This window comes from Capricornis sumatraensis, chromosome 11 (genome assembly GCF_032405125.1).
Source record: "Capricornis sumatraensis isolate serow.1 chromosome 11, serow.2, whole genome shotgun sequence".
NCBI lineage: Eukaryota > Metazoa > Chordata > Mammalia > Artiodactyla > Bovidae > Capricornis > Capricornis sumatraensis.
The window spans coordinates 20933135-21003370 of NC_091079.1; the positions used below are offsets into that span (position 1 = coordinate 20933135).

At 50.4% G+C, this 70236-nt stretch overlaps 3 protein-coding genes across 3 annotated transcripts; 2 read left to right on the forward strand and 1 right to left on the reverse strand.

Moving 5' to 3' along the window:
- The first annotated feature begins 11530 nt into the window (after window positions 1-11530).
- On the forward strand, window positions 11531-18655 carry GML (glycosylphosphatidylinositol anchored molecule like). The gene is made up of 3 exons (XM_068984078.1): window positions 11531-11588; window positions 12173-12280; window positions 18357-18655. Exons 1-3 carry the CDS (start codon window positions 11531-11533, stop codon window positions 18653-18655), a joined length of 465 nt encoding a protein of 154 aa, XP_068840179.1.
- Window positions 18656-19942: 1287 nt separating this feature from the next.
- Window positions 19943-24736, reverse strand: LOC138088750 (cytochrome P450 11B1, mitochondrial-like). The gene is given in 9 exon segments (XM_068984079.1): window positions 19943-20107; window positions 20183-20261; window positions 20678-20844; window positions 22261-22415; window positions 22684-22887; window positions 22982-23181; window positions 23969-24080; window positions 24083-24123; window positions 24498-24736. Coding segments are annotated over 9 exon segments (1362 nt in total).
- A 70-nt stretch (window positions 24737-24806) lies between these two features.
- Window positions 24807-42395, forward strand: LY6K (lymphocyte antigen 6 family member K). The gene is made up of 4 exons (XM_068984080.1): window positions 24807-24956; window positions 39852-39948; window positions 40862-40966; window positions 42118-42395. The coding sequence occupies exons 1-4, from the start codon at window positions 24807-24809 to the stop codon at window positions 42393-42395; spliced, it is 630 nt and encodes a 209-aa protein (XP_068840181.1).
- The last annotated feature ends 27841 nt before the right edge of the window (window positions 42396-70236 follow it).

A 70236-nucleotide genomic window follows, 5' to 3' on the forward strand; every position in this document is an offset into this window, starting at 1 on the left:
GAATGGACTAGTTGGAACTCGTTGCAGTCCAAGGGACTCTCAAGAGTCATCTCCAACACCACAGTTCAAAAGCATCAATTCTTCAGCGCTCACCTTTCTTCACAGTCCAACTTTCACATCCATACATGACCACTGGAAAAACCATAGCCTTGACTAGAGGGACCTTTGTTGGCAAAGTAATGTCTCTGCTTTTGAATATGCTGTCTAGGTTGGTCATAACTTTTCTTCCAGGGAGTAAGTGTCTTTTAATTTCGTGGCTGCAATCACCATCTGCAGTGATTTTGGAGCCCCCCCCAAATAAAGTGTGACACTGTTTCCACTGTTTCCCCATAAACAAAATCAAAACTGTCCAACAAATAGAAAGTACAATAGATTGACCCAGTGAACAAAGGAAACCAAAAATTATATCTATGAGAAGAAGACTTAACTAAAGCACAAACTGGAAAGCAAAACTAAAGCAAGGTGCCAATTGGGAAATAAAGCAATGAAAAGAAAGCTATCAAATATGTTGAGAGGAAAGAAAGAATAGATGTGCAAAGTTAAATAGAGGAAGATTTATATACGTTAAAGATGAACTTTGAGGGGAAAAGAATAGTAGGAAAAGCAAAAGAATAAATGAAGAAAAAATAATAATAACCTTAAAAAATTAAAAATTGAGAAAAGAAAAAAAATGGAAAACATCCTAGAACTGCAAAAGCCCAATGTAGAGGCAGAGGTTTATAACAACTATTAAAAAAAAAAAGTGAGTGAGAAAAAAAAAGCTCAACAGGTTAATCAGGTTTCATAGTGCCAACAAAATCGACAACTACAATGGATTGGGGTGGGAGGAGGAGCAAAACAAGAAAAGAAAAATCCAAAAGAATCTACAGAAGAAGTCAAAACATAAGAATAATAAATGTTTTTCCATTACTTCTTTTTCTGCTCTGATTGCTGTGGCCCAAACTTCCAAAACTATGTTGAATAGTAGTGGTGAGAGTGGGCACCTTTGTTTTGTTCCTGACTTTAGGGGAAATGCCTTCAATTTTTCACCATTGAGGATAATGTTTGCTGAGGGTTTGTCATATGTAGCTTTTATTATGTTGAGGTATGTTCCGTCTATTCCTGCTTTCTGGAGGGTTTTTTTAATCATAAATGGATGCTGAATTTTGTCCAAGGCTTTCTCTGCATCTGTTGAGATAATCATATGGTTTTATCTTTCAATTTGTTAATGTGGTGTATTACATTGATTTGTGGATATTGAAGAATCCTTGCATTCCTGGGATAAAGGCCACTTGGTCATGATGTATGATCTTTTTAATATGTTGTTTAATTCTGTTTGCTAAAATTTTGTTAAGGATTTTTGCAGCTATGTTCGTCGGTGCTATCGGCCTGTAGTTTTCTTTTTTTGTGGCATCTTGTGTCGGCTTTTGGCATTAGGGTGATGGTGGCCTCATAGAATGAGTCTGGAAGTTTACCTGCCTCTGCAATTTTCTGGAAGAGTTTGAGGAGGATAGGTGTTAGTTCTTCTCTAAATTTTTGGTAGAATTCAGCTGTGAAGCCATCTGGACCTGGGCTTTTGTTTGTTGGAAGATTTCTGATTACAGTTTCAATTTCTGTGCTTGTGATGGGTCTGTTAAGATGTTCTGTTTCTTCCTGGTTCAGTTTTGGAAAGTTGTACTTTTCTAAGAATTTGTCCATTTCTTCCAAGTTGTCCATTTTATTGGCATACAGTTTCTGATAATAGTCTCTTATGATCCTTTGTATTTCTGTGCTGTCTGTTGTGATCTCTCCATTTTCATTTCTAATTTTGTTGATTTGATTTTTTTCCCTTTGTTTCTTGATGAGTCTGGCTAATGGTTTGTCAGTTTTATTTATCTTCTCAAAGAACCAGCTTTTGGCTTTGTTGATTTTTGCTATGGTCTCTTTTGTTTCTTTTGCATTTATTTCTGCCCTAATTTTTAAGATTTCTTTCCTTCTGCTAACCCTGGGGTTCATAATTTCTTCCTTTTCAAGTTGCTTTAGGTGTAGAGTTAGCTTATTTATTTGACTTTTTTCTTGTTTCTTGAGGTATGCCTGTATTGCTATGAACCTTCCCTTTAGCACTGCTTTTACAGTGTCCCCTAGGTTTTGGGTTGTTGTGTTTTCATTTTCATTCATTTCTATGCATATTTTGATTTCTTTTTTGATTTCTTTGTGATTTGTTGGTTATTCAGCAGCGTGTTGTTCAGCCTCCATATTTGGAGGAATTTTTAATAGTTTTGGAATTTTTAATAGTTTTTCTTCTGTAATTGACATCTAATCTTACTGCACTGTGGTCAGAAAAGATGCTTGGAATGATTTCAATTTTATTGAATTTACCAAGGCTAGATTTGTGGCCCAGCATGTGATTTATCCTGGAGAAGGTTCTGTGTGCACTTGAGAAAAAGGTGAGATTCATTGTTTTGGAGTGAAATGTCCTATAGATGTCAATTAGGTCTAACTGGTCCACTGTATCATTTAAAGTTTGTGTTTCCTTGTTAATTCTCTGTTTAGTTGATCTATCCATAGGTGTGAGTGGGGTATTAAAGTCTCCCACTATTATTGTGTTACTATTAATTTCCCCTTCATACTTGTTAGTATTTGCCTTACATATTGCGGTGCTCCTATGTTGGGTGCATATATATTTATAATTGTTTTATCTTCTTCTTGGATTGATCCTTTGATCATTATGTAGTGTCCTTCTTTGTCTCTTTTCACAGCCTTTATTCCAAAGTCTATTTTATCTGGTATGAGTATTGCTATTCCTGCTTTCTTTTGGTCTCTATTTGTGTGAAATATCTTTTCCCAGCCCTTCACTTTCAGTGTGTATGTGTCCCTTGTTTTGATGTGGGTCTCTTGTCGACAACATATATTGGGGTCTTGTTTTTGTATCCATTCAGCCAGTCTTTGTCTTTTGGTTGGGGCATTCAACCCATTTACATTTAAGGTAATTATTGCTAAGTATGATCCCATTGCCATTTACTTTGTTGTTTTGGGTTTGAGTTTATACACCCTTTCTGTGTATCCTGTCTAGAGAAGATCCTTTAGCATTTGTTGAAGAGCTGGTTTGGTGGTACTGAACTCTCTCAGCTTTTGCTTGTCTGTAAAGCTTTTGATTTCTCCTTCATATTTGAATGAGATCCTTGCTGGGTACAGTAATCTGGGTTGTAGGTTTTTTCTCTTTCGTCACTTTAAGTATGTCCTGCCATTCCCTTCTGGCCTGAAGAGTTTCTATTGAAAGATCAGCTGTTATCCTTTTGGGAATCCCCTTGTGTGTTATTTGTTGTTTTTCCCTTGCTTCTTTAAATATTTGTTCTTTGTGTTTGATCTTTGTTAATTTGATTAATATGTGTCTTGTGTGTTTTGCCTTGGATTTCTCCTGTTTGGGACTCTCTGGGTTTCTTGGACTTGGGTGGCTATTTCTTTCCCCATTTTAGGGAAGTTTTCAACTATTATCTCCTCAAGTATTTTCTCATGGCCTTTCTTTTTGTCTTCTTCTTCTGGGACTCCTGTAATTCGGATGTTGGGGCATGTAACATTGTCCCAGAGGTCTCTGAGGTTGTCCTCATTTCTTTTAATTCTTTTTTTCTCTCTGTTTCATTTCTTTCTACCATTCTATCTTCTACCTCACATATCCTATCTTCTGCCTCCGTTATTCTACTGTTGGTTCCCTCCAGAGTGTTTTTGATCTCATTTATTGCATTATTCATTATATATTGACTCTTTTTTATTTCTTCTAGGTCCTTGTTAAACCTTTCCTGCATCTTCTTGATCCTTGTCTCTAGGCTATTTATCTGTAACTCCAATTTGTTTTCAAGATTTTGGATCATTTTCAGTATCATTATTTGGAATTCTTTATCAGGAAGATTCCCTATGTCTTCCTCTTTTGTTTGGTTTGGTGGGCATTTATCCTAATCCAGATTGGAAAAGAAGAAGTAAAACTCTCACTGTTTGCAGATGACATGATCCTCTACATAAGTTCAGTTCAGTTCAGTCACTCGGTTGTGTCCCACTCTTTGCGACCCCATGAATTGCAGCACACCAGGCCTCCCTGTCCATCACCAACTCTTGGACTTCATTCAGACTCATGTCCATTGAGTCAGTGATGCCATCCAGCCATTTCATCCTCTGTTGTCCCCTTCTCCTCCTGCCCCCAATCCCTCCCAGCATCAAACTCTTTTCCAGTGAGTCAACTCTTTGCCTGAGGTGGCCAAAGTACTGGAGTTTCAGCTTCAGCATCATTCCTTCCAAAGAAATCCCAGGGCTGATCTCCTTCAGAATGGACTGGTTGGATCTCCTTGCAGTCCAAGGGACTCTCAAGAGTCTTCTCCAACACCACAGTTCAAAAGCATCCATTCTTCGGCACTCAGCCTTCTTCACAGTCCAACTCTCACATCCATACATGACTACTGGAAAAACCATAGCCTTGACTAGACGGACCTTAGTCAGCAAAGTAATGTCTCTGCATTTGAGCTAGGTTGGTCATAACTTTCCTTCCAAGGAGTAAGTGTCTTTTAATTTCATGGCTGCAGTCACCGTCTGCAGTGATTTTGGAGCCCCCAAAAAAAAGTCCGACTCTGTTTTCACTGTTTCCCCATCTATTTCCCATGAAGTGATGGGACCAGATGCCATGATCTTCATTTTCTGAATGTTGAGCTTTAAGCCAACTTTTTCACTCTCCTCTTTCACTTTCATCAAGAGGCTTTTTAGTTCCTCTTCACTTTCTGCCATAAGGGTAGTATCATCTGCATATCTGAGGTTATTGATATTTCTCCCGGCAATCTTGTTTCCAGCTTGTGCTTCCTCCAGCCCAGCGTTTCTCATGATGTACTCTGCATAGAAGTTAAATAAGCAGGGTGACAATATACAGCCTTAATGTACTCCTTTTCCTATTTGGAACCAGTCTGTTGTTCCATGTCCAGGTCTAACTGTTGCTTTCTGACCTGCATACAGATTTCTCAAGAGGCAGGTCGGGTGGTCTGGTATTCCCATCTCTCTCAGAATTTTCCACAGTTTATTGTGATCCACACAGTCAAAGGCTTTGGCATAGTCAATAAAGCAGAAGTAGATGTTTTTCTGGAACTCTCTTTCTTTTTTGGTGATCCAGCGGATGTTGGCAATTTGATCTCTGGTTCCTCTGCCTTTTCTAAAACCAGCTTGAACATTAGGAAGTTCATGGTTCACGTATTGCTGAAACCTGGCTTGGAGAATTTTGAGCATTACTTTACTAGCGGGTAAGATGAGTGCGATTGTGTGTTGGTTTGAGCATTCTTTGGCATTGCCTTTCTTTGGGATTGGAATGAAAACTGACCTTTTCCAGTCCTGTGGCCACTGCTGAGTTTTCCAAATTTGCTGGCGTATTTAGTGCAGCACTTTCACTGCATCATCTTTCAGGATTTGAAATAGGTCCACTGGAATTCCATCACCTCCACTAGCTTTGTTGGTAGTGATGCTTTCTAAGGCCCACTTGACTTCACATTCCAGGATGTCTGGCTCTAGATGAGTGATCACACCATCGTGATTATCTGGGTCATGAAGATGTTTTTTGTACACTTCTGTGTATTCTTGCCACCTCTTCTTAATATCTTCTGCTTCTGTTAGGTCCATACCATTTCTGTCCTTTATCGAGTCCATCTTTGCATGAAATGTTCCCTTGGTATCTCTAATTTTCTTGAAGAGATCTCTAGTCTTTCCCATTCTGTTGTTTTCCTCTATTTCTTTGCATTGATCACTGAAGAAGGCTTTCTTGTCTCTTCTTGCTGTTCTTTGGAATTGTGCATTCAGATGGGTATATCTTTCCTTTTCTCCTTTCTTTTCGCTTCTCTTCTTTTCACAGCTATTTGTAAGGCCTCCCCAGACAGCCATTTTGCTTTTCTGCATTTCTTTTCCATGGGGATGGTCTTGATCCCTGTCTCCTGTACAGTGTCACAAACCTCATTCCATAATTCATCAGGCACTCTATTTATCAGATCTAGGCCCTTAAATCTATTTCTCACTTCCACTGTATAATCATAAGGGATTTGATTTAGGTCATACCTGAATGGTCTAGTGGTTTTCCCTACTTTCTTCAATTTAAGTCTGAATTTGGTAATAAGGAGTTCATGATCTGAGCCACAGTCAGCTCCTGGTCTTGTTTTTGTTGACTGTATAGAGCTTCTCCATCTTTGGCTGCAAAGAATATAATCAATCTGACTTCAGTGTTGACCATCTGGTGAGGTCCATGTATAGAGTATTCTCTTGTGTTGTTGGAAGAGGGTGTTTGCCATGACCAGTGCATTTTCTTGGTAAAACTCTATTAGTCTTTGCCCTGCTTCCTTCCGCATTCCAAGGCCAAATTTGCCTGTTACTCCAGGTGTTTCTTGACTTCCTACTTTTGCATTCTAGTCCCCTATAATGAAAAGGACATCTTTTTTGGGTGTTAGTTCTAAAAGGACCCTAAAGACTCCACCAGAAAATTACTAGAGCTAATCAATGAATATAGTAAAGTTGCAGGATATAAAATCAACACAGAGAAATCCCTTGCATTTCTATACACTAACAATGAGAAAACAGAAAGAGAAATTAAGGAAACAATTCCATTCACCATTGCAATGAAAAAAATAAAATACTTAAGAGTATATCTACCTAAAGAAACAAAAGACCTATATATAGAAAACTATAAAACCCTGGTGAAAGAAATCAAAGAGGACTCAGACAAATGGAGCAGTATACTGTGTTCATGGATCAGAAGAATCAATATAGTGAAAATGAGTATACTACCCAAAGCAATCTATGGAGTCAGTGCAATCCCTATCAAACTACCAACAGTATTTTTCAGAGAACTAGAACAAATAGTTTCACAATTTATATGGAAATACAAAACACCTCAAATAGCTAAAGCAATCTTGAGAAAGAAGAGTGGAACTGGAGGAATCAACTTGCCTGACTTCAGTCTCTACTGCAAAGCCACAGTCATCAAGACAGTATGGTACTGGCACAAAGACAGAAATATAGATCAATGGAACAAAATAGAAAGCCCTGAGATAAATCCACACACCTATGGACACCTTATCTTTGACAAAGGAGGCAAGAAAATACAATAGAAAAAAGACAATCTCTTTAACAAGTGGTGCTGGGAAAACTGGTCAACCACTTGTAAAAGAATGAAACTAGAACACTTTCTAATACCATACAAAAAATGAACTCAAAATGGATTAAAGATCTAAACATAGGGCCAGAAACTATTAAACTCCAGAGGAAAACATAAGCAGAACACTCTCCAACATAAACCACAGCAGGATCCTCTGTGACCCACCTCCCAGAATATTGGAAATAAAAGCAAAAATAAACAAATGGGACCTAATTAAACTTAAAAGCTTAACGAAGGAAGCTGTAAGCAAGGTGAAAAGACAGCCTTCAGAATGGGAGAAAATAATAGCAAATGAAGCAACGGACAAAGAATTAATCTCAAAAATATACAAGCAGCTCAATTCCAGGAAAATAAACGACCCAATCAAAAACTGGGCCAAAGAACTAAATAGACATTTCTCTAAAGAAGACATGCAGATGGCTAACAAACACATGAAAAGATGCTCAACATCACTCATTATCAGAGAAATGCAAATCAAAACCACAGTGAGGGTGTACCATCTCACACCGGTTAGAATGGCTGCTGTCAAAAAGTCTACAAACAATACATGCTGGAGAGGGTGATGAGAAAAGGGAACCCTCTTACACTGTTGGTGGGAATGCAAACTAGTATAGCCACTATAGAGAACAATGTGGAGATTCCTTAAAAAACTGGAAATAGAACTGCCATATGACCCAGCATTCCCACTGTGGGGCATACACACCAAGGAAACCAGAGTTGAAAGAGACATGTGTACCCCAGTGTTCATTGCAGCACTGTTTACAATAGCCAGGACATGGAAGCAACCTAGACGTCCACTGGCAGATGAATGGATAAGAAAGCTGTGGTACATATACACAATGGAATATTACTCAGCCGTTAAAAAGAATACATTTGAATCAGTTCTAATGAGGTGGATGAAACTGGAGCCTATTATACAGAGTGAAGAAAGCCAGAAAGAAAAACACCAATAGAGTATACTAACGCATATATATGGAATTTAGAAAGATGGTAATGATAACTCTGTATGCGAGACAGCAGAAGAGACACAGATGTATTGAACAGTCTTTTGACTGTGTGGGAGAGAGCGAGGGTGGGATGATATGAGAGAATGGCATTGAAACATGTAAATTATCATATGTGGAATCAATCTCCAGTCCAGGTTCGATGCATGATACAGGGTGCTCGGGTCTGGTGCACTGGGATGACCCCAGAGGGATGGGATAGGGAGGGAGATGGGAGGGAGTTCAGGATAGGGAACACATGTACAGCAGTGGCAGATTCAGGTCAATGTATGGTAAAACCAATACAATATTGTAAAATAGATAAATTAATTTTAAAAAAGAAAAAATGTTTTTCTTGAGTCACCGCTGTCAGAGTCCTTTCGCTCGCTGGGAGTCACAGTCCACCTCACCTTCCTAGGATGCCCTCCAACACTGTGCTGGTCTCTGGACCTGCTGTGGGGGCATCTCATATTCTAGTCTGGTCCCATTCCTGTGTGTTCTTGTCTTCAATGTCCACAGCTATCAGAACTAGTGCATTTTCTTTTGTGGGAGCTCTCAGTGTCCTTTTATATATGCCATAGACACAGAGTCTGCCTAGTTGATCCTGTGGATTTAATCTGCAGCTTATAAGGCTGGCAGGAAGGTTTTGGGTCTTCTTCCTTAGCCACACTGCCCCTGGGTTTCTATTGTGGTTTTATTTCCACCTCTGCATGTGGGTTGTCCATTGGGGTTTGCTCCTGAGGCTGCCCTGGAGGGCTTGGGTTTGCCCCTGTGAGGGCCAGGTGTGGAGGTGGTGCAGCTGCTTGGGTCACAGGGGTTCTGGCAGTACAGGCACTCAGGGGAGTTGACGGCTAGGGCAGCAGGAAATATAGTGCTCTCAAAGGGTATGGCAACCAGTATTAGCCCATACGCTCCAGTATTCTTGCCTAGAGAACCACCTTTCCTGACAGAGAAGCCTGGCAGGCCACAGTCTACAGGATCACAAAGAGCTGGACACTACTGAAGTGCCCCTGTGTGTGTAGATGCCAGACTTTTTTGCCTGCAGCAGCTCTTCCCCAGTGAGTGTTGAACATGAAGGTGGCACAGCTGCTTGGCTTACGATACCCCTGGAAGCACCAAGTGTGCAGGGGCATGGACTGCCTCTGCCACAGGAGTTATAGCCCTATCAGAGTGTTTTTTTCAAGCCTCTTGTAGCTGGAGATCAGAAGGCTTCTTTGGCCAGTCTTTCTCCATAGCTCCGCCCATTCAGGCATTTAGAGGGCTCCCTTGCCTGGGGTCCTTCTCTGTTGTTTGGCGCATCAGGCACGTAGAGGGGCCCCCCTGCCTGGGGTCCTACTCTGTAGATGGGCACATTAGGCACTTGGAGAGGCACCCTGGGTAGGGTCTTACTCTGTGGTTCAGTGCTTCAGGCGTTTGATGGGCCAGCCTCTCTATTGTCCAGCTGCTGATGCTGGCATGTGGAGAGAGAGATGCTATGGTGATGGCTTCATCCCCTATGTGTGACTCAGCAGTATGGCCTTGCTTCCATGGCTGCCTGGCTTTCTTCCACAGGCATTTCCCACCACAGTCTCCCTGCTCACATCCCCTCGCTGTGTCTTGCACAGTCAACAGCAGCCCTCGCCCTGGGGTCGGCTCCACAATTCCTAAGCTCCAGCTCCCAGCCGATGTGCCTTCCAGGGGACCTGCGTCCCTGTCTGGGGTATGTATGGCTGTGGAAAGGACTGTCTGGTTCTCATTCCATTTAGGTAGCCACGGATCAGCTGTTTCACTCTGAGCGTTAAATGTTTCTGGTCTGGCTCAGACAGTTGCCCCAGTGTGGGCATGAGACCCCTGCTTCAGTTCCCCCACTGGCTGAGGGCAGGTCCAGTCCTGCTAACAGTCCTGTTTATCCCTCTAGTTCCTTTGTCCTACTGAGTTTTGCACGGCTTTGTATACTGCATTCCACTGGTCAGGCGCTCCTGTCCACTCTCAGATCGAGTTCTGGACACATTTCTGTGTCTAAAGGTGTATTCCTGATGTATCTGTGGAGAGAGACGTACTCCACCGCCACCTACTCCTCCACCATCTTGTTCTCTCCCTCGCTGTCCCAGTGAGATGGTGGATAGGACAGTCTCCTCGGTTTCTCTATCTGAGGCTACTCTTCTGGGAGCACTTGGGGTGGTTCTGGGTCTGAGCTGCCCTGGAGACTGGCAGTGCGAGCGCGGGTGGCCTGAGGGAAGGGACAGATGTAAGAAGAGCAGATAGCACTGGGTGGGAAGCGGTCTGGACATGGAGAGGGTGGTACCACGTGGGAGGCTGACTGGCTGGGCAGACAAGCAGCCCGTGCAGGGCAATGGCTCTGACCCCCTCCTCAGTCTTGGTCCTCTGCACCTGCTGCTTTGGCCCAAATTCACCCCGAGTGGGAGGACCTTTGGCCATAAGCAGGTTGAGGCCCAGCCATTCCTGAGAGAGCATGTGTGAAGAGAGCCAGGGGCCCAGGGGCAGGACACTGATGGTCCCCATCCGAGGAGCATGGCTGGCTAATGCACAGTCAGCCCCCATCCTGGGCCTCAGCTGGTCCCGTGGCAGGTACCTGTCAGGGGCTGCCCCTGGGTCTCCTCAGGGTGACAGGCAGCAGCAGGCGAGGCATGTCCCTCAGACAGGAGCCCCTGAGCAGAAAGAGCAAATCCCCTGGTTGAGAAGGGTGACGGGGCCCCCGGGGGCGGGGAGGGAATTTTCGGAAGGACCCTAGACATTGGCAGCTTCAAGGGTGCTGATGAGTCCCCACAAGGAAATGTTTCAGACGCAGGCACTCCTGGTGCTGGGGGGCTTTCCTTCCAGCAAGTGCTGGTGTGTGGGCTCAGGTGACGAGCCGCAGGGCCTCCCCTTTAGTAACGTGGGGCCATGAGATGCCCAGTCCCCGGGAGACATGATGGCATGTGGTCCATGCTTCCTAGCACAGGCACTGGGCTTCTGGCTTCTTCTCCACAGTTCCTCTGCTTTTGTCACCGCCCTCTACCTTTGTCTCAGAGCTCATACAAGTTAGCAGTACCTGAATGGAGCATGTTCCAGCTCTTCACACAGGTCAGCCTTGAGGTCGGGACACCACAGGGAGTCAGGGGACCCATGTGGAGTGTGAGGGCCACATGGAGATAGCCCCAGACCACTCTGAGCCTCGTGCTCTGCCTGATGGAGAGCAGGAGCTTGTCTTCATCTAGGATGAAGACTAGAGCGGGGCAAAGCCACTGTGTGTGGGAAAGGGCTGCAAGCCCGTCACTGCCCAGAGCCATGCTCAGCCGGGAGCCAGAGGTGCTGGAAGGTGGGAAGGGTGGCCAGGACTCGTGCTGTTCAGATGAGAGACCAGAGTGGCTACAAGAGCCTCACACTTGCTGACTTGTGCCCTGGCTTTCCTCTCCTACAGGTTCAAGCCCCCACAGGGATGATGCTCCTCTTTGCCTTCCTCCTCTTCATGGGATGGCCACTGGGCTTCGTTGAGCCCTGTGAGTATCTGCTTCTGTTTCTTGAAGAGGATGAGACTTAATTGGGTCATTTTAAGGGTCTGAATGGAATTTTCACCATTTTAGCCAGCTGAGATCTCCATCTTAGCAGTTGTACAGTTGGTGAGCACAGGGTGTCCAGGAGCAGGGGGAGGGTCAGGGCAGAGGGAGGCTCCCCTAAGGACCAGTGGACACAGGGGCCGCAGGGTGGGCATGGGGGAGTCTCTGGCTGTGGCCCTTTCTCATTGGAACAGGCGGGCCTGGCTGGGTGCAGGGAACTCAGGGAGGCTTTGGCCCCTTAAGACTACAGGCTCTGTGTGAAAAGGTGGGTCCATCAACAGACCAGAGGCTCACACACCTGACAGCTGGAAGCTTTCCTGAGAACCTGTCTCTGAGAAGAAGAAAACTCCTGGGTGTACCTGGCATCCTGGTGTCCAGGAAGCTCGTGTTGCCCAGGCTCAGAGCCCACTGAGGACTGAGCTGTGCAGCCTCAGAGAGTCCTTGAGGCTGAGGGAAGGGGCCGGCTGCTGGGCAGATGCAGTGAGTGGCAGCGAAGGAGGAGTCTGACTCTGCTCTCTTTTATCTAGGGACCTTTAACGTACAATGCCATGCGTGTGTGGTGAAAAACACCTTCCATTGTCCAACTCTTAGAACGTGTCCTTATGAAATTAGGCGCTGTTTTACTGTCTCCATGCGTAAGTACCAGATTACCTTCTTACTCCTTAATGAGACACCCCATCTAAGCAGTTTCAGGGGGCAGGGCCACTCTTTTCTCTCTCTGTACCCATCCTGAGGGCATGTTTCTATGATGAGGCTCAGTGTCAGTAAAGGGCAGGCAGTAATAGCCTCTTGCAGAGACACATAGCCTGCCACGTGGGCCCTTGAGTCCCCGGGTGTCCTGCCCTGTCTCCAGGGGCTGGAAGGACTGATGCCACTCAAGACCTCAACTCCTTGGCCATCCATGGTCAAGTAGGTAGATTCCCCAGTGCAGCTTAGGCAATTCCTTGTTTCCCACAGGAGCAGGGTCCTCTGGCTAGGTTTTCCAACAAAGCAGGCCCAAAACGTGGATGCACCTTAGATCCCTCAGGAAAGTGCTTCCGATACAAGGAGCTGATGTAGAAGGGCCATGGCGACTGCAGACTATCAGCAGAAGGCCATACTATAGGGGCTTTCTCGTTGAGGGTCTGTGTGATCTTTGGGACATCAGCAAAAACATATTTCCTGGTCTCCATTCATTTCTGGGTCCCTAGATTCCTTATGACAAATAACGAACAGATAATGAACAAATAATAACTCCTTTGTATAGCTTCCTTACAAGGGACTGTAAAATTACTTAGGGAGGCCAGATGCCTAGGTAAGTTGGCAATGTAGATGGAAAATCATCTCCAGGTGAAGTTGTTCATTAAGTAATGAAAATTCGAGTGGATTTGAATATTCTTGCTTACTCAAGAAGTTTAGGCACTGTGGACTTCCCTGGTAGTCCAGTGTTAAGAATCTACCTTTCAATGCAGGGAATGTGGGTTCAACCCTGGTCGGGGAACTGAGATCCCACCTGTGGCAGGGCAATAAGGGTGTCTTCTACAATTACTGAGCCCTCATGCTCTGGAGCCCATGGGCCACAAGGAGAGAGAAGCCTGGGTGCTGCAAGGAAAGCTCCCACATGCTGCATCTAAGACCTGATGTGGCCAAAACTATGGAATACATACACATTTTTCAAAAGAATTTAAGGCCTTGTAACAAATAAAGATGAACCAGATATCAAATTGTCATCATCCATTGGATCATCAAAAAAATTAGAGTTCCAGAAAAACATCTACTTCTGCTTTCTTGACTATGCCAAAGCCTTTGACTGTGTGGATCACAGCAAACTGTGTAAAATTCTTAAAGAGATGGGAATACCAGACCACTTTACCTGCCTCTTGAGAAATCTGTATGCAGGTCAAGAAGCTACCATTAGAACTGGACATGGAACAACAGACTGGTTCCAACTGGGAAAGGAGTATGTCAAGGCAGTGTATTGTCACTCTGCTCATTTAACTTCTATGCAGAGTACATCATGAGAAATGCTGTGGTGGATGAAGCACAAGCTGGAATCAAGATTGCCGGGAGAAATATCAATAACCTCAGATACCCAGATGACACCACCCTTATGGCAGAAAGTGAAGAAGAACTAAAGAGCCTCTTGATGAGAGTGAAAGAGGAGAGTGAAAAAGTTGGCTGAAAATTCAACATTCAGAAAACGAAGATCATGGCATCTGGTCCCATCACTTCATGGCAAATAGATGGGAAAACAGTGGAAACAGTGACAGACTTTATTTTGGGGGGCTCCAAAATCACTGCAGGTGTTGACTGCAGCCATGAAATTAAAAGACATTTGCTCCTTCAAAGAAAAGCTGTGACCAACCTAGACAGCATATTAAAAAGCAGAGACATTACTTTACCAACAAAGGTTCGTCTAGTCAAAGCTATGGCTTTTCCAGTAGTCGTGTATGGATGTGAGATTTGGACTATAAAGAAAGCTAAGTGCTGAAGAATTGATGCTTTTGAGTTGTAGTGTTGGAGAAGACTCTTGGAAGTCCTCTTGACTGCAAGCAGATCCAACCAGTCCATCCTGAAGGAAATCAGTCCTGAATATTCACTGGACACACTGATGCTGAAACTGAAACTCCAATACTTTGGCTACCTGACGTGAAGAACCGACTCATAGGAAAAGACCCTGATGCTGGGAAATATTGAAGATGGGAGGAGAAGGGGACGACAAAGGATGAGATGGTAGGATAGCATCAGCGACTCAATGGACATGAGTTTGAGTAAACTCTGGGAGGTGGTTATGGACAGAGAAGCGTGGCATGCTGCAGTCCATGGGGTTGCAAAGAGTCAAACATGACTGAGCAACTGAACTGAACAAATAAAATTTTGTGCACACCAGGACGCATGTGAAAGGAGCAGTGATCCCACAAGAGACCAAGGCAGACTTGCTTGTGAATGTTTGAGAGTCTCTGGCGGAGGTGTGGGTTGACACTGGCCTGCTGCGGGGTCAGGGGCACAGGCCGCAGCGGTCCTGGGAGGTGTAGCATGTTGGCATAAATCCTCTTGGAGGAGATCACCATTAGCCTGACCATAGAGCCTGCAGCCTATCATAGACACTACAGAGTCCAGGACTGGGCTGCCTTAGGTGAAACAACAGCTAGGGAGCACCGCCCCACCCATCAGCAGAAAATTGGATTAAAGGTTTACTGAGCAAGGCCCTGCCTACCAGAGCAAGACCAGGTTTTCCACACAGCCAGTCCTTCCCATCAGGAAGCTTGCACAAGCCTCTCATCCTCATCCATCAGAGGCCAGACAGAATGAAAACCACAATCACAGAAAACTAATCAAAAAGATCACATGGATCATAGCCTTGTGTATTTCAATGAAACTATGAGCCATGCAGTGCAGGGCCACCCAAGGCCGATGGGTCATGATGGAGAGCTCTAAGAAAACATGGTCCCCTGGAGAAAGGAATGGCAAACTGCTTCACCATTCTTGCCTTGAGAACCCCATGAACAGCATGGAAAGGCAAGTGATACTGAAGGATGAACCTCCTAGTTTAGTATCCAATATCCTACTGGGAAGAGCAGAGAAATAGCTCCAGAAAGAATGAAGAGGCTGAGCCAAAGCAGAAACAACCCTCAATTGTAGATGTTTGGTGGTGAAAGTCTGATGCTGTAAAGAACACTATTGCATAGGAACCTGGAAGTTTAGGTCCATGAATCAAGGTAAATTGGATGTTGTCCAACAGGAGATGGCAAGAGTGAACACTGACATTTTAGGAACCAGTGAACTAAAAGCATTGACATTTTAGGAATCAGTGAACTAAAATGGATAGGAATGGGAGAATTTAATTCAGATGACCATTATATCTACTACTGTGGGCAAGAATCTCTTAGAGGAAATGGGAGTACCCTAATAGTCAACAAAAGAGTCTGAAATGCAATACTTGGGGGCAGTCTGAAAAGTGACAGAATGATCTTGGTTTGTTTCCAAGACAAACCATTCAACATCACAGTAATCCAAGTCTATGTCCCAGCCACTAATGCCAAACAAGCTGAAGTGGAATGGTTTTATGGAAACCTACAAGACCTTCTAGCATGTGTGCGTGCTAGTTGCTTCAGTTGTGCCTGACCCTTTGCAATTCTGTGGACTGTAGTCCACCAGGCTCCTCTGTTCATGGGATTATGGAGACAAGAATACTGGAATGGGTTGCCGGGCCCTCCTCTAGGGGATCTTCCTGACCCAGGGATCAAACTTAGATCCCTTATGTCACCTACATTGGCAGGCAGGTTCTTGACCACTAGTGCCATCTGGGAAGCCCCACAAGACCTTCTAGAACTAACACACACACACACACAAAGATGTCCTTTTCATCATGGGGAATGGAATGCAAAAGTAAGAAGTCAAGAGATACATGGAGTAATAGACAACTTTGCCCTTGGAGTACAAAACGAAGCAGGGCAAACGCTAACAGAGTTTTGCCAAAAGAATGCACTGGTCATAGCAAACACCCTCTTTGAACAACACAAGAGGTGAGTCCACACGTGGACATCACCAGATGATCAATACCAAAATCTGATTGATTATATTCTTTGCAGGCAAAGTTGGAGAAGCTCTATACAACAGTAAAAACAAGACCCAGAGCTGACTGTGGCTCAGATCGTGAACTCCTTATTGGCAAATTCAAACTTAAATTGTAGAAACTAGGGGAAACCACTAGGCCATTCTGGTGTGAGCTAAATAAAATAATTTGTACAGTAGAAGTGACAGATAGATTCAAGGGATTAGATCTGAAAGACTGAGTCCCTGAAAACTATGGATGGACGTTCATAACATTGTACAGGTGGTGGTGAACAATCCCCAAGAAAAACAAAATGCTAAAAGGCAAAATGGTTGTCTGAGGAGGCCTTGCAAATAACAGAGAAGAGAAGTGAAAGACAAAGGAGAAAGGGAAAGATGTATCCACCTGAATGCAGAGTTCCAGAGAACAGCAAAGAGAGATAAGAAACCCTTCTTAAGTGAACAATGCAAAGAAATAGAAGAAATCGATAGAATGGGAAATACTAGAGATCTCCTCAGGAAAACTAGAGATACCAAGGGAACATTGCAGGCAAAGATGGGCTCAATATAGGACAGAAATGGCAAGGAGCTAAGAGAAGCAGAAGAGACAAAAGAAGAGGCATCAGGAATACACAGAGGAACTATACAAAAAAGGTCTTAATGACCCGGATAACCACAATGGCATGGTCACTTACTTCGAGCCAGACATCCAAGAGTGCGATCAAGTGGGCCTTTGTAACCATTACTAAGAGCAAAGCTAGTGGTAGTGATGGAATTCCAGCTTAGCTATTTCAAATCCTACAAAATGATGCTGTCGAAGTGCTACACTCAATATACCAGCAAATTTAGAAAACTCAACAGTGGACACAGGTCAGTTTTCACTCCAGTCCCAAAGAAGGGCAACACCAAAGAATGTTCAAATTGTTGCACTATTTTATTCATTTCACATGCTAGCAGGTTGATGCTGAAAATCCTTCAAGCTAGGCTTCAACATTATAGAACCCAGAACTTCCAGATATACAAGGTGTATTTAGAAAAGGCAGAGGAACCAGTGTGCCAACATCTGTTGGATCATCGAAAAAGCAAGAGAGTTCCAGAAAACCATCTACTTCTGCATAATTGACTACACCAAAGCAGTTGACTGTGTGGATCACAACAAATTGTGGAAAAATCTTAGAGAGATGGGAATACCAGACCACTTTACCTGCCTCCTGAGAAACCTGTATGCTGGTCAAGAAGCAGCAGTTAGAACCAGATGTAACAACGAACTGGTTCAAAATTGGGAAAGGAATACATCGTGGCTGTATATTGTCACCCTGCTTATTTAATTTATTCAAAGGTTACACCATGCAAACTTCCAGGCTGGATGAATCACAAACTGGAATCAACATTGCCAGGAGAAATATCAGCAACCTCAGATATGCAGGTGGCACCACCCTAACGGCAGGAAGTGAAGAGGAACTAAAGAGTCTTGATGAAGATGAAAGAGAAGAGTGAAAAGGCTGGCTTAGAACTCAACATTCAAAAAATGAAGATTATGGCCTGCAGTCCCATCACTTCATTGCAAATAGATGGGGGGAAATTGGAAACAGTGCAGATTTTATTCTGTTGGGATCCCAAATCACTGAAAATGGTGACTGCAGCCATGAAATTAAAAGATGCTTGCTCCTTGGAAAAGTATGACACATCTAAAACAGCATATTAAAAAGCAGAGACATCACTTTAGCCACAAAGGTCCTTATAGTCAAGGCCATGGTTTCTCCAGTCATCATGTATGGTGTGAGAGCTGGACCATAAAGAACACTGGGCACCAAAGAATTGATGCTTTTGAACTGTGGTGTTACAGAAGATCTTGAGAGTCCCTGAAGCTCCAGTACTTTGGCCACCTGATGCAGAGTCAGTTTATTGTAAAAGACCCTGAAGCTTGGAAAGACTGAAGGCAGGAGGAGAAAGGGGATACAGAGGATGAGATGGTTGAATGGCATCATCAGTCAGTGGACATGTGTTTGAGCGAGGGAAGCCTGGCGTGCTGTCTTCACGGGGTCGAAAAGAATCAGGTATGACTGCACGACAGAACGACAACAATATTTAGGGATGGAGATAGTTAAGGTAACTCTGCTTTGATATTTGGATGTTGAAAGCATGAAATACGTGATTTTCATTTCTATTTCTTTTTAGGTTTGAATTCTCGGGAAATACTCGTTTACAAGAACTGTACATATAACTGCACATTTCTGTATAGAGCCGAAGAGCCTGCGCCAGCCCCCAAAAGAAAGACGACTCATAGATTTAACAGTTTCTATTGGGTTCATTGTTGTGGTGGGAACCTGTGCAATTTCGGAGGACCTACTAACCTGGAGAGGGACATCTCAGTAGATTATACACTTGAAGAGGATATCGAAGCAAATGCACAATTGGTGCAATCCACTTTATTCCTAAGCATTGTCTCCATCCTAGTCAGGAACACACTGATGTGAGAAGCCTCCTTTGGAGGGGCTGACCATCTCCCCGTCTCTCACAAGTTAGCTGTCCTTTACTGTCTTGTGAGCCAAAGACACTGACCCGTAGAGCCCCCAGTTGATGAGTTCCACATTTACAAATTGTTTCCAGAGAGAAATAAACACCAGAATTGTTCAGGTTCTGTGGACTCTTTCTTTGTGGTTTTAACGTGTAATCTTTCTTCCCTTCGGTAGGTGTCACCTCACACAACCTCTTGCCACTTTAGGGAGCAGAGGCGGAGGATTTTAGTAACAGCAAAAGCATCACAGGGCCTGGTCTACATGCGCACCTAAAGAGCGGCCCCACGTTTGCTCAGCCCACATGCCCCTGAGGCACCCAAGCCTGCACGCTCCCAGTGTTCAGGTGGGGATGGCGGAAGTCGAGAGTGTGCTTGGCGATGCAGTAGATGAGGACAGGCAGAGCTGCCACGGAGACTGTGCATCGCCCTGCGTGGTGCCGTCAGACACCTTCTGCAGGACTCGAGCCGTCTCCCACTGTGGCGCCTGGCTTCCTAAGAGTGACGGAACGTTTCTCCAGATGCTGCCTACTTGGGAGGGTGAGGGCCCTAAGGCCAGCTTCGGCCTGCCTTGAAGTGGCAGGTACAGAAATCCAGGCGACTGCTGTCATGCTCCGTGCTCCCAAGGTCAGGATCAGAAAACGGTGTTGACGGGACAGAAACTCAGACCATCTTTGCTCTCTTCCTCCTTCTACTCCTTTAAATCACCCTGAATTGAAATGACTGAGATAAAGCAGTGCATCAGATTTCACATTTTTAACAGCACTCGCTGCCAGTTTAAGAATCGCCAAATCAAGGATCATGAAGAATTCACTTCATGTATTCTTCTGAGGCTTTTACACTGTTAGCTCTTATGATTAAGTCTGTGGCATTTGAGTCGGTTCTTGTTTGAATGAGATAAAGGTCCAACTTCTTTTCTCCCATGTGGCTAGAAGGTTGTCACAGCAACATTCTTTGAAAACAGATGCTGCATGTTGAATGGCCTTAGCCCCTCTGTAAAAACTCAAGTGACCACAGACATATCATTTCATTTCTGGATGCTCAGTTCAAGCCCATTGGTTGGTCTGTCCTTGTGCCAGTACCATCCTGTCTTGAAAGTTTGCTATGCAGTAAGCTTAGAAATCGGCAAACGCGAATCCTCCTGCCTTGTCATTCTTTTTTAGGATTACACTAGCTATCTAAGTTCCTTGCATTCCATGTGAATTTCAGAATCAACTTGGCACTTTCTACACAGACGAACATGGAATTTTCAGAGCATGCATGCACTCTGGCGCACTCCAAAGCCAAAGGCCAGGTGCGGGAACCTGCCTCCAGGGCCCTGGCAGTCCAGCCAGTGCTGGGGGTGATAGCTCTCGGGCCTGGCGAACACAGCGGGGTTTCGACCCAGGGAATACAGTAGGACCTTCACCAGCGTCTGCAGGGAGCGGGAAGGGGCTGTAGTCAGCTGGCCGCTGGGTGAAGGTTGTTGGGGCTCCAGGGCCTCACTCACCCCAGCCGGGATGTGGTAGTTCTGCAGCACCAGGTCCGAGCTCACTTGCCGCTCCAAAGTGATACCCACAGGGTAGAGCCTGCGCACAGGGGCATCCTGCAGTGTCCTCAGCTCTGGCCATTCCCCGGACACCCTCTGCAGCCTTCCTAGCTCAGTGCACACAGCCTGAGGGCAGCCCCCCCACGGCCCCGGGCCCTCACATGTCACTCCTGGCACTGGGAAGCCCAGATCCTGAGGCGCTCCTTCCTTGCGTCTCCCGAGTTAGCCAAAGCTCCCAGGCCAGCGAGGACGTGACTGACGAGGGCCCCAGGACACTGAGGTGGGATCCCGGAGGAAGAAGCACCAGCCTCCCTCCAGGGAGAAGAAGAGGAGGTACAGGGGGACGCACCCCTGGGCACAGGAGCTGTCAGCCCCAGTTGTGATCGTCAAGCCCGGCAAGAGGGCTTGCAGACGCGGGGCCAGGGCCACGGGGCAGTCCAGGTCGACCTCGCCTACCTCAAGGTCTCCTTGAGGGCTGCCCGCAACAAAGGCAGCTCCGTGGTGGCCCTCTGGGGATTTTCTGAGATCCGGGCCTCAGCCACCAGGCTCTCCTGGCGCAGGGCCTGCTGCACCTCCGGGTTCCGAGCCAGCTCAAAGAGAGTCATCAGCAAGGGGAAGGCTGTCTGCAGGGGGCGGAGAGGGTCAGGGCTCAGACCTCGGTATAGGCAGTGCCCTTCCACTCCCGAGCCCCTCCCAGAAAGATGGTGGTCCCCTGGGGCAGGGGACCTACATGCCTGGAGACCACAAAGCCCAGACCTGGAGTCCTGGAGATTCTAAAACCAGCTCGTCAGCTTTCCCTGAATCCCTCAGGGGAGGCGTCCCCAACGTTACTGAGACGCAGGCCTCCTGTGGCCACCTCAGAACCTGAGGTTCTCTTCCTCCCCTGGGTCCAGGAGGGGCTCACTCATGGCATCTACTCAGTGGGGAGAGTTGAGGAGCTGAGGTCCATCTGGGCATCCACAGGCAGGTCCGTTCACAGGGGACTAGCAGGAACTGGTTGCCCAGACTCCCAACTGTATCCTCCTCCTGGATCATTTCCATGTGCAAAGAGCAGTGCCCGCTATCCAGCCAGAGACCTGGGCAGCTCGGAATCTCCTAAATGTCATCCCCAAGGTAACCTGCCCCTGGCATCCCCTGCCGGGCAGATCCGGCCTCCCCGCGGCTCCCTGAGCTGTAGTCCATGCTGTGCTCTGCCCTGTGGCCCGTGAAGGACCGGATGCCTGAACGAGACACTCCCCACACTGGCTTCCTCTAGCCTGGGATACAAGTGTGCAAGGCCCTTCCTGACAGGGTCCCTGACCCTGTCTGCCCTCCTCTGTCCACTTGCCCTGTTCCCACCACTCAGCCTCATGGCCTTTCCTCACTGCCGGCTCTGGCAGGGCCTGGCCTGCTGCCCTCCGGGCCTCCTCTTTGTGTGGTCCCGCCAATTTCAGTGAAAGCCCTCCTCCAGGAAGCCTTCCCAGAGCAGGCACATGCCTGCCCCACCCTCTCTCACCTTATGGCTGCATCACAGGCCCGGCTCAGGGAGTGTCTCCACCACGAGCCTGCGCCTCTGCTCAGGGCCTGGGTGCCTGGCCCTCAGAGATGCTGGCAGAGGGAGGCTCGGTCTAGAGGCAGGATGCTTCAGCTGCACTGCACACCCTGGGCCTGGCCCGGCCCCTGGGCTGGCTTCCCTGCCACCTGCTCTCTCCCACACACACTGGAGCCTCTTGCTGCCCTTCCCATTAGCCTGTCACCTCCAAAGGATCGTCTCTGTCCCTGGAACAGGTCTCTAGTGTGACCCTGCAGCCGGACCTCGGCCCTTCCCCTCCCCCCCAGGACCCCAGGGACCTCTGATGCTGCAGGTGCCCAGGTCTCCGGGTACTCTACACTCTGTCTGGAGCCTGGTTTCCCATGTGGGTCACCACAGATGCCTTCCCTTTGGGAAGCTGGAGGCATAGATTGGGGAGGGGCGTGAAGGAGACATTTGCTGTGGGTGGAGGCTGCCTGGAGGCAGGAGAGCTCCCTGGTCTATGGGAAGGGCTGGGTGCTGGCCTGACCGTGTCCACACTCCCAGCAGTGAGGTCGATCGTGTTGGCCTTGATGGTATCCAGGGTCATGTCTGCTCGCATCAGCAGCTCTGCCACGATGCCACTGTAGTGCCACGGGTGGCCGAGGGCCAGCTCCTGATAGATTCTCTGGATGGCTCTGTTGGCTGCAGGATGCACAGCAACAGAAGCCCTGGGTCTGGTGCTGGGAAGCGCTGCTCTTTGTCATCCTCCTGCCCTTTACCCTCCACGCCCCCAAGTCTCCACGTCCTGCCCCAGCTCTCAGGCCCGCCCAGGCCAGCATCACTGCCGGTGGTGTCTGGGACCATGATGCAGCCACAAGCCCCTCCCGGGACCTCAGTCCTTCCGCGACTGTGGTGAGTGGAGGGGCCCTGGGGGCCCTAGTCACCGCACTGCCCGGGCTCCAGCCCTCACCATACTGGAAGATGTAGTCCCAGGCCTCAAAATGCTCTCTCCACATGCTGCTGCTCGTCCACCGTGACAGGCGCCAGGGCACAAACATGAGCTGCACGGTGGACTTGAACATGGCCTCCAGCGCGTGGATAAAGTTCAGGCTGTTAGGGTTTGGTTGCTGGGTCAGAAGCCCAAACCGCTCTCCGTAAAGGACTAAGGTGCTGGCTGCGGGAGGAGGGGTTCCTGAGCCCCGGGCAGCCCGGACCTCAGGGCCAGCTCCCCCCACACCCTGCGGTGCGCCCGCCTCGCCAGCCCACACCTTCGATGGTGTAGCGGAAGACGCTGGGCGTGATGTCCAGGGTCAGACTCCCCCGAGCATTCTGCAGGACCCTCGCCTTCAGGGTCTGGGAGAAGTCCCTGGCCACGCCATCCACCAAGGGCGTGTACTTCTGCAGGGCTGGCAGCGAGAGCACATCTGGGTTCAGCCGCAGTCGGTCCAAACGCCACTGGGGCCCGTTGCTGTGGAGCAGGGAGCAGAGCGTCAGGGTCGGTCAGCAGCGGCCCCGTCCTGCACCCCGCCTTCCTCTCTCCAGAGCGAAGCGGGCCAGACGGGGAGCCGCCTGCTGGTCCTCAGGGGCAGGCTCGCCCCAGTGGGATCATGGCGGCACCTCTTTCCTCGGGGCAGCGTCGGGTACTTCACCCAGGCTGAGACGGGGGCTTCTGGCTGAGACTGCTGCCGGGGTGTCTGCACACTCGCAGGCCCCCTGCCTGCCATACGCACCTCCCCTCTGGGCCCCCTCTGGGCCTGGAGGCTTCTTCTGAGAGGAAAGAGGCCGAGTCCCTGAGAGCTGGTCCAGCTTGCTCTCACCGTGCCCCAGAGTGGACGAGGCCTCTGCCATGCTGCTGCCCTCCCCGCACAGCTCCTGCCCCTTGTGGCAGAATCCAGTCGGGCCTCTCCTGGTGGTCCCCACACAAGGCCCAGTGCCCACGGGGGGCTGCTGGCAGGGCCTGGGGGGCTGGAGGAAGGGAGACAGGCACCCCACCAGCAGGCCCCTCGGAGGCCTCTGCAGACATCACCCTCCCTCCTCCTGACCCGTAGGGAGGGTCCCCATCATGGCCCACCCCTTACCCGGCTCAGGGCACACAGGTTGCCTGGTGCATGGGCCCGAGCCAGAGCTGGTGGGTACCCTCTCCCCACCACCCAGGTGGGCCCAGGGCAGGCTAGCTTTGAGGCCTTCCCCATCCCACATGCTCTCTGTACACAGGCCCCCACAGCCCCTCCCTCCACACCGCCACCGGCCCTCACAGCAAGAACACGCCACACTTGTGCCCGCGAGCCGGTCGGTAGGCCAGCCAGGGCTCCAGGAGCATCCGCTGGGGGTGAAGGCTGTCCGCCTGCTGCAGCCTCTCCACATCTCGGGCAGCATCACGAACACCATGTGTCTCCCTCCCACGTCGTACCTGTGGGGCAGAGCTCCGCAGCCTGCTGGGGGGCCGTGTCCTGCCTGGTCCCCGCTCCACAGAGCCAGGCGCTGGCTCAGAGCAGGCGGGCCCTCCCGCGGTCTCACTGAAGCCTCCCCTCCTCTGGGGTCTGCGTTCTGTGCTCCCAGCAGCGAGCCGCCCAGGGCTCCTGCTCACTGAGGGCCCCCGTCTGCGGTGGCCCAGGTGCACACCTGCCTCAAGGAGCCCCCTCCCTGCCCCTTCCCCATGGCCCGGGCGCCCCTGCCAGGATGTGGGCGGTGGGATGTGGCATAGCCCTGGCCCAGTCGGACTCAGCCACCAACGGGGACAGAACGTGAGGGTGTTCTCGCTGAGGTGAGCGGGGAAAGCTTTACCTGAAAATGGGCCCCAGCTCCTGGAAGGTCTGATGCATGTCCAAGTGCATGTTCTCAGAGCCCTGCTCCTTCCAGATCTGCAGCATCCGCATCCACTTGTTGCCAGGACACCGGGGCATGGCTTCGAAGGGCAGCACCGCCTTGGGGGCTGCAGCGGCTCTGGTGCCCAGTGGGCGTGCCCTGTGCAGGGACAGCCAGGGCCCTGCCATCCACACCCTGACCTTTTCCCACAGCGCCATCCTGCTGCTCCCCGCCCCCTCAGCCTCTTCCTTTTATCTCACCGGTCCTGCTCTCCCAGGCAACCTGATCATGTCACAGGCCAGACTGGCTCAGGACCAGACCAGCAAGCCCAAGGCGGCGCTCAGGCTGAAGGCCTCCAGCGGGTGGAGGGAGATGGATGGCGCTGGGTCAGGCACTGACGCAGGCCTGCTGGTGGATGGCTCTTGGGAGCAGGACAGGGTTGGAGCAGGGACCCAAAGGGGCAGCGGTGGGGGCAAGAGGCCCCCTCCTGCTCCAGGCACAAGATGGATGGGTGCCTTATCTTCGCAAGGGATGAAAGGAGACCTTGGGTATGTTCGTCTCTCTTCTACAAGGACCAGAACGGGGAGCAGAGGGAAGGGCTGGGCTCTCATCTCCTGCAGCCTCGGGTTATGGCTTCTCTTGCCTGGGCCAAATGCTGGGTCCAGGGTGGAGGCAGGAGCCAGCCAGGGTCCCTCCCAACGGGGGCTTGCAGTCCCCACGGGGGCAGTTAGGGGATGCTAAGACCCCACTGGCACACTGGCATCCAAGGCAGTTTGTGGCTGAGGCCCTGTATGTCTGGCCTGGCTTGTCCAGCTGAGGAGCAGGTACCCAGAAGACTGGGTCACCGGCAGGGAGGGTGAGGCTGGCCTGCAAGCCCCTCCTCAGTCAGAAAGGTGAGAGGACCCTGCCCCCATGGGGTGTGTGCTCAGGGACCACATGCTTCTTTCTTCCTGGAACCTGAGCAGCTCCTAGGGTGGGGAAAGTCTGACAGGGGCATGGTCGTGGGCCCCACACCCTCCCAGGGACCCAGCAGGCACACAGCTCTGCCCTCCCTGTGCTTGGGGGTCCACAGTTTCAGACCCCGTGTCATCTCACCCACCCCTGGCAGCTCTCCCAGGAGGTCAGTGTTGCTGTCCCTGGCCCTGCTTTCAAGCAGAAGATTGACAGCAGGTCTTCTGTGCCCCCCCATGTCCCCCATGTGTCAGCAGGGCCCAGGGCCCTCATGCTTGGGCCTCTGCAGAGTTGCCCAGGAGCCCCGGCCCTGATTTGGGGATGGTGCCCTGAAGACACCGCCGTGCAGGCTCTGGAGGAAGGACTCGGAGTGCATGGGACTTCTAGCAGGGTGGCTGAAGATCTGAGTGTTACTTGTCCTTCTACTTTCACTCATTCTCTCTCTTGATACTTCCCTGGGGGATATTCAGCTGTGGTCATGAGTCAGAACTGCCAAGGTCCCTCATCAAGCAGAGATGCATGATGGGCCTCAGCCCCACGTGGCGTAAGAGCTGTCCTCGGGCTGAGACCCAGCCTGGAGCCACAGCTTGCCCTTGGGGTGCCTCTGCCTCGGCCCAGGCCACCCTGGCCAGCCTCCTGAACCTGTTCCTGCCTGTGTGCCCTCCGCCTGCACTAGCACCAAAGGCTCCTGAATTTGTGCCGAGCTCTTGGTACCTCCTAGACCTTCCAAGCTTGAGAGCAGGGTGCAGGTCCCAGGGGAATCTTCACGCAATGACTCCTCACAGAGGAAGACCCGAGAGCGCTCTCAGGGCCCCTGGTCCCCATGTCACCAAAGGTGGGGCTCTGCCTCCCACATGGGCCCTGCAGCCCACCCCCCGCAGACCTCTTCTTGTGCTGAGGGCCAGCCATCTGGCCTGTTTCCCCCCGAGGCACAGCTGCGGGTGAAGACCCAGCCCATACCCAGAAGGCTCAGGGCCCTGAGAGGGGAGGCACTGCCCTGATGGTCTCCCCTGGAGGGGCCAGGCCAGGGTCTTGCAGAGAAGAGCACCACTCAGTGAGCGTCCCAGGGCGAGATCAGTGCCCAGGAGCCCTGATATCCATATCAGGCTGTTTCCAGGCAGAACCCTTCTCCTCCCCTGCGTGCTGGGTTCCAAATTCTCCACACTTCATCCTTGGTCCTTCCTATCCCCACTCCAGGCTCAGAGCCTGCACCCCAATACAGTTCTCAGACTCCTTCCCCTCTTTCCCTGGGCTGGGGGAGTCAACCGGAACCCCAGCAGTGGCCCAGCCCCTGCCTCAACCTGCCCACTCAGGTCGATCCCCGGGATCCTCTGGCCTGGATATCTGAACTCTGCTGTCCCCTGAGGGGGGTGGACTGCCAACTGCAGTGTGAGCCCCGTCAGGATACACGGGGCACCTCCTCGTGGAGGCAGGGGCCCCCTTGTTGATGCACTGGACCTCACAGACCTCAGCATCTGCCAGGTCCATGCTGTTAGTAACAGTCTGTGTGCAACAGAAAAAGATGAGGAATGTGCCAGGATGGCCACTCCTGGGTACATATCTGAGAAAAGTAAACATGCTAGTTTGGGAAGATGATAGAACCATTATTTGCAGCTGCCAAGATATACAAGCAGCATGAGTGTCCATCAGCAGAGGAGTGGATGAGGAAGATGTGGTCTATATCCATATATATATATACACACACACACATGGGTATATATGAACACACAGAAATATATATGTATATATATACATGTCTAATATGTATGAATATATGTATAATCTATATATGAATATATAGAAAGTGAAAGTGTTAGTCGCTCAGTCGCGTCTGACTCTTTTCCACCCCACGGATGGAGGCCCACCAGGCTCCTCTGTCCATGGTATTCTGCAGGCAAGAATACTGGAGTTACCATGCCCTTCCCCAGGACCTCTTCCCAACCTAGGGGTCAAATCTAGGTCTCTTGCATTGCAGGCAGATTCTTTACCATCTGAGCCACCAGAACTATGTGGGAAATACTACTCAGCCATGAAAAAGAATGAAATTTTGCCATGTGCAATAAGATGAACGCACTTGGAGGCCACTGTGCTAGAGAGGGAAGTCATACAGAAGACAAATACTGTTATGTTATCTCTCATATGCAGACTCTGGAGAAGAAAACAGACTGGCAACTACAACAGGAAAGAAACCAGCTCACAGATATAGAGAACAAACTAGTGGTTACCACTGGGGAGAGGGAAGGAGAAGGGCAGTATAGAGGTGGGGGACTCTTCTGCATACAGCAAGCTACAGGGACATATATTGTACAGGATGGGAGATGGAGCCAATATTTTACGGTAACCATGAACGGACTATGCATTTAAAAATGTTCAGTCACTATATCGTACACCTGTAACTTAAGTGGTATCATATACATCAATTCCAATTTTTAGAAAGTGAAATCATATGAGTGACATAAACGAAAGTTTATCGTTCATTCACATACTTAGCTCAATAAGTATGAACAGAGAGAATATGTCCCCTTTGCTTACAGTCACACAATTGAATTTCTAACGAAGATGGATAGAATTACTGCAGGACACACAAAAAGCAGGATGACCAAAAACAGGACTAGCTAGCAAGACGATATTGAATGAATGAAACACATATCAGAATTTGCAGCATCGTAATACTCTTTGTATCTGGACCGAACTAGACACTTATATGCACCAAAGAAAATTGTTTCAAATAGGATGAGAAGCTGAAGAGTGGAAAGATCCCGTGATGATTACTGTGAAGGAAAATTGGAAAGCAGGTCTGGTGAGGACGTGGAGGTTAATGCCTAGGCTCTAGGGCTCGGTGAAGGCCTGCATGTCCAGGAGGTCTGGGCAGGACACAGGGGCAGGCAAATTTCCAAGAGGTCTGGGCAAGACATGGGGCAGGAGGTCGGGATAGGAAGTTCCAAAGTCTGGGAAAGATATGGGACTACAGGAAGGATCCAGAGTTCTTGGCAGGACGTGTCTCAAGGAAGGCTCCAGAAGGTCTTCAAGGAACACAGACCCTGGAGAAGGTTCCAAAAGGCCAGACAGCACCCGGGGGAGTAGGGGAGGAAGTGTGTGGTGGCAAATGTCCCAGAAGGTCTAAGCAGAAGCCAAGGCCACAGGGAAGGTCAGTCATCTGAGCAAACACAACTGGGAAGGTTCCAGAATATGTGGCAAGATATGGTTGCCATGGGGAAACTTCCAGAAGATCTGGGCAGAAAAAGGAGACAAAATATTATAGATGCTCTGGACAAGAGGATGGAAGGGGCTGGAGGGAGTGAGTCAGGGGCTTGGGGAGAGGGTAGGTCCCCGAAGTTCTGGGCAGAACACGGGGAGTGTCGAATGTTCTAGAAAGTTGGGCAGGTCAAGGGTGGTGGGGGGCTAGAGCCCCAGACTTGGCCTCAGATCAGTGTTGACAGATTCTGGCATTTGACCCTACTCCCCTAGAACAAGGTTGCAGAATCCCGCTGACACAACTCTGCCAGCCGAACCCCAAAGCACCCCCACCCATGCGGTCCCTGGGCTTCCCCAATCCACCTAGCAGCCCCACCCCTGGGTACAGGAACCTCCACCTGACACACAGCAATCCATCCCCATTCCATTCTCTGCTGTCTCTGTTTTAGGCCCTTCGTTTCGGGTTGAATTTTTGCTGTCACTTTCTGGGTTTGGGGAGTTGGAAGATGAGGTCCCTGGTCTGCAGCGTTTCTGTGTGGTTGTCTACCGTCTTATCCTGCCAGGTCTGGTTTTGTTCTGTAATACTTCTCTCATCACGTTTCCCAAATATCTTCTATTTTCTACTGGGAATGATGAGAGTGGGAAGTAGGGAGGGCATTGATATCTGGAATTGTGTTCTTAATTTGCAAACAACAGAAACGATTCTTCGCTTGCTTAATACAGTTAGGGAAGGTACTCTGAGTTTCAAAAATCCCTTCTGAATGCAAAATCTCCATCCTCCTTTATCTCTCATGCATTTTTTCACCTTGAAGTTCACACGAGCTGATAAGAACAGCCATTTCCACCTCTCAATTCTATTACCTCTTCAACATTGGGCTGTACCTGTCATGTGTTTTATTTCTAACGGGGAGCGGAGTCAGGTGTGCCTTGTAGTGGTGATCTCAGGTGGCCTTGACCTGCAGCAGCCTGAAGCAGGTCTTCAGTTACCGGCCAGAGACTGAGGACGGACTGCGCAGTGAGCACATGGAATCTGAGGCACTGGACCAGTGGCAGACAAAGGCTGGATCTAGTCAGCAATCTTTGGCTACACTTCACACCCTGGGGACCACCGCGCCTACCCTGCTTGGTTGCCACCTGCCCTCTGAGGAGCCAACAAGGATCTCTTCCAAGGGGGGCTTGCAGTCCTGCAGGGGGCACTTCAGAGACTCCACTGGCACACTGGCAGGCAGGGCAGTAATGTGGCCGAGGCCCTGTCTGTTTGGCCTGGCTGATCCGGCTGAGGAGCAGAGAACCCAGAAGTCAGGGTCACTGGCAGGGAGTGGGAGGGTGACTTGTAAGCCCCTCCTCAGTCAGAAAGGTGAGAGGTCCCTGCCACACTCCATGGGGTCTGTGCTAGGGGCCCGCATCCTTCTTTGCTCGAGGAACATGAGCTCCAGGGGTGGGAAAGTCTATGACAGGGGCGTGGTCGTGGGCTCCCCACTCTCCCAGAGACCCAGCAGGCACACAGCTGGAGCCCTCCCTGTGCTTGTGGGATCCTGTGTTTGCGGTCATGAGTTGTCTCACCCTCCCCTGGCAGCTTTCCCAGAAGGTGCATGCTGGTGTCACCATTCCCATTTTCAAGGAGGAGATGGATGCCCCGCAGTTCGGTCACCTCCAGAACTTTCCCCTCTGCCCTGTTCATCAGAGGGGCCTGTAAAATTCGACATTCTATGCAAAGTGCATAACACTATGTGGACAGCTTTATGGATTTTCACCAAATGCACATAAGCCTCTACCAGAATCCATCTCAGGAAACTGAACTGGGTGGAGAGCCCCAAATTCCTCCCCACATCCCTCTATTCAGGCAGTAGAAGCAGACATGGGCAACTGTAAGAAGAAAGGGGCTGGGTTCCTGAGCCTATACATGAGTTTGTCTGCTTTTGAACCACTAACAATGAAATCCTGCTTTGGGAGTTTTTGTTGCTGCCTTTTCTTCTCTACTGATGCTTGTGATATGAGTCCCTGTCTTTGCGTATGGTTGTATGTTCTTCACTCTCACAGTTGTACGCTCTGGTGAAGACAGTTTATTTTTGGACATTATTGGCGGACATTAAGGCTGGTTCTAGTTGTAATCTACCCCAAGCAGTGCTGCAGTGAATGTGCTTGTCCTTGTCTTGAGGTGTGGTCATGCGAGCATTTCAGGAGCTGAGTGCCCAGGAGTGGTAATCTGGGGGCTCTGATATGCCTAAGTATTGCTTTGGCAGAGGCTGTGGAAGACATTTCCACTGATTGTACCTATTTGTACTCCTCGGGAGCCCACACACTTCAAAATCTCACCAACACATGGTATGGTTGTCTTTGAATGTTTAATCATCCCTGTTGGGGTCATTATATTGCACTTTCAAGTTGCATTTGCTCCAAGAGAAATTGTGTTCAGCCACTTATCTTATATTTAGTACCCTCACAAATTTCCTATCTGGCAAACTGCCTTTATGCCTTTCTCTCAAATGTCTGTTGGATGATCTGCTATTTTAGTTACCAGTTGGTAGGAAGAAGTTCTATACTCTGAATACCAGTGTTAAGGAGAAAAGTGTTACATGCTTTCTCCTGGGTTTGCACTGTCTTGTCAGTAGAACAGCAGATGTTGTGAATTTTTACATAATGTCATGTATCACTTTTTCTTATGTGACCAGCAATATTTTTTTCAATTTTGTATATTCTTAATTTTCCAATGGACATTAGGACAGCTTTGTACATTTCCCTTTTTCCTTTCTGAGGATTCACTGATATCCACAAATGTCCTGAACTGCTTATTTTGTGTGGTACCCATGTATATCTCGTCTATCCACCACTCGTCAAGGCACACAAGAACGTTTCCCCATGCCAAGGCAGGGGCAGCCTCATCAGAAAGCCTGTAACTGGATATTTGTGCTTTTTGACTTTGCTTTCTCCTCTATTGGTCTGTTTTTCAACCCTGAGCCCACACCATACTCTCTCAATAAGTGAGAAGATATAAATATCTTGGCAGTTGGGAGCTCAAGTCCTCCAGCACTTTTCTTCTCCCAGTATATTTGGCTACTCCTAGCCCTTTCCGTTTCTGAAACATTTGAATATTTGGAATCAATTTCATGCACATGCACAAACAGACACACACACACACACACACACACACACACACACACACACACACAGCACCTGCTGAGACTTACTGAAATTGCATTGAATTTGTAGATTTATCTTTACTCTTTTGGGACTTAGCATTCATAAGCTTGGTTGTCTATCTATTGTTTCAGGGATTTAACTTCGACAGTCTGATTATTTCAGCCTGCACTCTCATTGTGAGTCAGCTTTGGTTCCCTGTGTTCTTCAGGTTTTAGCCCATTTCATCAGGAATGTGACATTTATTACAGGAAGCCTACTCATCGCAGCCATTCATTTTCTTTATAAGATCGGTGACAGCTGATTGATGCCTCCCTTTCCATTTCTGATATTGAGAATGAGTATTTTTCTTTGTTGTCTCTTCTGTTTCACCAATACTTTGAATGTGTCCAGATAACCAACTTCGGCTTTGTGGGTTTACCTCCTGTTCGTTTCTCCTCTCCTCTTTGTTATTTCCTTCATTTCTTTGGGTAGGTAATCTATTCTTATCTAACTTCCTGAATGGCGGCTGAGAAAATTTTCACCCTGTTCTCTCTTCTACAAGATGCCTGTAATGTGATATATTTTCATTAAGCACCCTTTCCGCTCCTTTCCCTGCACTTTTAACTCGTGATAACCTCACAATCCTTTAGACCTTACTGTTACCCAGTTTCTCCTGGGGCCTCTCTTCTGTGTAACTGGTTTAGGACTACTTACTAAGACTTTGGGGATTTGCTGGTTCTCTCTTGAGTAATGATTCTCCCTCAGTTTCACTGTAACAGAGAAGGAACGCTAGCACTGTCAGTCATGGGAGACCTGTGATACTGGGATATGTCACGGCATGAGCCTGCCCCGCCACCTCTGCTCCTGCCCAGACCTTCTGGAACCATCTCCCCACTCCGTGTCCTCTAACACTTCCGGGCATCTATCTCCGCCAGGCGCTCTGACGAGACTGCCCCGGGGCCACTCGCACCTGCGAGGGCGGCGAAACCTTCTGGAAGCTGCGCAAAGCCTGATGGGAGACCCCGCTCAGTACTTCCGGGTTGAGTCAGGTCGCGGAGCCTAAGCGACTTCTCCTCACATACCTGCAGCTTCCTGTGGGATCCCACTGGAGTTCGTGTCCTGGAAGGTTCCAGTAGGTTTAGACAAGACAAGGTTGGGGGCGGTTTGAGGGCGGGGCAGAGGAAGAGGAAATCCCAAAGTCTGGCTGGGACAGGGGTGTGGGGAAGTTTCCACGGTTCTTGGCAGGACGCGAGTATCCAGGAAGATTCCAGAAGGTCTTCTCAGAATAGGGGGTGCTGAAGAAGGCTCCAAAAGGTCTTCCGGGACATGGGGTCTCGGGTAAGGTTAGGGAGGCCTGGGAAGGACAAGGCACATGGAGACGTTTCTAGAAGGTCTGGGCAGGACCCTGAAGGGTTGGAGGGGGGAGAGACGTGGAAGGTTCCCGAATGTCTTCACAAGGCTGGGGAAGGTTCCAAAGGCCTGGGCACAACAACATGGGGGCGTTTTAGAAAACCTGGGCGGAAGATGGCAGGCGGGGTACAGCTGGACGGGGGAACAGGTGGGAGGTGGCTGGAAGCTTCCAAAAGTTCTAGGCAGGAGGTAGGGTGGTGCACCCAGCACTTCAGGCTTGGACTCAGTCTCAGGTCAGTGTCTGCAGATTCTGTGGTTTGGCCCCTCCCTCGTGAAAACAGGATGGCAGATTCAAGTGCCACCATCCCCATGCGTTCTGACCACATGTATCCCTCTACTGGGGTCCCATGGCTTCCCCTACCTACCTGGCAGCCCTTCCTGGGGGTGTCCTTTCCACCACCAAGGGGCCATCCATCATCATCTTCTGGGGATGGGTGACCCGGGAACCCACCCAGCATCTCTGACCTTGAGTCTCGAGGCTCCCCAATTCATATACCCATCACCTACAGAGTCCACATTGATTTAAACCACACCCCTAGGAGGATCAGGTATTTCCTGCTAAAAGCAATTCACAGGTATGACTTTTCTGTTATCTTTGTGTTAGTCAACACCATCAGTGGACGCCAGCACAGAGATTTAACCAGAGCATCACTTTTCTTCGCCAAGCTAGTGGTACCAAAAGAGAAGGAAAATGACATTATGGGATGCTGCTGAACTTTGCCTTTTACAACCCTTTGTAATGTCTGGAGCTAAAATGGGGAGGGGGTGGTGTCACAATAATCCAGGATCCTGAGTAATCCCCAGGATCTTTTTTCCGGAGACTCTTTCAGATGATTTCTTTCCAGTTGGCACCAAATAAGGTTCCTTATCACACTTTTCTTGAAGGGAACTCATCCACATGGTATTATCAGAGTAGCTACTCACTAAATTGAATCATTGTCATTCTTGAGATCCACCACACTCGATTTTTCACATATGCTGGCAAATTGAAACACCTCTGTGGGAAAACTCAATGTGTGATGAGTCCCATTTCCAAAGAATACAACTTTTGCCTGAATTGGGAGAAGGTGTTAGCTAAGTTGGCCTCAAATACCAAGTCTCCCATGAGCTGTTTTTCCTCTTGGATAGTCTTTGCCATATTAGGGACAAGTGAAGCAATGCAAAAGGCCACCTGTTTTAATTCTCATTCATTTAATGATGTTCTTAATCCTTTTTCTACCCCCATAGAAGTTACTGTAGCTTGTAAGACTGTGACTAGCAATGTTAAAACATTCTAAATATCACTCCCAGCCCATTTAACCTATATGCTGCAGAAGCCTTAGATTTCTACACCCAGGGTTAGGCAGTCAAATTCTGGATCTTTAGTTTTTAACTGAGAAGGTGAATTAAGACTCTCATTCAAATAGTTTCTGCCCTATGCCATGATTCTCATAATGGGTTAAATCTGGGCTAAAAAAAAAAACGTAGAACACATTTAAAATTTAAAAAAAAATTTGGCCGTGCCACCTGGCTGGCTGCATCTTAGTTATTTGATGAAGAATTGAACGTGGACCCATGGCAGTGAAAGCATGGAGTCCTAATGACTGTACCAACAAGGAATTCCCTGTAGAGCACATTTTAAATCCCTGGCATTTTATATAAATTATCTGAGGCAGTAATGTTGAAATAGTTTACAGTGAGTGCAAGGGTGTGTGTGTGTGTGTGTGTGTGTGTGTGTGTGTGTGTTCAGTTGTGTCCAACTCTGTTTGGCATAAGCAAGTGAAAGTGTTAATTGTTCAGTCATTGCTCTTTGTGACTCCATGCAGCCTGCCAGGCTCCTGTGTCCATGGAATGTTTCAGGCAAGAATACTGGAGTAGGTTGTCATTTCCTCTTCCAGGGGATCTTCCCAAGCCAGGGTTGAACCTGTGTCTCTTGTGTCTCCTGCACTGGCAGGCAGTTCTTTACCACTGTGTCACCTGGGAAGCTCACCACCTTGTCCACCTTAACATTTTACTAGTTTTCCCACATATCTATCCATCAGTCTAACAATGTGTTCATTCACTTTATCTTTTGGATTCCTTTCAAAGTTAACTACAGGCATCAGCATTATTTCCTCTACAAACTGTAGCAGTTTTGCTCGTGTGATTCATGCTTTATACATCTTATCTAAAAAGTCAACATCCAGCATCTGTTGGAGCATCAAAAAAGCAAGAGACTTCCAGAAAAATATTTACTTCTGCTTAATTGACTATGCCAAAACCTTTGACTGTGTGGACCACAACAAACTCTGGAAAATTCCTAAAGATGTGGGAATACCAGACCACCTGACCTGCCTCTTGAGAAATCTGTATGCAGATCAAGAAGCAACAGTTAGAACCAGACATGGAACAACAGACTGGTTCCAAATTGGGAAAGGATTACATCAAGGCTGTATATTGTCACCCTGCTTATTTAACTTATATGCATAGTAATCACGCAAAATGCCGGGCTGGATGAAGCACAAGCTGGAATCAAGATTGCCGGGAAAAATATCAATAACCTCAGATACCCAGGTGACACCACCCTTATGACACCACCCTGGGTCAGGAAGACCCCTGGAGAAGGAAATGACTACCCACTATAGTATTCTTGCCTGGAGAAGAACTAAAGAGCCTCTTGATGAAAGTGAAAGAGGAGAGTGAAAAAGTTGGCTTAAAACTCAACAGTCAGAAAACTAGGATCATAGCATCTGGTCCCATCACTTCATGGCAAATAGATGGGAAAACAGTGGAAACAGTGACAGACTTTTTTCTTTTTTGGGCTCCAAAATCACTGCAGATGGTGACTACAGCTATGAAATTAAGAGACACTTGCTCCTTGGAAGAAAAGTTGTGACCAACCTAGACAGCATATTAAAAAGCAGAGACATTACTTAACCAACAAAGGTCCATCTAGTCAAAGCTATGGTTTTTCCAGTAGTCATGCAGGGATGTACGAATTGAACTATAAAGAAAGCTGAACGCTGAAGAATTGATGCTTTTGAACTGTGGTGTTGGAGAAGACTCTTGGGAGTCCCTTGGACTTCAAGGAGATCCAACCAGTCCATCCTAAAGGAAATCAGTCCTGAATATTCATTGGAAGGACTGATGCTGAAGCTGAAACTCCAATACTTTGGCCACCTGATGCGAAGAACCGACTCATTGGAAAAGACCCTGATGCTGGGAAATATTGAAGATGGGAGGAGAAGGGGATGACAAAGGATGAGATGGTAGGATAGCATCACCGACTCAATGGACATGAGTTTGAATAAACTCTAGGAGGTGGTGATGGACAGGGAGGCCTGGCGTACTGTAGTCCATGGAGTTGCAAAGAGTTGGACACAACTGAGCGACTGAACTGAACTGAAAAATTCTTTGACTAACCTAAGGTTGAAAACATTATTCCTGTTTTTCTCTGAAAGTCATCTAGCTTTGTATTTAGATAAGTTTTATAGCTTATAGTTATATCTATAATCCATTGAAATGGATTTTTGTGTATGATGAGGCAAAGGGAAAGTCAGGGCTTCCCTTGTGGCTCAGATGGTAAAGAATCTGCCTGGAATGCAGGAGACCTGGGTTCAATCCCTGGGTCAGGAAGACCCCTGGAGAAGGAAATGACTACCCACTATAGTATTCTTGCCTGGAGAATTCCATGGAGAAGCCTGGAAGGCTACAGTCCATGGGGATCACAAAGAGTTGGACACAACTGAGTGACGAACACTTTCATTATTCACTTTTCGAAGGGAAAGTCATGTTTATGTTTTCCTTTTTTGCATTTGGGGGCATCATTTTTACATCTGTTTGTTCAAAGGTCTCAGCATTATTTGTCACAGAAGAGGCCATTTCTTCATTGCATTTTTTTGCTTGTCACCTTTGTCTAAAATCAGTCAGTCACACATGGGTAGGTCTACTTCTCGACTCTTTATTCCATTTTATTGACTGTATGTCTAAGCTTTCTGTAGCATCACACTGTCTTTGGTTATCATAGCTTTCTAGTAAGTCTCAAAATCAAGTAGTGTAAGTCCTTGGCTCTTCTATTTCCAAATTCTTTTGGCTGTTCTAGATCTTTCACTTTTCTGCTTAAATTTTAGAATCCCAGTTGATTATTTCTACATTGAAAATATATCTCTGGGAAATTTGACTGAGATTGTGCTAAATCTACAGATCAATTTAAGGAGAACTGACAGCAATAGTAAGTCTTCTGATGTGGGAACACAGCACATCATTCCACTTTTTTAGGGCTTGCTACTCTTCAGATTTGTTTACCTGGTGACATTGCAAATTCAGCTTTCTGGTTTTCTCTTCTTGCTGTCGTTGTGTTTGTGGTTGTTAGAGTTAATACAGGTTCTCATTTGGCTTTCTACTTCCTAACCAGACAAACCAAAAAAGAATCAATCAACAATAAATTCTGAAAGGTATGGTGAGGGCCTCCCCCACTTTCAGAGGTGGGCTGTGGACCCAGACACCAGAACTGTAGTTCTGTTGTGTGAATGGACAGACAAAGTAACTGAAAGCAGACATCCCACAAAGAGCATCAGGTGCGTCTGGAATCCAATACATGATGAAAGGGCTTCCAAACTGGCAGTAGACAAGGTGGACATTATGATTAATGATGCTGAGATAACTTAAGTTATCGTCTGAAAAAATACAACACTGAAGGGTAATTCCCAAATGGATCAAAGATTCAAATGTTAAAAGAGAAAGGAAAAAACAAACAAACAAACAAACTTCTGGTAAAGCTATCAGAAGAAAATATGAGAGAATTCATTTATAACCTTGTTTGAGGGAAATTTTCTCCCATCCAAATGCTGACCAGGCCTGACCCTGCTTAGTTTCTGAGATCAGATGTGGGGGGAAAGGTTTCTCCAACTAGCAGAACTATGGTTCTGGATTTTGAAACTGTTCTGGTTTCAAAACCCAGAACCATAAAATAAAAGGTGGTGGTAAAGCTCCTCTCCTGACTAACTGCAGCCAGGCTCCTCTGGGCCCTTTATCCACGAGGCCTCAAGCTTGGTCTGTAAAGACTAGAGCAGACACCAAGTGCCTTCTAATGACTGAAGGCCACATCCCTAGGATGATCCAAGTCTGCCCCCTGCCCCAAACTCTGGCCTTAAATCCCTTCCTGAAGAACTGTGTTCTGCAAAGACGGGCCCCTTTCCCAGCTTCCATGGAGGGTGGGTGCTTAACTTTGGTATGTACCTGGGTAGGTTTCACAGGGACCAATCCTGCCTTCCTGCTTTTGTAACTTTCACTTCCCTGACTCCACTGAGCCCTGCTCACCACCTCCCTACTCCCTCACTCTTCCTTTAAAATGCCCAGTCACCCCTGTGCAAATTCAAGTGGAATTCCCTTCATGAAGACTCTTTTTCCCACTGAAGTAGAATGCTCCTGATTAAAATCCATCCTTATCACTTTAGTGTCTGGCTGTATTTATCTTTAACCTTGAAAAGCTTGGCATAACCACTTCTGCTTGGCATTAATACCAAGACCTATATCAAATAGGAAAAACAGTTTTTGTGGCAGACAATGGACTAGGGTCACAGTGTATTTGGATAACAGACTTGAAAGCACAGAAAAAGGAATGCAGACATCTATCTGAATGCAAAAACTTAATGTCACTCATAATTAATTCTGATCATTAATTATCAGGATACTGTTTTTACCTACCAGATTGGTGAAAACCCAAAGGATGGATAGGAATGTACCCTTTTTTGATGATACTGTAGGAACAGGCACTCGTGGAGAAACCTGATGAGCTGCTGGGCAAGTGCATCTACATTGCAAATACATCAAACTTGTGACTGTCAGTCTTATTTCTGGGAAACTTTCCAGTGTACCTGCACTTGTAAGAAATAACACTACGGACAATTGCAGCTTTATTTCTAGTACAACACACGACAAACAACACAAAGGCTCATCGAAAGAGGCTCTGAAAATGCTCCGCTGCTGTAAAAATCCAGAATTCCTGCAAAGGTGTTGACTGCACTAACAGAGGCTTGTTGCTTCCCACCTGCCAGATAGCAGGGTGAAGGCAGGGTGTGGAACCTGGGGAAGGAGCAGGAATGGGGAGCCCAGAAAGCAGTCAGGTATAAAGTGCATAAGGGCATAAGGCTGGCAGGCCTTGTGAGAGAGAGGGCTAGCCTCAGCACCGATCTGGGCAGTAAGGCTGGGCTGGGCGGTGCAGGGGTAGCCAAGCCTTCCTGTACCCTGGGGTCCGGCTGCACCAGTGAAGACCTGGATGGAGAGGAAGATGAAAAGGGAAAAGGAAGGGCGGTAGCACTGGGTGGGAGAGTACCCCATGGTGTCCCCTAAGAGAACCAGAGTTCAAATCAGGGGTAGGGGAAACCTGGTACTGCCTTGGGGGAGCTGCGGCAGGAACACATGCCAAACAAGTTTGCTGGGGCATGGGTGAACGAATGCAGAGTTCCAGGGAGTGGTGGGGTCCCTGGGGACAGAGGGGACTTGGTGGTGGTGTTGACAGCCTCCCCCCACATCAGCACTTAGAGGCCACACCCAGCCCCTGGCCCATGGATGAGGAGAAGAGGGTCTGCCCCAGTGACCAGTGGGGAGGGCTCTGAATGGTACTAGACCAACAGGGGTCAAATCTAACTCTGGAGCCACAGAGCTGACCAAATGGCCCTGCTTGTTCCTCATGTCCAGGACCAGGCATCACTGGAAATGATAACCCTCCTTGCTTTGCTTCTGGTCTTGGGCCTGCCACGGGTGGAGAGCAATCTCACCGTGTCTGGAAGACAAGGTCAGTTCTGGCCCTGAGCCTCCTGGGCTGGGAGGAGGAGGTCTGGAATGCCTGTGCAGACACAGGGTAGCCATGCCCCAGGTGGGTCCAGGCAGTTGTAGCCCAGAGAATTCAGGGGGCAAGACAGCCTTAGGAGGGTGGTCAGCTGATACGAATACATAGTGGGAGAGCCTCTTGATGTGGGGTCCCCAAGGGCAGGCACGGATGGCTGGTTTTATTGCCCAGCACCCAGCTCTCCCTGCCATGGCCCTGCCTTCCTGGGGATGGTTGGGCTGGAGGCCAAGCCTGAACCAGCCATCTTCGAGCCTTCTGGGGCTGTCTCTGAAAATGGAGAGCTGCTGGAGTGTGACCTGCTTCTTCCCCAGGACCAAGTCCTGCCCTGACACAGACCCAATAGTGGGCCGCCTCGGCTCCTGGGTCAGGCAGGACACAGGGTCTCAGGCCAAGGAGTGTGGAGCCAGGGACTGGGGCAGTGGGGTCAGCCAGGAAGGTAGGCGAGAAGGGTGCATGGGCGCAGACTCCACAGCCATGGGGCTTCTTTCTCTAGAGCAGCTAATGGGTGGCGCCAGTCAAGTGTGGTGATGTGGGCATGGCCCGATTGGGGGTTGGGGGAGGCAGGGACTCGGCTGTGTCCATATGACAGTGTGAGTATGCATGTCTCCGGGGTGAGGGCCTGTGCTCGTCTGTGTTCATGCTATGGGTGTGGTGTGGGTTTGTGAGACACATCCAGTGGGCACACGAGAGAAGCCCAGAGAGGAGAGGAGCTTGCAGGATGGGGCAGGCTGTGAGGCGCCAGAAAGATGGACGGACCCAGGGCTCTGTCCTCACTCAGAGGAAGGAGAGGATGGCAGGTGTTGCTCTGATGGGATCTGAGAGCTGCCACATTCCGCTTTCTTTTTATTCCTCCTTTCAGGGTCTACCCTGAGGTGTCACGTTTGTGAGCAGGAGAACAGTTTCAAATGCGAAGCACCACAAAACTGTGACAGCGGCTCTACGTATTGTATCTCTGCCGCCGTGAGTAAGTGTCCTGGGTCCCAGTGGGGCTCCACACCCAGGTCAGTAGAATGCTTTCAGGACTTAGGGCCTGTCGAGTTTTCTCAATAAAGAAAAACTAACATAAAAATTATCTTTTTTTAAAATTTGAAGAGCAAAGTCCTGTGAAGCCAGGAGTGCCAGCAGGCCACTGAGGAGACTCAGCTTACCTAAATAACAGCAGAGCCATTGCAGGGCGGCACACAGCAACCGCCAGCCAGACTGAAACACTGAGGTGCAGGGAGAAAGTAATGGAGAGTTCTTTTCATTCACTTCTAGGTGAGCAGTTGAGCCTTAGTGACTTCAATGTCTGACCAAGAATAGCTTTTACAAAAGATGTACATAATCAGGGCTTAAAATATGTCCTGAAAAGAGGATGTATGCTTTAAAACATTTGGAGACCACTGCTCTGCCATCTGTAACTCCCCCAAGCACTTCTGGCCTCATGAAGAACTCTCTCCCGACGGTGACTTTGAAGGCCCCAACAGTGGCCTTGTCTGGCCTGGAGAATTCACTTTCCATTCATCAGCCACTTCTGGGGCTTCCATGTTCCAAGAAGCGTGTGGGCTACTGAGTCAGTTGAGGCATAAGCCCCACTGCAGCTTCACGTGGACTTGATAACTTAGTGTGGAAAGATGACTGCACAGTGAAACATGGGAGGAGGTGCTGTGCTGGCAGCAGGCTCACAGTCACAGCAGTTACACCCAGGCTGCAGGCGTGACTCCTTGAGAGGCCAGCTCCAAGCCCTGGGCAGTGGCCAGGTGCCCCTTGCTCCCGTGTGTCTCGTCTGTGGTCACAAAGGCCTGGGCAACCATGTTTGAGAAGTTGAGGCCCAGGGAACCTATGCGTTCCCAAATGGAGACTGCCAGGCTCAAGTGCAGACAGCTGTGTGCAGACAGGTCAGAGATGGTGGCATCTGATGCCATGCCACCCCCAAAAGCAGCTCTGAACACAAAGGCCTGACCCTCTTCCTTTGCAGTGACGGCTCCCAAATCCCTGGCAGGTGCCCTCTTTGAGTGGGGCTCTGGTAAGGGGCAATAGAAGGGTCAGGGTTGGGCAGACTTCAGACAGAAATGGTGTTAGTGTTGCTGCTTTCAATTCATGAGACCTCCATCTCTCTGTCCTATTTCCCACTAGGAATATTTCCACGGTTCTTCCTTAATTCCAAGCAGTGTGCACTGAACTGTGGGTTGCATGAGACACTTCTGCGGATGGCCAGGTCGTTCGTGCTCGTAAAGCCCACACCCTTTCTGTTCGTGGCATGCTGTACATCCAACCTGTGCAACGTCCAGCAACCAGTCATCAAAGAAAACACAGAAGATGATTACTTTAAGGGGCAAGGCAGGGGCAGCAGCGCTGGGCTGATGCCTTTCCTGACAATGGCCTCTGTGCTTCTGGGCCTCAGGCTGCTGTGACAAAGTCAACTGGCTGCAGGTGGTTGGAACTTGTTGCATTAAATTTGTTTTCCATCAATTAGCTCAATGGTAGTCTGACTTTCCAGGGACCTTGATGTGGGGTGGGGAGAATGAGTCCATTTGGGCCTACCTCACAGGTTGAATTAGAGCAAGGCCAAACCTTCCCCATAGTAATTTTGCCTACACGTTGTTTCTCTTTGAAATCAAACCTTGTAACTTTTTTTTGCTGACAATCACTCTTGACTCCTCTTCACCTTGGGGGGCCTTGGTATTGATGGAGGGCAGGGACTGAGGCTCACCCATGAAGAGTAGTCCTCAGACACTTCTGACCTTTGGGGGGGCCCAGGGTCAGTGGGGGAGACAGAATGATTTGGGCATAAGGTATCTCTGGAGTGAAAGAAATACTGCTCAGTGTGGGGTAGTAGGACCCCCTCCTGATTACAGCCCTCTTCTGACAGGGGAGGCCCCTTGGCTGCTCTCCTTCAGCTCTTGCTTCCAGACTCCAAGAGACAGAAGAGAAGAAATTCTGTTGAGTAAGCATGGATTTCACCCACCAACCGGCATAGGTGTGTGGACTCACAAATGCTTCCCCATGCGTTTGTCCAGCATCTGAAACTTGGGCAGCTAGACAGCAGCACCACTGCTGACACTCCAGCCTTCTCTCAGTCTCCATTTGAGATGCAGCCATGTACAGACAGCCAGAGAGCTGAGCTGCAGTTCTGCACAGAACAAATGTTCTCTCCCCTATGGCCCTGACTGGGTGCTTGGGTGGGTGCAGCCCCATCTGCAGCTCTCCTGCCTCCCCTTCCCTCCCATACTCTGGCCTGCCTCACCTGGTCTGACTCAGGGAATGCTATTTGGGGCATCCTGGGAACCTTCCAGAGAGTCTCAATGGCCCCAGAGGGGGGTACTGTGGGGCAGGCAGGGAGCAGGGCTGTCTCTGTCGCATCTAGAGCCTCTGAACCAGAAGGGCCCCCGAGTGTTGGCCAGCGCCTCCACAGCCGGCAATTTCGTTTCTGTTAGGCTCCTGCTGTGTGCATGTCCCCTTCCAAGCACAGGCACTGCGCTCACGCCTTCCTGCTCCTGCCCCGTTCAGGAGCGGCATTCCTAGGACTCCCGACTCTCGGCCTAGGACAGGACTTTAAGTAGGATCCCTTTTGTTAGGGCAGGCAAGAGATGCCAGAGGTCAACTATTCAAAAGTTGCCATGGCGTCTCTGGCGGACACTGGCGTCTCTTCACCAGGAGGATGGTTAGCGCAGTGTAAGATGACTGGGACGTCAAGACCCATGAACATGGAGAATCCCTAGGTTTGGATCTGGTGGGTCTTTGGTGATCTGATGAAGAGTACTTTCAATGATTAGATGATAAGAGATATCAGATTATTGCAGGATGAGGAGTTCAAGTGAATTGGGGAAAATGCTGTCACCAGTGTGATAGATATACTTTCTAGAAGTCACTATGGAAGGAAGAAGTTCTAAGAGGATAGTGTTTAGAAAAAACAGATCACGGGTCAACATCGATGCCACACCAAGAAAGTAGACTTGGGAATCTTTATCTGTGAAGAGCAGGGAGCCAGTTGAGTAAAGGACAAGGCAACGAGGGCCCAGCTGGCGCAGACAGAATGAAACAGGATCCAAAGCAGAGGCTGCAACCCCGGCAGGAGAGCAAACACTTCTGTGAGCGAGTAGAGGGATGAGCAGGGGTGCACAGAAAGCTCACATGATGGAAGGAGCCAGAAAAATGACAGAATTCATTCCCAAACAGTCACATATTCTCTGTGAAGCTGAAGACAGGGGTGTCTGCTAAAGAGTGAGTGCACAGACCAGGTGAGCATGATAGGCCCTGAAGGCAAGAGAGAGAGAAGGTCATGGCTGAGACCATGCAGAGACCCAGTAGAGCTTGCAGCTCCTGGGTCCCAGTAGAGAGGACCCAGGAGCAGTCCCAGGATAGGCGCTGAAATGGCAGGGCCTCTAGTGGCTCAGTTGTTAAAAGAGCCTGCCTGCAGTGTGGGAGACCCGGGTTAAATCCCTGGGTCCAGAAGATGCCCTGGAGAAGGAAATGGTAACCCACTCCACTATTCTTGCCTAGAAAATTTCAAGGACAGAGGAGACTGGTGAGCTACCATCCATGGGGTCACGAGGAGTCAGATACAACTGAGAGATGAACACTTACTATGAGGTCTGGGTGTTCACCAATCCAAGGTCACAAGCGCAAGAGGGAACTACACTTGGTTTCAAGAGAGCAACTGAGGAACAAACGATCTGTCAAAACTTAGCTGGACAGAGGAGGTCAAACCAAGGTGAGCAGGGCCAGGCCAGGCCTAGACGGCTACCTGGAGGTAGACAGCAGAACGTTGGCCAGACCTGACGGAAGGGCCTGAAAGGAAGAGGCTTACAGTGCCCTGGAGACCTCACAGCTTCATGCAGAGAGAGAGAGAGAGCTCACGTGGTGGGGAGGAAACGTGCTATTCTGTAAGCGGCATCGCTAAGGTGGCCACTGTGCTCTTTAAGAGCAAGTGTGATGCAAGTGACAGAAAACCGCAAACAAGGGGGTCTCAGCAAGAGCAGAAAGTGTTTCTTTCTTGTTCGTGTAAACAAAGTGCAGTGCTCAGCAGCTCAGAGCTGTGTGTCACGGGGAAGCAAGCTCCACCTCGTGAGTGCTGCCGCAGCTCAGAGCACATGCTTTGGGGAGGCGAAACTGTGGTGGCTATAAAAACAGCATTTTTCTTTCAAAGTGACAAAATACACATGCATGCCCAAACTGTCACCTCTATGCAGGCTCTAAAAACAAACAAAATGGAGAATTTGAGGGTCTGCTTCAATAGAAAGCCACTTTCTAGGGAGAAGAAAGCTTTCTAGCCTTTCAGAAGCTTCATGAGCTGCCAGTTCTTTGGACTGCTGGACTTGATGGGCCCCAAGAAGACACGTGGAGGAGCTAGGGAGTACAGCCTTCAAACCTTGCCCCTCAAACACAGCCGAGGACCCGTCTCCTGAGACACACGGAGCGACTCACAAGTCCCACTCCAAAGCCTCCGTCTCTGAACAAGCACAGCCACCTGTTGTCTGTCTCAAGCACATGGAACACTCCTTCCAACTCACTCCTTTATAGGCCAAGCACATAACTGATACTACAGCAAAACAAAAACAGTACAAGAAAGGAACAGTAGAGGCCAACATACTTGTGAACAAAAACCAACAACTGCCTAACTGGCTATATTAAAATAATAACAGGTTATGACCGAGTACAATTTGCTCCAGAAATGTAAGAATGACTCAGTCTTAGAAAAAGATGTCCAACAAGGAGTAAAGGAGGATAATCAGAGCATCATTAACATTCACCAGTTGATCTTTTAAAAATGCTGTGAACCCTAGGAACAGACAAAGTCAACAATTTAATAAAAGTTACCCCCCAGAAACCTCAAACAAACATCATACTTCGTGGTGAAGCATTCAAAATGCTCTCATGTAATCCAAAGATGTGACAAGCCCACGCACCATCCCAGCTAGTCAGACATGGTCAGCCTCGACAGTGGGGCCTCAGGCACATCACGAAGGAAGGACTGCAAAAACGCTTCTTCTCGGCTACAACCCTATCAGCTAAAATCCCTCCTGTTACAGACCACTTAAAAATGTCACATGAAAAAAAAAACCTGAATACTTTTTAACTGTACACCAAGCTAATGCGAACATTTCAGAAGAGGAAGAAAGGAAAGAAGGGGGGAAGGAAAGGAAAGAAAATAATCTTGACTATATACAGTGAGCAAGGAGTGAAGCTGGCAGCTGCTTCAGCATATTTGCTCTTTTTCTATCACCTAGAGCCTCAGGGTGGGCAGCAGACAAGGCACTGGGTTTCCATGAGAGAGGAAGTGAAAGCAAAAACCATGAATGAGGCGCTTCAGAGGGGATATGCTCTCAATTAAACTCGAAACTGGGAAAAAGATACTCTCTGCACAAGGAAACTTGGCTATGTCAGTATTGGCTCCACATGGAGAAAAATGTATGAAGAGAAGTTTTTCCTGAGAATTAGATACTCTCATTATCACTTGGGGCTTGTATTTCCACGACTGGTCTATTCCAATAAACCTAAGCCACAAGATAAATGTTAAGTGGTAATGGATGAGTTTCACCCTGTGATACCTACAAAAGCAAAGGAAAATCCTCTCTGAAGGAATATTCACTCAGCTCAGAAGTCATAGAGTCCCAAAGGTATTATCTCAATAAATATCTGCTGAAAATCAAAATTCACAAAAGACACAAGAAAACAAGAACCAAGTAAGCAGAAGTGGATCACCAAAAGTTTCAAACATTGGAAATCATAGGTCTGTAATACAAAATAAATTTGCTTTTAGAAATAAAAGCACATAGAAAACATGAGGGAAAGAATGACGGTCCATCAAAAATATTAGGCAAAAAATTAGGAGAGCGCTGGAAGTGAATGATGTGACCTTTGTAACCTTATAAAAAACTCAAGGGAGAAATTAAACAGTAGATCACACATAGATGACGAGACAACAATACACTGGAATGGGAGCTGAACAAATGATTCCATTGCAACCAAAAGGTTAAAAGAGGTGGGAAATACAGAGACGAAACTAGAAGACATGAAGAATAAGAGAGAAGCTCGCACAGAAAACAAGCAGGATTCCAGAAGAGGACAGAGAAAGCAGAGCACAGCCAGTGTTCAGAGAGCAATGGGCGATTTGCCAAAAGCGATGCAAGAACATTCAGGTCAAGCAATCACAACACGCCTGCTGCTCTGAGACACACTCAAAGCAAAACATCCAGACTGCAAACCAAGAGAAAATTACAAAAGCCTCCAGAGAGAAAATACCCATCTTGAAGGGAACAGCAGTTATGCCCTGCACAGGCCGCAGCTCAAACTGGGAGGCAGAGGGCAAGGCAGTGGCAACTTCAAAGCAATGAAAGAAAACAACCAGAAAGTAACTTGGCCTTGAATACTAAAAGGCTGTTTACAATAAGTAAAAAATAAAATGGTTTACCACTGACTAGTAATTACTAAAGGAACTCCCCCAAAAGCATGAAGAGGAGTGAAAACAATCCCAGACAGCAAGATGGAATGCAAGAAAGAACCAATTTTTAAAAAACATGTTAATATGTGGTCCTATGGATTGCATTGTATCCCCACAAATTCCTGAGTTGAAGTCCTAATTCCTGGTGTGACTGTATGTGGAGGAAGGAAGTAAATGAGGCTACGTGAGGTCATAATGATTGGGTCTTGATACAAAAGAATGAATATCCTTAGAAGATGAGACTCCAGAGAGCTCTCTCTCTCTCTGCCACGTGAGGACACGGCAAGAAGGCCACCATCTGCAAGCCAGGAAGAGGGCTCTTGCCAGAAAATGAATCATCCAGTACCTTGATCTTGAACGTGCAGCCTACACAACTATGAGAAACGAGTGTCTGCTCTTTAATCCCCCCAGTTTACGATGTTTTGTTGTAGCAGCTGGAGCAGGCTAAGACGTGTGAAAGTGAAAGTTGCTCAGTCCTGTCTGACTCTTTGCGACCCCAGGGACTCTACAGTCCATGGAACTCTCCAGGCCAGAATACTGGAGTGGGTAGCCTTTCCCTTCTCCAGGGGATCTTCCCAACCCAGGGATTGAACCCAGGTCTCCTGCACTGCAGGCAGATTCTTTACCAGCTGAGCCACCAGGGAAGCCCAATTGTGGATAAAGCCAAATAACACTAACAAGATAGCCCCCAAATAATATTTTCTCATTTGGAAGGTTAAAGAAAATAAGACAATACTGGATACAAATGGTGTGAAAAGGCATGAGGGACATGATTAACAATGAAATGTTCTCTGGTTTCTACGTGGTTCACAAAGAAATCAGAGACAGCCATAGGCATAAAGGTCAACGCCAAAGTGTCACAGAAATGGAGTTTACTACCTTCTACCTAGCAATAGAAAAAAGAAATCAATCCTTGAGAGAAAATGGATAGAAGAAATTTAAAAGTACTAAATAATCGATGATAGAAATGCATTTGTATGCCTTAGCAATCACAATAAATAAAATCACCAGCTCAGAGACAGATTATCAGATTGAAGTTTTTGTTTTAATCCAGACAAATACTCAAAACAAAAGACCACAGAAAAATTCACCATAAAAGACAGAAGAAGCTATAGTAGACTTAAACTATCAATGTAAAACAAACAGACTTTAAGGCAAAAATCACTAACAGATGTAAATGACAAAATGTTCAACTTGCCAGAAAAAAATTTTTAACAACTGAAAATTTATGTGTATCTAATATAAGTGCTTCAAAATACACAAAGTAAAAAGTGTTAGAACAAGGAGTAATGGACAAAACCAGCAACAAAGTGGAATATTTAGACACACTTTTCCCAAAAACAGACAGAGCTGAGGGCAGAAGCTTAGTAAAAACACTGAGCAATACAACTACCATGTCTTGTACTCTGCACCCAACAGTTCCAGTGTAGGCACTCTGCTTAAAAATAACACACGTGAATGAAAAATTTCAACTACTGTAAACAGGACAGTTAAAGTCTACACAAAAAACAAAACAATACACAACGAAACATTGGGATAAAGCTATAGCATCTTCCAGGGGGAAAACTGACAAGCCTTTTAAAACCTACATTTTTATAACAGAAGAAAAGAACGTCAGAAAATCAAGGAGTTACACATTCCATTTTGAAAGTTAAAAAATAGTAATGAGACAATAATGAAGTGGCAAAAATCAATGAAATAAAAATCTATAGAGTATGACAGAAAGGACCAAGAGCTGAATTAGCAGCATTTGAAATAAAAGCAAAGACAGGGATTTCAGTAATGGAGAAGAGCAGTGGGTAGCCAACATCAGACTGAACACTGTACCACTTTTAAAGAATGGCAAGAGCTTGATAACTGGGCCATGGGGAAGGGCCCAACATACTTGAATGCAGAGGTAAATGCGGGCTCCATTTCTTAAGCAACACTTTGCCAGGTAACTTTGTACCCCCTTCAACCAAAGGCTGGATTTATTTCCTTCGACTTGACTTGGGGCTCAAACTTCTAATCTGTTAGGGTCTACTTTCTTATTTATGCCTCTGTCACCATCATGAGCGGGGCTTCCCAGGTAGCACTACTGGTAAAGAACCCGCCTGCCAAAGCAGAAGACACAAGAGATGCGGGTTCAATCCCTGGGTCGGGAAGATTCCCTGGAGGAGGGCATGGCAACCCCACTCCAGTATTCTTGCCTGGAGAATCCCGTGGACAGAGAAGCCTGGCCGGCTACAGTCCATGGGGTCACAAAAAGTCAGACATGACTGAGCAACTTACCACGTATGCACAAATGCGCCATCATGAGGAGAAAATGCTCGTTAGTTCCCCCGTAGTGGAAGGATGAGAAACACATATGGCTGAAGCATCTCAGCTGAGCCCAGTTCTGAATGAGAAGCAGAGCTACCCTCTGGGCCCAGCCTACCCTCAGATGCACAGATGAGACTGTCAGTGCTTGAACTCTGAGAACTTTGCAGCCTCTGGTGACACAGCAGCAGCTGAGACAATGTGGATCCATTAAGTGGAAAAGAAAGAGAACGGGTCAGACACACCATTTCAAGATTCAGGAGCTAAAACTTTCCCCAAACTGATTACATATCACCCCATAGATTTAAGAAACGCTTTACAAAATTGAAGTAGGATCAAGGAAAATCATATCTATGCACAGCATAGTGAAACTAATGAACACCAAGAATAAAATCTGAAGAGCAGCCACAAAACTAATAAAAGTTCCAAAACAGAAAGTAAGCAATGAAAGGGGACAATGCCATGACATCGTCAAAACACTGGCAAAAAATAGCTTCCAATCTAGAAGCAAAAATACTGTTCAAAATTCAAAGGTGAGAAATGAAATATTTCCTGCCGTATCAGTAACCAATGACGTCCTAGTCACCAGTGATTGCAGCCACCATGCATGGTGAGCTGGTGAGCTCTGAGGAAGCTCAGGATGTGAAAACAGGATACTGGCCACAGGTAGCTGAGACAAAGTCACGATTTCAGTGAGCCCAGACTCCTGCATCTTCCCATACATAATAAAACACTAAATTCCTTAACTTGGGATATTTTTAAAAATTATTTTAATTAATAATAATCTTTTGATGTTCAGACTAACTGCCCTTTGCTGCAAAACTTCTAATAACCTGACTCCTCCCCGCATCCCCTCCCAATGGTCTCTCAGGGTTACTTGAGATGCTCTCTCTTGGGCTTAAAGTCCTAAAAATTCCCACAGAATAAAACATAACTTCTCAACTTTTAGGTTGTGAATATTTTTTGGTAAGTCTGCAAAGGTTAACAGCAAATTCAATGAAACAAAAATCTCAAAGAACTTATCCCCAGCGGACCACACTAAAAAAAAGAAAAAAAAAAAATATGTGAGCTAGAAAAACGATCTCAAACATAAGCCCAGAAATGCAGAGAAAAAAAGAAAGAAAAGAAGCAAATGTGAGTCAATCTAAATGAATACTGAGCAGTAATAATGAGGTCTTGGAGTGTCACTACCTATAAAGAACTACATACGTTAGCCCAATGATATCAATAGTGTAAAGAGTGGCCTACGACAGGAGCGGCACAGGGGTCAGCGAGAAACCAATACACGCGGCCAGCGCTCTGAGAGGCGGTAAACACGAAAAGAGACAAGCCTCGCTGCGTTCCAAAGACACCTTTACTTTTGGTCAATGAAATCTGCATTTTACAGACTTCCACAAAAGATGCCCCGCCTCCCCCACCCCCGCGCCCCCACCGTTTACGTGTGCGAAAGACATTCTCGGCTCCCAGGGGCTGTAACACCAAGCGGCCGGCTTGGCCTCAGGAAACCACTAACACGCAGAGGCGCCAAGGAGCGGGCCAGCTCACGGAGCTGACGAGACCCCCCTCCACGGGCAGAGTGGAGGCCGAGGCTTCCACGCCAGCACAACTGCGGCCTCGTTAAGCAACTGCGGGCGGAAACGCTCAAACCTGCGCAAAGGCCTCAAGCCCCAAACTCGGCAGACTCGCTCTCGGCCCGGAAGCGGCCAAACACAACCGGAATTACCGCGGAAGGAGTGTGTGCTCCTACCGCACCAGCCCCACCGCTCCCTCTGGCGCCCCTAGCGGCCCAGCCCCGCTTGGCGGCGCCAGGAAGCTCCAGTGGGATCTCCAGAGCTGGCGGTCGGGGGGTAGGGGTGGAGGGTGGGCAGCCTCCTGGGCTGGTGCAGATGTTGGGTCAGAAGCTAGTCATTGGCATAAGCTGCAAACAGTAAATAAAGGAAGGGTGGTAGAGCATCTAATGTCAGACAAAGGTGATTCCAACACAACGTGCATTACTATGATGGTGAGCTTTTCCTAATTACCAAAGGGTAAATCCGAGAGGCTGAAATGATTCTAAATGGGTAAGCATCTATTAACATAGCCACAAAATTTAAAGCAAACTTCAACAGAAGTAAAAGACGAATTGGTAGATTTCAGTACATTTTTCTCTGTGTAAGATAGAACAATTTCAGTTCAGTTCAGTCATTCAGTCGTGCCCGACTCTTTGCGACCCCATGGACTGCAGCACGCCAGGCATCCCTGTCCTTCACTATCTCCCGGAGCTTGGTCAAACTCATGTCCACGAAGTCGGTGATTCCATCCAACCATCTCATCCTCTGTCATCCCCTTCTCCTGCCGTCAATTTTCCCAGCATCAGGGTCTTTTTCAATGAGTCAGTTCTTCACATCAGGAGGCCAAAGTATTGGAGCTTCAGCTTCAGCATCAGTCCTTCCAATGAATATTCAGGGTTGATTTCCTTTAGGATGGACAGGTTTGCTCTCCTTTCTGTCCAAAGGACTCTCAAGAGTCTTCTCCAACATCACAGTTCAAAAGCATCAATAGAAAAAGGCAGGACATTAATAAAGGTATAGAATATTTGCACATCATGGCTAACAGTCTTGACCTAGTAACTGTCAACTTCAATAATATAACAGCCAGATAGTTTACTGGCAAAGGGCGAGTTTACTCAGGAACAGCAACAGAAATTTCAACTTCAGACAAGCAATCTGGTGCCGATTGTAAGCAAACCCACAGGACAAGAACGGAGAACTTGCTTTTATAGGAAAAAGGAGGAGATGGCGGGGCCGTGATGATCACCGAAGAGTCCATTGGAGGAACTGAGAGTACAATTGATGGAAGCTTCCCATTGGTTCTGCTGCTGCAGACTGGCTGAGTTGCCTGCTACGGAGAGGTGTCTTTTCTGCTGGAGAGTAAGCAGAGGTTAGTTCCTGTGGAGATGTAGGCCCCTTGTCTGTTCCCCTTGAAGTAAGTGATTATGCATGTAGGGGGAGAGCTCCCCACTCCAGGTCTGTCCCAGCAACAACTTTAGCTGAGATTTCTTTAATTCCACATAGCATATGTGAATTATGACATCCAACAACTAAACAATGTTGTCAAGGGACACAGAATAGTCACCAAACATTTGTCCATATGCTTGGGTATAAAGCAATTCTCATCAATTTCAATGGATTGAAATCTGGCGTATGTATGTGTTTTACCATAGTGACATTAAATAAGAAACTAAGAACAAAAATTAAAATACTCCCAAATATTTGGAAATTGAGCAATACATTCTTGAATAGTCTAAGACTAAAAAAAATTATAATAGAAATTATAAAATATTTATATTAAATTGCAATGTGTCTGACACATTATTATCTGTGGTATAGTGCTAAAGCCATGCTTATAAAGAGAAATTTGTGATCTGAAATCATATATTAATGGGGAAAATCTGAAAGTCAGAGATCTGGGTATATATTTCAAGAATTAGAAAAAGAATAACAAGCCCCAAAGAAGTAGAAACAGACTAGTAAAATAGAAATGCACAAAATAATAAAAATCAAAAGTTATTTCTTTGAAAAAATAATAAAACTGATAAACCTCTAGAAAGAATGATTATGGCTAAGAGAAGACACACATTATCAATGTAGGGAATAAAAAGGATGACATGTCTATAGGTCCTATAAACATTAAAAAGATATGGAAAAAGGTACCATCTAGGAATAGGCAAAGAGTTCTTAGAGTTGATACCAAAAGCACAATCCATAAAAGGAATGATTGATAGGTAGGCTTCATTAAAATTAAAAACATGTTCTGCTAAAGTCTCTGTTAAGAAGATGAAAAGACAAACTACAGATGGAGAAAATATTTGCAAGCCATGTATCCAACAAAATGTCATCCAGAATTCTAAGGAACTCTCAAAGCTCAGCAATTAGAAAATATCCAACTTGAAAGTGGGACTCTCAAAACTCGGCAATTAGAAAATATCCAACTTGAAAATGGGCTAGAACACATGAACAGACACTTCACCAACAGGCAGATGTAGGTGGGAAATAAGCACATGAAAAGATGTTCAACATCACTATCCTTTATGAAGATACAAGTTAAAGTCACAATGCGATAGCACCATACACATTTCAAAGTGGCTAGATAGCATATTCAAAAGCATTGCCGACTAAGGTCCACCTAGTCAAGGCTATGGTTTTTCCAGTAGTCATGTATGGATGTGAGAGTTGGACTGTGAAGAAGGCTGAGCGCCAAAGAATGGATGCTTTTGAACTGTGGTGTTGGAGAAGACTCTTGAGAGTCCCTTGGACTGCAAGGAGATCCAACCAGTCCATTCTGAAGGAGATCAGCCCTGGGATTTCTTTGGAAGGAATGATGCTGAAGCTGAAACTCCAGTACTTTGGCCACCTTATGTGAAGAGTTGACTCATTGGAAAAGAGTTTGATGCTGGGAGGGATTGGGGGCAGGAGGAGAAGGGGACGACAGAGGATGAGATGGCTGGATGGCATCAGTGACTCAATGGACATGAATCTGAGTGAACTCTGGGAGTTGGTGATGGACAGGGAGGCCTGGCGTGCTGCGATTCATGGGGTCGCAAAGAGTCGGACACGACTGAGAGACTGAACTGAACTGAAAGTAAAAAATAGTGACCGCACCAAGTGCTGATAAGGATGCATAGAAACAGGATCATCCACACACTGCTGGTGAGAAGGTAACGTGGCATCGCCACAACAGAAAACGGGGAAACAGTCTGACAGGTTTTTCTAGAACTCAACATACAACCACAAGATGACCTACACTGCACTCTAGAGCGCTTGTGAAGACTTATGTTCACAAGAAAACCCTGTGGATAAATGTTTATTGCAGCTTCATTCAAAACAGTCCCAGATGGAAACAACCCAGATGTCCTTCAATTGGGCAAGTAGTTAAACCATCTGTGGTCCATCCGTGTCATGGAATACTTCTCAGCAATAAAAAGGAACAGACTCGTGATACGGGCAACAACGTGGATGAACCTGAAGGGAATGATGCTGGGTGAAGAAAGCAACCCACCTCCCCCTCAGCCAACCTCATTATGGAGATTCATTTGCATAACGATATAGACTTTCTCAACTTTGCAGCTGGTGATCAATAAATGAGTGAGTTGGATGTGGCGAGCTCTTGTCCTGAGCTCGCCACTCGCAGATCCACCAGTGAGAAGGGCACTCCCACCTTCTCCAGCCTACACGTATTGAACACATTTGGCAAGCTTGCCACAAGGGTAAAGCCCCAGAGCAAGCCAAGTCAGAAACCTTCTTCCTCTTCAGGACATGTTACAAGAAAAAGAAGTGGTTCGACCAGCACTGATCCACAGGCTCTGGAGGCTCCCTCTGGGCTCTGCTTACCTTGTCAGATCTTTGGGAAACATACTCAGGGCTTCGGAAGGTGCGGCAGAAAGCCCAAGGGCTGGGCTGGAAAGTTCTATGGCAGGGCTGCCTCCTCACGCACTGCCAGCTCCTCCGGACAGCTCTTTGTTCCCTTATGGAAAACAGAGGAAGACAGGATCATGGTCATTCCCCACAGGATCACTGGGACAAGTGGAACTTAAGAGACAATGTTGGTTTGCAAGCAGAAGAACTGTGCACCCAACGGAAGCACTGGTTTGTGTGTGATTGGGGGGTGGGGGCAGAAGGAGAGCTCGGGTGAGCAAGGCTGGGGGCTCTCCGATGGTCAGCGCCGCCCAGCACCCGGGCCGCTTCCACGCCACCTGCCCGCAGGTGCCTAGGGCTGGAAGAGTTGCTGCTGTGATGGAGGAACTGATTTTATGTTATTTAATTTGAATTAATTTGAGTTTAAATACCAGGAGATGTCAGAGCATGATCCTAATAGATCTTCAGTGTCTGTGTCTTGCTGTTTGTTGCAGTTTTTAAACTGAACCAAGAAAACACATTCGTTGTGTCCTAATAGTTTAAACAGCAAGTTAGGTGCATGGTTTTCCCTGCTCATGGGGTCTCAGCAGCTCCAGAACGGTCTGAGGGACGCGCTCAGCTCAGCTCCCGCTCTGGGAGGGTCCGTGGACTCAGCAGCCCAGGGCAGATCCAGCCACGGTTCCCTGAGTCCTCGGCTGTGGGTAGTCAAACAGACCTCTGGTTTGCTGTCTGGGTCCCCGCGGCCTCCCTGGTGGCTCCGTAATTCCTGGAATGATGATGAGCCTCAGGGCGATGGCTGCAGGCTGCCGGTCAGCTCTGGGCCAGGTGCTGAAGGGCCCCCAGAAGCAGACCAGAGAGGAGGGCTGAGGGCTGATGGTTTCTTCTGAAGGGGATAGCACCTCTCCAGGGCAGGCGGGGAGGGAGGGCACCGTCCAGCTGTGCTGCTGCCCACACAGGCAGGCCACACACTCTGCCCCTGGCGTCCGAGATCCTCAGAATCGTCCCAGCTGGGCAAAGGGGGGCGGGATGCAGGCTCCCCAACCCCAGGGGCCGGTGCTGGGGCCTCAGGGACTGAGGAGGGGAGATGGGGCCCAGGCCAGGAAGTGCCGACCAGGCCTGGGAACCTCGGGCACAGCTGTGGATGCCGCTGTAGATGCCTTCTAGGGCTGGTCGGGTGGGACTCCTCAGTGAGAACAAGAGCAAAGCAGGAAGCCTGCTTAGGGCCCCACTGCTGGGGCCCGCAGCTGCAGTCAGGCCTCTGGGCTGCTGCCCCTGCCACACGCAGACCCTCTCCAGGTCTTCTCTGCTCCCTGGGACTGTGCGGAGTGTGTTCAGAGACACATGGGCCAAGGCTGGGCACGGTGCCCAGCGTGTAGGAGGCACATAAACAGATATTTGCAGGATGAGTGAATCAATGCATGACTACAGTGCGCAGGGACCCTCACTATCTCCAGCTTACCTGTCCTCCCGGACCTGTCTCCCAGCTGCAGACTGAGAAGAGCTGCCAGGGTGCTGGTGGCCAGGGTGCCAAGGCCCCACGTGCCCAGAATCTAGACCTCTGCAGCAGAACCAGCAAGGTGGTGCCGCCCTTGGGGGGCCAGGGGGCTTCTCCAGGCCCAGGTGTAGTCCTCCAGGAGCCGCCTGCCCCACAGTGACATGGGCCGTCCAGGTAGCAGGCCCCAAGATGGGCATAGCAGGCACAAGAAGGCAGAAGGCGTCCAGTGGTGGCGTGAACTGCGTGGGGTGGAGCTAGAAGCGGGACCCTCGCCAGCCTAGAGGGCACCTGAACACTGGGGAGGAACAACCTTAGGGCAGCATTAAAGACACAGGGTTCTCCTCCTGGCATCTTCCAAGCTGGGGACAGATAGGCGGCAACCCTGTGCCCACTCGGCCATGTCAGTGCCTGTTCAAGACCCTCCCCCACCTGGAAAGGGGACACGAGCTGAAGGTCTGGACCTGGCAGAGACAGCCCACTCCCTGGACAAGCGTGGCCTCAGCTATCCCCTGCGTCCTCACATGGATGGGGAGTGTGGCCCTGGAGCCACCCTGCTTCTGCCCCTAGATGGCCTCACCCTCTGGAGGCCTAGAAGCGTGACAAGAAGTATGCTCCAGGCCAGGCCCAAGACACCCTCAGAGGGGTCTTCTGAGGTTGGAGAGAGATCAAAGCCCCCAATTACAGTAACAACCTTTTGCCTTCTCTTCCCTTATCTTGTTTTAAACAGCTGCTGCTCATCAATCACCATTTTCGCTTCTGTGATCTTGCTTGCTTGTTGCAGGGGAGGGATCTGAGCTTTTTGAGCGGAAAGTTTCCGGTGTATAAAGGACACCCAGAACAAAGCCAGGACACTCAGCCTTTGGAGGTAACTCTGCCACCCGGCATTGGCACCGGTGCCGAATAAACCCTGCTGTTCTGCATCTTTGAGGGCCACTTGTCTCTTTCTGACGATGCCATGGTTTCTATAACACTTCCAGTCCTGAACTGGAGCGTCAGTCCACTCCACTCCCTGAGGTTTGATGGAACCCTGAGGGGGCGTGTGGTCTCTGCCAGGGGAAGGGGTTGCTAACAATAAAGCATCCATTATTTACCATCCAAATGGGTTTATTCGGGAACAGCAAAGGATCGCAATTTCGGATTTGCAAAGAACACAGCTCTGGTGAGCTATACGCACTGCATGTCTAGTAAAGCAAAGACAAACCGCTTTTGCAGAGAAGGGGAGTAGGGAGGGGCCGTTATGAACAAAATGTCCACTGGAGGAAACTGGGAGTTCGCACCGCGGTGGCTTTTCATTGGCTGGGCTGCTGCCGGGCAGGGAGATAATCTTCCTCCTGCTGGTCTGAGTCACTGCCTGCCAGAGAGGCGTGGTAGATGTCTTCCCGTGGGGACCTGCACTGACCTCGAGAACGACGTGCCGTGCACGAGTGCTCCTGCAGGAGCTGCCTGCCCCTCCGCGACCCAGGCCCTCCATTTCAGTGACTTTCCCTTTGTTACTCTCACGAGGTGCTGGCGGTGAACCAGGCTCAGCTCCACACACCCACCGGTGCACAGCTTCTGGCAGCTACACTGCCTGCCACACTCCCACTTTGCCAGCAGTGGGTGCCGGAAGGAGCTGGACAATGGAGGGGAGGAGCTTGCCTCTGACTTGGCATTACATTTAACAGGATAACGGAGAGTGAAATTCCCTGGCCAGGCTCTGCCCAGGGTGTGCCAAAGTTTCCATCATGTGATGCTGCAACAGAACCCAAGGGCACCGACTCAGACAGGAAGGCTCTCTTATGCACCACTTCCTGGAGGCCTTGGCCCCTGCTCTGGTTGGTGAGCTGCCTGGCCCACCTCCAGGGCCCCCCATTCCATGACTCAGCCGCAACCTGCAGGGAGGGAGTGCCAGACTGTCCTGGGTGTGCCGCATAGGATGCTGGCTGCTGGGAGACCTCTGTTTATCCAGTTTACCACCCTCCCGCTCCTGGAAAATACCAGCTGCCCACGCTCAGGGGCCCAGGCGTCCTGGCACCCTGGATCCTTGCTGCCCAGACCAGCTGGAACTGGAGCACCTGCCCACCCAGAATGGGGGGACCCAGAGGGAATGATCCCATCCTGCAGCTCGCTCTGTCCCTCTTCGGAAGGAGGCAGCTGGGACAGTCCTGTGCACGCGGACACTCAGAGAACCACGCCCGAAGACAGGGGTCCTTCGGGATCGGTATGGAGAAGCTGTAATTGCCCTTGCTGCAGGGAAACAGAAGGCTGCAGTGCTGGGAGCCGGGGCCAGGCTCTGTGAGAAGGAAGGGAGGGAGGAGGCGAGACTGGTCGGGGCGGGTGCCAGAGTGACTCAGGACACGCGGCTTTCTGCTCGGGACACTCCAGGTCCCACCAGCCTGAGATCTCCACTGACTGCTTAAGCCCTTTGTGAGGTACCTGGTGCCCCTGAGCAAGCCGCCCTTCCTCTCCTTTCCCAGCACTCTGCTCATGGGCCCTAAGATGAGAAGAGTTTCCATTCTTTGTGGCCAGGACTAAGGCTCAGCATGTGCCCAGGGTCAGGGATCAGAGTGTGGGACCAGGGTCAGGGCTCAGAGTGTGACCAGAGTCAGGATTCAGAGTGTGACCAGAGTCAGGATTCAGAGTGTGAGCAGGGTCAGGATTCAGAGTGTGACCAGGGTCAGGACTCAGAGTGTGACCAGGGTCAGGATTCAGAGTGTGACCAGGGTCCGGGCTCAGAGTGTGACCAGAGTCAGGATTCAGAGTGTGACCAGAGTCAGGATTCAGAGTGTGAGCAGGGTCAGGATTCAGAGTGTGACCAGGGTCAGGACTCAGAGTGTGACCAGGGTCAGGATTCAGAGTGTGACCAGGGTCCGGGCTCAGAGTGTGACCAGAGTCAGGGATCAGAGTGTGACTAGGATCAGGGCTCAGTGGGATCAGGGTCAGAATTAAGTGTGTGACCAGGGTCAGGGCTCAGAGTGGGACCAGGGTCAGGGCTCACAGTGTGACCAGGGTCAGGATTCAGAGTGTGACCAGAGTCAGGATTCAGAGTGTGACCAGGGTCAGGATTCAGAGTGTGACCAGGGTCAGGATTCAGAGTGTGACCAGGGTCCGGGCTCAGAGTGTGACCAGAGTCAGGGATCAGAGTGTGACTAGGATCAGGGCTCAGTGGGATCAGGGTCAGAATTAAGTGTGTGACCAGGGTCAGGGCTCAGAGTGGGACCAGGGTCAGGGCTCAGGAGACTCCTTGCTGGAATAGACATAGGAACACCCTCTGCCCAACCTCTGAACTGTGGGGGGTCTGAATCCCACCTGGGACCTCACTGCCCTGTGCCCAGCACAGAGTGGGAGGTTGGGTAGGGAGCAGGGAGGGGGCAGGAGCAGGCCTCAGCCTCCTGTTTATGGGGAGGTCCTGGGCTTGGTCCCTGGGCCAAGGTCTTTTCCCAGAGGCGGGATCAAGCTCCTCTGGGCAGTGTCCAGCCTCAGGCCTCACTGTCACCTTAGTCTCCTCAGCCTCCTCTCCATGCCTCCTCTCAGCTGCTCTAGGGAGAGCAGGGCAGTGCCAGCCTGAGGAGGCCTGTGCTGAGAGTCTAAGCCTTAACGGGAGAGCACCCAGCTTGTAAAAGAGTGAGTTTTAGATGCCTGCTGGGTGGACTCTCCCCCTACCCCAGCCCCTGGGTGAACAGGTGCTTGGATGCACTTCTCTGCCCATACCCGGGCAAGGCAGCCTCTGCCCTCCTGCTCTCTTTGTGGGAAGGAGAGGACCCCTTCCCTGGAAGAGGTCTCTACAGGTAGCTGGCCCTCTCAGACCCCCACCCCACAGGAGTGCAGAGGCTTTGCTGCAGAAGGCCCTTTAAGAGTCCGTGCTTTTCCATGCCAGCCTACTAGGGGAAAGGAGCTCTCACAGGTCCCCAGGAATATCAACCTCAGTTTGAGGAGCGCGGTGCCCGCTAGCTGAGACCCCGCTGACCTTGCCTGTCGGAGGGTTTTGGGAGTCCACCTCCCTTGCCTATTGCTCTGCCCTGGCTCCTCCTCCTCAAGGCATCCCCTCCCCACCCTACTTCAAAATGCAGCCCACCCTGGAATCTGTTCCAGGCTATGCACACGGCTGCCCTGTGTGTGCCCAACTGACTGGTGTCTGAATGTGGCTCTCCCAGTTCCTCACACCCAGCCCCTCACCCCTGCACCCCCAGGACCCAAGCCTGGCACTGAGCAGTAGTCAGCAACACCTGAACAAGTGGCTGTTAGCCACCTGCAGCGGTGGGGCTGGAGCTCCAGGTGCTGTCTCTGCCTCCCACAGCCGCTCTGCTGCGTGCACAGACCCAAGGCCGCATCTGGCTTCCACCTGCTGGACCCTAAGCTTGGTCTTCGGCTGGCCCACTGCTCCAAATAGAACTCTCCAGTCTGGGCCCCATCTCGCACTTCCCAACCACATGCTCCTCCAAGAAGATCAAAGAATTTACTCAGGCTTGAGCTGAGTGCTCAGGCAAAATCTGGAAAGGCACCCAGGCCTCAGAGTCCAATCTGAGGACAGCTCCAGGCAAGGCTGGGCTTCAGGTCAGGGAAGCCATGGGCTGCTGGGCATGGCCTGGTCATTGCCATGGCTCATGGCCACAGGAGGTCACCAAGCTAGGAGGGAAAATGGGGTGGGAGGAGTGGATGGAGTGGACGCCAGGACTGCTCAGCCAGTGTCTCCCCCAGTCTTAGGGAAGTGAGGAGAGCTCTTGTTCCTTACCCACCCTCATCTTTTGGGGCCTGGGACAAATGGGAGCCCACACACCATAGAGCTAAAAATGTGAATGTTTTAAAAGAAGCTTTAGAAAAGCTAAAATATCATTGACAAATATACCATCAAAACAAACTGGACAGGGACTTCCCTGGTGGTCCGGTGGTTAAGTCTCTGTGCTTCCAACACAGTGGGCACAGGTTCTATCCTTGGTCAGGGAACTAAGATCCCATGGGTCACGTGGCAAAGAAAGAAAATAAACGACAGTCTAGTGTGAATTTAGGTTCCAGGTTCCTTGGCTGCACAGAGCGAGCTTGGCCCCAGCCAGAGATCTCACCCATCCTGCCCTGCAGGGGCCCAACATGCGTGCATATGGCCCCCAGCCTAGACATCTCCACCTCCCACCCCCACCAGCAGCTGCCCTGTGCTCAGCAGCTCAGCCCATTCTCTGCAAGGGGATGGAGACTGGGAAAGGCCACAGGCTCCGGGTGGGCACCTTGAGGGCACAGGGGAAGCTGGGGAGAGGGTCATGGGCATTGGCCAGGTCTGGGTGAGGGAGGGCCAGGAGGTGAGTGGGGGTCCACCCTGGGGGCTGATGCAGGGGCAGAGTTACTCACAGCAGACGCCGCTGACTCCAGGCAGACAGACCCAGTCAGAGCTGCATCCAGAGGGGTGGCTGTGGTCACTGGGCAGGGGACCACAGCTGCCAGGAGAGAGAGGCTGGTGGCCCCCGGAGCGGGTGGAGTAGAGACATCAGGAGATGTGAGCGCCCTCCACAAGATACCAAACGCAGGCCGCCCACTGTGAGCAGGCTGCACCCCCCAGGGCACCCTGGTCACCCACTTTCCCACAAGCCTGGCCTCGAGGCCTGATGGGCAGTGTCGCAGCTCCCAACAGGATGTCGGGTACCCCCTGGCTCTGCTCGCCTCTGGTTAGTTGGCCCCCAGACCAGCAGCACCAGCTCCTCAAGGATCTTGTTAGGAATGCGGGCTCATGTTCTGCCCGGGTTTCCTAATCACAGCAGCATTTAGCAGAGCTCCAGGTGGTCCAAAGCCAGCTTGAAGCCTGTGATGCCTCAGTTTCTCCATTAAAATGAGTCTGGGGCCTCCCTGCTTGCCCTGGCCCAGGGGAGAAGCATGGGAGTGATGGCTATGCCTACTTGGAAGAGCTCGGGACTGTGTTCCCCAGACCCCAGGCAGGGCCCTGTCCCTAAGACTCCCAGAGCGGGTTGCCACCACAGACACCATGCCTGCGCCTCCTCCTGTCCTCCCAGTTCAACCTGAGCCTCGTGATGATGGCAGAGACAGGGAGATGGATGGTTCAGAACAGAAAGAGGGGGGCGAGGCACAGGGGAACCTCTGAGAGCCCCTGGGGACTGTGGGGGCAGGGCAAAGGGGAGCCCAGGCGGCGTGAGTCAGACTGGCCTGGCTGACCCAAGCTCATCTCCAGCTAAATTACTAGGTCTGCTCTGGCCGGGAAGCCAGCCATATAAAGGCGCCTGCTGCTGGCTCTTCCCCAGTCCCAGCTGGAGGATACCCCACAATGAGGCCACTCCTGGTGCTTCTGCTTCTGGCCACGCTGTGCACTGACCTGGGTAAGGGACGCTGACCTGGGTGGGCGGCGCCGGGCAGGGCTGGCTCCAGTCTGAGGGTCTGTGGCGTCAGCCTGGTGGGAGGCTTTAGAGAGTGGGGGGAGAGGCTATCGAGGCTGCTCCCTGACCAGCCAGACACAGAGACCTTGGCACCCTTTGCGGCACGGTTTCTGAAACACCTGCCTCCTGCGGAGGTGAAAGACTGCAGCGAGTGGTCTGAGGCTGCAGAGCTCTGGGCCAGGCAGGGGGACCCGGGTTCCAGCCAGGGGACCAAGTGTTCTGTTTCCCTGGGATTTCTGGGAGGTGAGACTCCAGTGCTAAACCAGGAAAAGAAACTGGTCACCCCTTTTCAGCCCCAGCTCTGCCCTGACCTGATGACCTGGCTTTATGACATTGAACATCAGCACCTGCAGCTTTTGAGGTCACCGGAAATGGGGCCTGGGGAGGGGTGATAGAGCCTGTGATTATCAACTGAATAATTATCACCCGGGGTAATTAGCCCCATCGCTTCCCCCCACCCCCAGCTTGGCTGGGGGACGAGTGTGGAGGGGGAGCTGTCTGGAGAAGGCCAGGGGTGAGCGGGTGTGGAGGGCGGCAGCAAGGGGTCCTGCAGTTGGAAGGGGGCTCCTTGGGGATCAGCCCCAGGTTGGGGGGCCTGGAAAGACAGATGGACACTTGTGCAAGGATGTGAGGCTGGTTTGGTGGCCCAGGCAGTGCACAAGTTCGCTTCTAAAAAGAGAGCCTGGTGCAGAGGTGGAAGCGGGAATGGAGAGCCGGTGCTGGGAGGCCCAGTTCAGCGGTGGGAATCAAGGAGGGGAGGGTGACCTCCGGTCTTGGGTTTCCTGGGAGCATTAACCCATTAAGGCTCAGCACAGCTCAAGCATATGAGGACTACCTGGACCCTGTGGGGGAAACTGAGGCAACTCAGAGTGTCTCCTGCCCACCAGCACCCAGGACTTAGTTGCACACGGGGAACTAGGAATGACTGGGGCTCACCCTCAGGCAGAGAGGCCTCTTCTTCTTGGGGAGTTCCAGAACACTGACCTGGGAAGGATGGCCTCTGAGCCTGGGGCTCTGAGGGTCTGAGCTTGGCCTTCCTGCTTGCCACGGTGCAGCTGCCAGTACTCCGACTCTCCATTAGAGGGGAGAGTTTTGACATCAGTAGATCCGTGTGTGCAAGGATACCCCCATAGGGCACCCCTCCCAGAAGACCCCCAGGGACCGCCACAGGTCCCCCTGCCCAAAACCCTGGAGAGAGGTGCCCTCTCCTGCAGCATAGCCCCCACACTTGTCCCATCACACCCCCTGGGCCCTCCCAGCCTGGTCGCCGCCGGCCTGGCCTCTGCCATGCTGCACCTTCTGCCCGAGAGCTCTTTCCCCGGATGACAAATAAAAATCTGTTCATCTGTCCGGGCCTAGCTCCGGGGCCACCCAGTCCAGAAAGCTTTCCCAGACGGCCCCACCCTCTATGAAGACCGCAGTCCCTCTCGGCCAGGTGCCCACGGAGTGTCCAGTGCACGCCCCACTCCAGCCCACTCCGGGTTGCATGCTGTCCCTTCGTCGGCCACACTTGCATGGCCTGTGGGGTCTCCAGGCCAGGAGCCTTGTCCCCATCTCCATGTCTGTGGGACTTGAAGCCAGGCGTTCAGCACTCGGGGGCTGGCTGGGAGTGGACTTTTGCTGCAGACGCCTCTGTGTGCAGAATCTCAGAGCCTCAGTCCTCTGGTCCAGGCAGCAGTCCTGGGCTAGGCGAGGCCACTGTGGCTGAGAGGGACAGGGGCCGAGAAGGAGGACTCTGATCGCTTCTGTCCTGGGGGCCGCCTGCAGACCCCGCCCACCATCTCCACCCACACTCCTGCTGCCAGACTGGCATTTGCAGGGGGCCTGTGGGGCACAACTGTCCCGAACCAGAGCCCGAGCCCACGGCTCATCTCAGGGGAGCAGGAATGCCTCTAGAGCAGGAGGAGGAGAAGGAGGTGCCCAGCCCAGCCCCAGGCCCAGGCCCCCAGGGTCCCCGCTGCCCATGGCTGCCCGAGGCCTGGCCCAGACTGACTGGGAACACCCCCAGAGCAGGAGGAGGGAGAGGAGGCGCCAGCCCAGCCCCAGGCCCCCAGGGATCCCCTCAGTGGCTGCCCGAGCCGCCAGCCCAGACTGACCACGGGCCTGTGCTTCCTTCCCTCCCAGCCCGGGCCCTGCAGTGCGAGCCTCTGGTGGAGTGCGCCCCGCCCGACAAGTACTGTGTGATTACTCGGGCCGGTGAGTACCCACACCGGCCCCACCTCCTGCACGTGGGCCTCTCGGCCCAGCCCAGACCCCGGGGACACCACGTCCTCCTGCAGGAACCCAGCAGTGGAGCCCACCCGGGGCTGTAGGGGAAGGGACGACCCATGCTTCTTTGTAGGCTTCACGTGTCCATGCAAGGGCTGGTTAAGAGAAACTCCTTCAGCAACCCAACAACATTGTCACCCTGAGATCCCAGTGCCAGCTTCCCGGTTTGAGTGAGTCCCTGCAAGGCAGGAGATCGGGGTTTGATCCCTGGTTTGGGAAGAGCCCCTGGAGAAGGAAATGGCAACCCAATCCAGTATTCTTGCCTGGAGAATCCTATGGACAGAGGAGCCTGGCAGGCTATAGTCCATGGGGTCACCAAGAGTCAGACACGACTGAATGACTAAGAACAACAACAACAGTGTAAAGTATTTGGGAGGGAGGGAGGGAGCAGGCATCCCATGGATTCACCAAGACAGGGACAGGGGGCCAGAGGGGACATCCGCACAGCCAGTGTGCCTTTCCTGGCCTGCCTGCCTTGCACCGTGGGCTGCAGGACCTGTGACCCCTGACCTGGGCACCCTGCACTGTGCTCGGGCCTCCGACCTGCCTGCCCAGCTCCACCGGGACCCTGCCTTCCCCAGGGCAGGCCCACGCCTTCCTCCCACCTCCCAGGATCCCTCCTCGGGTCTGAGCTGCCACGGGCCGGGTGGTGCCAATGACAGGCAGGGTCAGGGTGCAGGTGGGGCCCCAGGAGGACACATGGCAGGAGTCTGCTGAGTGGGAATGCCTGGCCTGGATGGGTGGCAGAGATTGGGTAAGGATCTGAAATGAAGGGGGCCCCTCAGAGAGAAGAGACGTGACAGTGAGGGGCAGACGTGGGCACTGCGTGAGGGCCCAGAGATGCGGGCTGGGCAGCTGGATTTGATTCTGGGAGGGAATGAGGCACCCTCTCCCCTTGCAAGTGTGTGCTTAGTTGCTCAGTTGTATCCGACTCTGTGACCCCGTGGACTGCAGCCCGCCAGGCTCGTCTGCCCATGGCATTCTCCCGGCAGGAATACTGGAGTGGGCTGCCATTTCCTCCTTGCAGGTAGCTGCTGCCACTGGGGTTACATCTGCAGAGGTCCTGCAGAGTCCCCCAGGCTCCCCACATGAAGCAGGGCAGCCAGGCAGCCTCACTAGGGTCACCCTCTGGGCCACCGCCCCTTGTCAGTCCCAATGACACAGAGGCCCTTGCAGCCAGGAAGCATGACAGGGTCATAGGGTCTGGCCCAGAGCCCCGATGAGTGCACGGCAGGGCTGGGACCCATGCTGGGGTCTATCTCCCCCAACCCAGCTGGCCATCAGCCATGTTCAGCCTAGAGACACCGTGCAGGAGTGGGGCACCCCTCTGATGCCTCTTGGAGCCTCCCCTTCTGTCAGGCAGAGAAAGACCTCACCCAGAGGCATGAGCATGTCCCTGTCTCGGGACTAGGGGACAAGCCCTGCTCCCGGCAGAGCCCTAGCTGCTGGGGCCACAGCTGCGAGCTACTCCCCTTCCAAGTCACCCGGCAGGTGGCCCTGAGTACCCCCTAGGTGCCCCTGCCTCTGGCCCCACAAGATTGCTGGCTTCAAGGGGCTTAGGGGCTTACTAGGGAGAGGTGGCCAGGACACAGTGAGCCTTGAAGTGAGGAGGAATAAGGGGGAGTGGGCGCTGCTTCTTCCCAGCAATTCCCAGCAGGCCCAGGATGCCCCCTGGGGCTCCCTTCACCCCAAGAACCTCAGCTCTTTCACCCTGGACAGGACTAGACACCCTGAAGGCCCACAGTTCCACCCTGGGGTCAGGGGCTTCCCTTAGATGCCCCAGGTCTGCTATCTCTGCCTTCACCCCACTTCCCACCTGCCCCTCACCATCCATCTGTCTGTCCATCCCCCTGTCTGACCAGGCAGCACTCCTTGAGTATCCCTTCCAAGGCCAGCAGTCAGACTCAGCCTGACCTGAGTCAGGGGTTCCCCTGACTGACAAGTAGGGATGGAGCAGTGAGACCCCACCCGAGGGAGATGGTGCAGCGGGGCCTGGAGCAGCAAGTGGAGGGACAAGGGCCCTCTGGCCGGTTCAGGCCTGGGCGGCGGTGGGGTGGTCACTGCTCTGTGCTACCTGTATCACCCAGAGTGCCTCCAGAAGGTTGTGAGTGCTCCCCGAGCCTCAGTCTTCTCATCTGACCATGAGGACGGTAGCTGGGCAAGCCTGGGAGCTGAGGTGGTTTCTGGGCCTCCACTTGAGTGGATCTGCTGAGGAGGGGCTGAGACCATGGCCCCGCAGAGGTCCTCGCCGCAAAGAGCCAGCCCCGGATTAGTAGTCATCTTCTCAGTCAGTCCGCTGACAGCCCCGCCCTGAGACACCATTCCTCAAGCCAGGAAGCTAGAGCTCAGAGCCTTCGGGGGAGGACGTGGCCACACTGGGAGGTGTCTTCTCGGCTGTAACTCAGAAATGGGTTAGCCAGTTACCAAACAGAACTCAGGTCCGTTCAACCGACACCCAGCAAAGCCAGTCTGCTCAGACCGGGTGGTGGTGAAGGGAAGTTAGCATTTATTACAGGATCTAGCAAGGAGAATGGACAGCTCATGCTCAAAAGCCCCAAACTTCCTGAAGGCCGATTTTAAAGACAACATTAGGGACAAGAGTGGAAGGTGTGTGATCACGGGTTGGTGGAGAAGTTTTAACTGCGGGATTTTCTGGAATCTTGACCATCTGGTTTCAAGCCATCTGGAGGCCAGAGCTTATGGTCAGTGTGTAGTCACCATCCTTCACTGGCTGGGGGGTCTTAGTCTCCACAGAACAGCTCATGACAAGCATCAGAGTGTCATCCGTGGCCCTTCCAGAGGAGCCACCCGCCCTGGCTCTGTCGTCCTAATCATTAGCTGCTCGAGTTTGCTCTTTAGAGCTCAAGGAGGGCCAAACAAGAAGCAAGGACACCAAAGGGCTTGTATCCAGGAGACCCCCCAAGGTCCTACTGATTTCACCAAGACCGTCCCTGTTATGTTCTGCCCACAGAAACACAGCTCCTTACCCAAATAACTCAGCAGAGCTGCAATTAATTGTTGCGTTAACTGAATCCACTGCTGGGGTAAGAGATAAAGAAATACCGCATCCAGTGTGCAGCCCTGGGTGCTCCCCGCATCCAGGGGCTTCCTGGGGAGGAACAGCTGCCCACCTGGGCAAGCTGGTCTTTGCTCAAGACCCTTCAGAGGGTCACACTGGCCTATGACCCCCCTGGTCAGGGCACAACTTTGACCTGCTGGGAGCAGGTGTTTCTGTCCTCCTTGGCCAAGGCCTTGGCCTTAGAGAGCGAGAGCCTTCCTGGCACCAGTGGCTCTGATGGCAGCACCGTAAACGTGGCTCCAAGCCACGCCGGCCGAAAGCTAACACTCACTCAGCTTGCTCTCAGTGCTCCTCACGGATGAACCCATCTAACTCTGAACAACTGCACAGTTGGTCCTCACGGATGAACTCATCTAACTCTGAACAACTGCACAGTTGGCTCTCTGATTATCCACACTCTCCAGACGAGGAAATCGAGGTGCTTGGAGACAGACCCTGCATCCTCTCCGGCCTCTGGGCTGACTGTGAATGGGAGTCCCCTTCGGGTGGGCTCACAGTTTCCAGCATGTTCTGCGTTGAGAGAAGCGACTCACGCTGACCCAGCACCACCGGGCTCTGAGCTGCCAGCACCATCATCTTGGGGGCCCCGCTCATCGGCCCCCCTCCAGGGCAGGTGCAGAAGCTGAGCCAGTGTCCGTGGAGGAAGGCATCTTGCCAAGATGCCCTGTTCACTCCCTGGGGCCCTGGCTCACTGTCTCCCTGCACAAGGGATGTGAAGCTCTGAAGGCAAATATGCAGGCTTCCCCGTGTCCTCTAGCCCCCACCCACCTTTTCTAGGGCTTGCCGGACCCACAGAGGGCCAGGTGAACACAGGGGCTGGGCTTCCCTCTGGAGCCTGAAACCCGGAGCAGAGAAGTGCCCCCATGTCCGTCAGAGGGGCTTGGAAGACAGCCAGGGTGTGGGAGCTGCTGTGCCGGTCCCTGGCCCCAGGCGTCATGGAGGAGCTGGTGTGAGCGGGAGACAGGCACACGCACACTGGAGAGCCCGGAGCCCAGAGCCAGCTGTGCCTGCAGCGCCCTGGCCCCCAGCGGCAGGCCCTCCCCGAGGGCCGGCTGGGTGGCAGAGCAGGCACCCACGGGCCCTTGCCCCTCTCTCCACAGCCAGCCCCAGCGGCGTCCTGGTCATGAAGTCCTGCGCCCCGACCTGCCCCAACAGCACCGTGACCTCGGACGGCCTGGCCCTCTCTGTCTCCTGCTGCCGGGACAACCAGTGCACCAGCAGCGCGGCCACAGGCCTGCCGGGCGGCCCAGGCGCCCTGTGGGTCACCGCCGTGGCCAGCCTGCTGTGGACTTTGCTCTGGGTGGCCTGCTGAGCCCAGTCTCACCCGAGCCCTCGCAGCCTGTGTGGGGTCCGTCCTCAGCACTTGTCTCCCCGTCTCTCCTCCCTGCCTTCCCCAGGCCCCACCAGCCCCCTCCCAAGAGCAGCTCTCCCCACCGCAGGGAACCATCAGCATGGACACACCCTCACCCGGCCTTCTCCTGGGTTCCAGGGGTCCCCTAGCCATCCAGCAGTGGGAAGGGCACCTGGATTCTCCCCAGCCCCCTCCAGCCCACTTGAGGGGCTCCCCCTGCGGACCCCCTCTCCCTCAGGCCGTGCCTCTTGGGCCCCTGTGCTCTGCGGCGAACCCCGCTCCAGCCATTCCTGTGCAGGCGAGGCAGGCCTGAGAGCAGGGCTTTGCACGCACCCCTCCAGCCACTCCTGCCCCATGAGGACTCTTGCTCACCCGCCCGCCTGTCCGCTGCTCAGCTGGAGCACCCACGCCTCACAGACCCAGGGGACGTCCTCGGGGCCAGTGGGCCTGCCTCCTCGGGCTCTCACGCTGGGGCTCAGGGTGCTGAAGTCCAGGGGTGGGATGGGGTTTCTGGAAAGTCACCAGCACCCCTGCCAGCCCCTGCCAGGTTGGCTGACCACGGTGGGGATGGGCC

What these genes read in the sequence shown, in the direction of transcription:
- GML (XM_068984078.1), top strand. Translation starts at nt 11,531, where the DNA reads ATGCTCCTCTTTGCCTTCCTCCTCTTCATGGGATGGCCACTGGGCTTC. An exon ending in ACTGGGCTTCGTTGAGCCCT is followed by an intron (nt 11,589 to 12,172) that starts GTGAGTATCTGC and finishes TCTTTTATCTAG; the next exon opens with GGACCTTTAACGTACAATGC. An exon ending in CTGTTTTACTGTCTCCATGC is followed by an intron (nt 12,281 to 18,356) that starts GTAAGTACCAGA and finishes ATTTCTTTTTAG; the next exon opens with GTTTGAATTCTCGGGAAATA.
- LY6K (XM_068984080.1), top strand. Translation starts at nt 24,807, where the DNA reads ATGTCACAGGCCAGACTGGCTCAGGACCAGACCAGCAAGCCCAAGGCG. An exon ending in GCTCTTGGGAGCAGGACAGG is followed by an intron (nt 24,957 to 39,851) that starts GTTGGAGCAGGG and finishes CCTCATGTCCAG; the next exon opens with GACCAGGCATCACTGGAAAT. An exon ending in TTGTATCTCTGCCGCCGTGA is followed by an intron (nt 40,967 to 42,117) that starts GTAAGTGTCCTG and finishes ATTTCCCACTAG; the next exon opens with GAATATTTCCACGGTTCTTC.